General features: G+C 39.2%; 2 protein-coding genes across 10 annotated transcripts in view; both read right to left on the bottom strand.

The window, feature by feature from the left end:
- Positions 1 to 1,199, bottom strand: part of LOC133542609 (uncharacterized) — a gene marked incomplete at its 5' end in the record, with an annotated part of 67,110 nt that extends 65,911 nt beyond the window's left edge. Inside the window, one exon of the mRNA XM_061886890.1 lies at positions 1,052 to 1,199. Coding sequence (XP_061742874.1) covers positions 1,052 to 1,199 — 148 coding nt within the window. The remainder of the gene's footprint in view (positions 1 to 1,051) is intronic.
- A 13,502-nt stretch (positions 1,200 to 14,701) lies between these two features.
- On the bottom strand, positions 14,702 to 52,421 carry LOC133542027 (solute carrier family 2, facilitated glucose transporter member 1). 9 transcript variants are annotated; one of them, XM_061885819.1, is made up of 15 exons: positions 52,048 to 52,404; positions 51,847 to 51,978; positions 45,086 to 45,143; positions 41,504 to 41,685; positions 41,247 to 41,391; positions 36,778 to 36,857; positions 34,183 to 34,281; positions 28,854 to 29,014; positions 28,546 to 28,786; positions 28,316 to 28,478; positions 28,070 to 28,254; positions 23,555 to 23,656; positions 23,371 to 23,472; positions 21,366 to 21,569; positions 14,702 to 16,600 (listed from the first exon to the last, which is right to left on the bottom strand). In XM_061885819.1, exons 6-15 carry the CDS (start codon positions 36,790 to 36,792, stop codon positions 16,421 to 16,423), a joined length of 1,452 nt encoding a protein of 483 aa, XP_061741803.1. In that variant the 5' UTR covers positions 36,793 to 36,857; positions 41,247 to 41,391; positions 41,504 to 41,685; positions 45,086 to 45,143; positions 51,847 to 51,978; positions 52,048 to 52,404; the 3' UTR covers positions 14,702 to 16,420. The 9 variants fall into 9 exon arrangements, with proteins under 9 accessions (XP_061741803.1, XP_061741801.1, XP_061741798.1 ...); XM_061885817.1 differs by having other exon boundaries at positions 41,247 to 41,685; positions 51,843 to 51,978; XM_061885814.1 differs by having other exon boundaries at positions 41,247 to 41,685.
- Positions 52,422 to 72,089: the final 19,668 nt, after the last annotated feature.

Genomic DNA, 72,089 nt, shown 5'->3' with positions numbered 1-72,089 from the left:
CACATTACTACACCCAGTTCTAGTGCTCACACTACTACACCCAGTTCTAGTGCTCACATTACTACACCCAGTTCTAGTGCTCACATTACTACACCCAGTTCTAGTGCTCACATTACTACACCCAGTTCTAGTGCTCACATTACTACACCCAGTTCTAGTGCTCACATTACTACACCCAGTTCTAGTGCTCACACTACTACACCCAGTTCTAGTGCTCACATTACTACACCCAGTTCTAGTGCTCACATTACTACACCCAGTTCTAGTGCTCACATTACTACACCCAGTTCTAGTGCTCACATTACTACACCCAGTTCTAGTGCTCAAATTACTACACCCACTTGTAGTGCTCACATTACTACACCCAGTTCTAGTGCTCACATTACTACACCCAGTCCTAGTGCTCACATTACTACACCCAGTTCTAGTGCTCACATTACTACACCCAGTTCTAGTGCTCACACTACTACACCCAGTTCTAGTGCTCACACTACTACACCCAGTTCTAGTGCTCACACTACTACACCCAGTTCTAGTGCTCACACTACTACACCCAGTTCTAGTGCTCACACTACTACACCCAGTTCTAGTGCTCACACTACTACACCCAGTTCTAGTGCTCACATTACTACACCCAGTTCTAGTGCTCACATTACTACACCCAGTTCTAGTGCTCACACTACTACACCCAGTTCTAGTGCTCACATTACTACACCCAGTTCTAGTGCTCACATTACTACACCCAGTTCTAGTGCTCACACTACTACACCCAGTTCTAGTGCTCACACTACTACACCCAGTTCTAGTGCTCACATTACTACACCCAGTTCTAGTGCTCACACTACTACACCCAGTTCTAGTGCTCACATTACTACACCCAGTTCTAGTGCTCACATTACTACACCCAGTTCTAGTGCTCACACTACTACACCCAGTTCTCAAACTCCTTGTACTAACAAAGACATGTGAAAGCACCACCTTCATTAGTCCTAAGTGGTCTATGACTACAATTGTCACAATGACATCACATTATAGAAAGAGGACTACTTACCGAGCACAATTAACTTTGTTCCTGCGTCAAAGTGAACCTCCGAAGAAGAAGTGGCTCTGGACCCACAATGAGAACACCTGGTTCTAAAACCACCTTTCACACCTCTGCAACCACAGGAGCCATGCTCACTGCAGCATGTCAGCTGGTACACACACACACACACACACACACACACACACACACACACACACACACACACACACACACACACACACACACACACGTACACTCACTCACACACACACATACATACATACATACATACATACATACATACATACATACATACATACATACATACATACATACATATATACATGCATACACATATACATATATACATACATACATACATACATACATACATACACACAAATAGTACATACATACATACATACGTACGTATATATATATATACATACATACGTACGTATATATATATACATACATACATATAGTACATACATACATACACACACAGACACACACACACACATACATACATACATACAAATAGTACATACATACATACGTATATATACATACATGCATACATACATACAAATAGTACATACATACATACATACATACATACGTACGTACGTACGCACATACATACATACATACACATACATACACACACACACACACACACATATATACATACATACACACACATACGTACACATACATACATATATACAAATAGTACATACATACATACATACATACATGTACATACATACATACATACGTAGGTACGTACGTACATACATACATACATACACACACATACATACGTACACATACATACATATATACATACACACACATACATACATACAAACACATACGTACACATACATACATATATACAAATAGTACATACATACATACATACAAATAGTACATACATACGTACGTACGTACATACATACATACACACACACATACATACACATACATACATACATACATACATACATATACATACATGCATACAAATAGTACATTCATACATACATACATACATACATACAAATAGTACATACATACATACAAATAGTACATACATACATACATACATACATACATACGTACGTATATATATACATACATACGTATATATACACATACATATGTATATTTACATACATACATACATACATACATACAAATAGTACATACATACATACACACACACACATACATACATACATAGGGTACATACATACGTATATATACATATATACATTCAAACATACAAATTGTACATACATACATACATAAATACATACATACATACGTATATATACATACATGCATATGTATATATACATACATGCATACATACATACATACATACATACATACATACATACATACATATATACATGCATACATGCATACACATATACATATATACATACATACATACATACATACATACATACAAATAGTACATACATACATACATACGTACGTATATATATATATATATATACATACATACGTACGTATATATATATACATACATACATATAGTACATACATACATACACACACAGACACACACACACACATACATACATACATACAAATAGTACATACATACATACGTATATATACATACATGCATACATACATACAAATAGTACATACATACATACATACATACATACATACAACATACATACAACATAAATACATACATACATACATACATACATACATACATACGTACGTACGTACGCACATACATACATACATACACATACATACACACACACACACACACACACACATATATACATACATACACACACATACGTACACATACATACATATATACAAATAGTACATACATACATACATACATACATATACATACATACAAATAGTACATACATACATACGTAGGTACGTACGTACATACATACATACATACACACACATACATACGTACACATACATACATACATACATACACACACATACATACATACAAACACATACGTACACATACATACATATATACAAATAGTACATACATACATACATACATACAAATAGTACATACATACGTACGTACGTACATACATACATACACACACACATACATACACATACATACATACATACATACATACATACATATACATACATGCATACAAATAGTACATTCATACATACATACATACATACATACAAATAGTACATACATACATACAAATAGTACATACATACATACATACGTATGTATATATATACATACATATGTATATATACACATACATACGTATATTTACATACATACATACATACATACATACAAATAGTACATACATACATACACACACACACACACATACATACATACATAGGGTACATACATACGTATATATACATATATACATTCAAACATACAAATTGTACATACATACATACATAAATACATACATACATACGTATATATACATACATGCATATGTATATATACATACATGCATACATACATACATACGTACGTACGTATGTACATACGTACATACATACACACACAAACACACACACACACAATCACATACATACATACATACAAACATACATACAAATAGTACTTACATTCATACATACGTACGTATATATACATACATACGTACATATATATGTACATACAAACGTATATTTACATACATACAAATAGTACATACATACATACATACATACACACACACACACACACACATACATACATACATACATACATAGGGTACATACATATGTATATATACATATATATATTCAAACATACAAATACTACATACATACATACATACATACATACGTATGTATACATACATGCATATGTATATATACATACATGCATACATACATACATACATACATACATACGTACGTACGTACGTACGTACACACACACACACACACACACACATACATACAAATAGTACTTACATTCATACATACGTACGTATATATACATACATACATACGTACATATACATACATACAAGCGTATAATTACATACATACAAATAGTACACACATACATACATACACACATACGCTCACACACACATACATGCATACATACATACATACAAATAGTACATACATACATACATACACACACACATACATACATACATACATATACATACATACATACATACATATGTATACATACATACATACATATGTATACATACATACATATATACATACATACATGCATATATACATATATACATTCAAACATACAAATAGTACATACATACATACATACATACATAGATACATAAATACACACACATACATACATAGGGTACATACACACATACGTATATATACATATATACATTCAAACATACATACATACATACAAATAGTACATACATACATACGTACGTATACATACATACATACATACATACATACAAATAGTACATACATACACACATACATACATATATACATACATAAATACATACATACATATGTGTGTTTTTACTTCCTGCAACAAATGTGTGTTTTTACTTCCTGCAACAAATGTGTGTTTTTACTTCCTGCAACCACTCTGTGTTCTTACTTCCTGCAACCAATGTGTGTTCTTACTTCCTGCAACAAATGTGTGTTCTTACTTCCTGCAACCAATGTGTGTTCTTACTTCCTGCAACAAATGTGTGTTCTTACTTCCTGCAACAAATGTGTGTTCTTACTTCCTGCAACAAATGTGTGTTCTTACTTCCTGCAACCAATGTGTTCTTACTTCCTGCAGCCAATGTGTGTTCTTACTTCCTGCAACAAATGTGTGTTCTTACTTCCTGCAACAAATGTGTGTTCTTACTTCCTGCAACAAATGTGTGTTCTTACTTCCTGCAACAAATGTGTGTTCTTACTTCCTGCAACAAATGTGTGTTCTTACTTCCTGCAACAAATGTTTGTTCTTACTTCCTGCAACAAATGTGTGTTCTTACTTCCTGCAACAAATGTGTGTTCTTACTTCCTGCAAGAAATGTGTGTTCTTACTTCCTGCAACAAATGTGTGTTCTTACTTCCTGCAACAAATGTGTGTTCTTACTTCCTGCAACAAATGTGTGTTCTTACTTCCTGCAACAAATGTGTGTTCTTACTTCCTGCAACAAATGTGTGTTCTTGCTTCCTGCAACAAATGTTTGTTCTTACTTCCTGCAACAAATGTGTGTTCTTATCTCCTGCAACAAATGTGTGTTCTTACTTCCTGCAACCACTGTGTGTTCTTACTTCTGGCAACAAATGTGTGTTCTTACTTCCTGCAACAAATGTGTGTTCTTACTTCCTGCAACAAATGTTTGTTCTTACTTCCTGCAACAAATGTGTGTTCTTACTTCCTGCAACAAATGTGTGTTCTTACTTCCTGCAGCCAATGTGTGTTCTTACTTCCTGCAACAAATGTGTGTTCTTACTTCCTGCAAAAAATGTGTGTTCTTACTTCCTGCAACAATTGTGTGTTTTTACTTCCTGCAACAAATGTGTGTTCTTACTTCCTGAAACAAATGTGTGTTCTTACTTCCTGCAACAAATGTGTGTTCTTACTTCCTGCAACAAATGTTTGTTCTTACTTCTGGCAACAAATGTGTGTTCTTACTTCCTGCAACAAATGTGTGTTCTTACTTCCTGCAAAAAATGTGTGTTCTTACTTCCTGCAAAAAATGTGTGTCCTTACTTCCTGCAACAAATGTGTGTTCTTACTTCCTGCAACAAATGTGTGTTCTTACTTCCTGCAACAAATGTGTGTTCTTACTTCTTGCAACAAATGTGTGTTCTTACTTCCTGCAACAAATGTGTGTTCTTACTTCCTGCAACAAATGTTTGTTCTTACTTCCTGCAACCAATGTGTGTTCTTACTTCCTGCAGCCAATGTGTGTTCTTACTTCCTGCAACAAATGTGTGTTCTTACTTCCTGCAACAAATGTGTGTTCTTACTTCCTGCAACAAATGTGTGTTCTTACTTCCTGCGACAAATGTGTGTTCTTACTTCCTGCAGCAAATGTGTGTTCTTACTTCCTGCAACCAATGTGTGTTTTTACTTCCTGCAACAAATGTGTGTTTTTACTGCCTGCAACCAATGTGTGTTCTTACTTCCTGCAACCAATGTGTGTTCTTACTTCCTGCAACAAATGTTTGTTCTTACTTCCTGCAACAAATGTGTGTTCTTACTTCCTGAAAGAAATGTGTGTTCTTACTTCCTGCAACAAATGTGTGTTCTTACTTCCTGCAACAAATGTGTGTTCTTACTTCCTGCAACAAATGTTTGTTCTTACTTCCTGCAACAAATGTGTGTTCTTACTTCCTGCAACAAATGTGTGTTCTTACTTCCTGCAACAAATGTTTGTTCTTACATCTGGCAACAAATGTGTGTTCTTACTTCCTGCAACAAATGTGTGTTCTTACTTCCTGCAACAAATGTGTGTTCTTACTTCCTGCAACAAATGTTTGTTCTTACTTCCTGCAACAAATGTGTGTTCTTACTTCTGGCAACAAATGTGTGTTCTTAATTCCTGCAACAAATGTTTGTTCTTACTTCTGGCAACAAATGTGTGTTCTTACTTCCTGCAACAAATGTGTGTTCTTACCTCCTGCAACAAATGTGTGTTCTTACTTCCTGCAACAAATGTTTGTTCTTACTTCTGGCAACTAGTAAGGACGCTTCTCGTTGCTGTGCCGCTTCGTGCTAACTGATTTCTCCCCACGCCTTTTGTGTGTCTCCTTACTTATTTTACCACACTCCTTTTTCTTGTTATTATTTCTTCTCTGCGTTGACGTGGTGCTTGCTAGCACAACTACATACGCTGTCCAGCTGGCTATGTACGAGGAAAACATGAACTCACACTTTACAGGAAACCCTTGCATTAAGCTCTCCAGTCCATTCCCTCGGCACCAGTAGATTCCTGATGTTTCACCCTTCCAGTGGTGTACACCTCCTCTGCTTTGGCTCCACTCACTCTCTGTGTTTTCTCTTCCTCCACTCATTTTGTGTGCGTCCTCACCTATTTTTCCACACTACTTTTTGAGCGCTGTATTTCTTCTCTGCGTCTCATCAAACGGCGTGCAAGGCTAGTCAAGTTGTGAGCGAGGGAGGCCAGCAAAGTCAAGTTGTGAGCGAGGGAGGCCAGCAAAGTCAAGTTGTGAGCGAGGGAGGCCAGCAAAGTGTGTCAGCGTGTGCTAGTTCCACAGAAGTACACACCTGCGTCCGCCACAGCGACTGTGAGAATGCTGAGCACTCCTCTCCGCGTGGCCTCTCTGCTGATGTTGAAGCGCGGGCCGTGCTGAGGCGTGTTGCCCACATAGCTGGAGCCAACCACGGTGATGGGGCGCCCGCCTCCGGCCTGGTGGTACCACAGCATCACGTCCAGCCTGGCATCGTCGTGACTGCAGCGGAAATCCACCCGAGACTCTTGGGCGACCACCTTGGGGGCGGGAGGCTGAAATCTGCCGGTCCCCACTAGACCTGCGGTGGAAACGGACACGTCAGAACTGGTCTAAAGTCAGCAGAAGATGTGGGCTTTCATTACGTGTCAGCAGGACCAGCAGCAGTCCAGCACGCATCCTCCGCTCCTTTCCTGACTCAAATAATGCTGCAGAAGTCACAGCCCTTTGGAAGAAGAATGGCCACTTGCTTCTAGGCTCAAAAATCTCAAGACAGATCCGGAATGAGGGACAAAGAAATAGCTGCTGGACCACGGGAGCGATAGAACCTCATGTGACGCCCAACGTGCTTAATATGATACATTACATCCCACAAGAACTCACCAAGCTTCACTTCACGCTTTCTTGTCTTACAAATGCACGCCATTCATTTTTGTCCTCAAAATTCTACGCAAATTACCCCGAAAATATACTTTTTCACATCTGCAAATTAATTAAAGTTTAAAAAAATCAAATGTGCGTAAGTATTCACAGCGCTTCACTTTCTCCACATTTTGTTGTGTTACTTCATTTTTGTCCTCAAAGTTCTACACAAATTACTGAGAAAATGTACTTTTTTACATTTGTAAATTGATTGAAGATAAAAAATTTAATGTACATAAGTTTTCAGAGTTCTCCACATTTTGTTGTTACAAATGAACTGATTTCATTTTTGTCCTCAAAATTCTACACAAATAACCCCATAATGACTATCTGAAAATGTTTTTATTTTCAAATTTATTAAAGATTAAAAAAAATAAAATCCATCACAAACGCTTAAGTTCATACAGCGCTTCACTTTGTCCACATTTTGTTGTTACAAATGGACTAAATTCATTTTTGTCTTTAAAATTCAACAAAAATTACCCCGAAAATTTTTTATTTTACATTTTTAAATTAATTAAAGATAAAAAATAAATAATCACATGTACATAAGTATCAACAGCGCTTTCCTTTTTCTACATTTTGCTGTGTTACAAAATGAACTAAATCGATTTTTGTCCTCAAAATTCTACACAAATTACCCCATGATGACAATGTTTTTTATTTATATTTTCATCATACTGAGCTTTGAACACATGTACACATTATTTCTTAGTTACTTTATTTTTAATATATTTACGTATATATATATATATATATATATATATATATATATATATATATTTACTTTACACATTGTCATTATGGGGTATTGTGTGTAGAATTTTGAGGACCAAAAATAATGCATTCCATTTTTGAACTAGGCTGTGATGTAAACAAAATGTGGCGCGCTGTGAATACTTTCCTGATGCACTTCCAAAATAAATATTCTTTTGCATCATTTCCACTAAACCTGATTTGACATCTGAGCTTCACACTTCAACTTTTTCATTTGTTCTAAGAACTTTCCCCCCCCCCCTTTTTTTTTTAATTACTGGTGTTATTGTTTGCAGCTGTCCTGAGGAAAAGTGTGAGAATCTTGATGACCTTTATTTTGAAGGCGTCACATTTGACGTAAGCGGACCAGACCGGGAGGTTGAGAAAGAAGAAGAAGAAAAACAACACAAAGGATTTTATATCGGCGTATAATTATAATAATAGTCATTGTAACTTGATCGCAGTAACAGTAGCAGAAATAATACAGGATTGGTCCATAAATATTACATGATAATAATAATTATAACAATATTAATAAACATTATCATCAGGACTATCACCACTGTTATACAATAACCATAATAAAATATATATGTAATAGTGTGATGTTGTTGCGCTATATTATGAACGAGACAGGGTGTTATGTTTTTTATTTTGAAGTATTGGTTTTATTTTGAAGAACTGGAAGTCCAGTGCAGGAAGTGACTGCTGTTTTTTCGGAGCTTTACCTCTTCCTCTTTTGGACTTTTGATGAGAAAGTAATAGTTCTACACTGCTAACGTTCATAATACTTCAAAAGTTAAAACGTTAATGTCGTAGGTATAAGTGATGTGTTGTTTGAACTATTTTTTCATGCACAATTTTGTTAATCAAGGTTTAGAGCGTCGACTGTTTGAAATGTTTGGTGGTATTTACGCAGGTATCAGTCCGCCAGAAAGTAGACACCTGTGTCGGTGTTTGCTGTTTCCAACACAGCTATGTGGATTTGTGCATTATTATTATTTATTTGTGATAACACGCTTTTGTGAATGTAATTTAAATTATTTTTATATGAATGAATGTTTATTTCCTCTTCTTTCGGACTTTTGATGAGGAGGTATCAGTCCGCCAGAAAGTAGTTTCCAACACAGGAAGTGGCCATTAAAAGATGTAACGATGTATTGTCTTTTATTAAAAAATATATATAAATACACAACGCAGAATAAGACTCATTATATATATACATGATGTAAATGTAACAATTCAGTGGTAGTGCTTATGTCCGTAAAATTAATGTGATATTTACTAAGTGTTAATATGAGTCTTTTGAATGCTTACACCAATGGTGTGGCTCCCTCTAGTGGTCATTGAATGTTTACACCAATGGTGTGGCTCCCTCTAGTGGTCATGGCGCACCGAGCACTTGGCTGTTATGTAATGGGCCCAAGTAGGCCTGGGCCTTAAGGCAACCCAAAACTAAAAAAAAAATCCTCACGATACTTTTTTTTAATGTAATTCAGTCACAATTATTAATTATTTTTTTTTTTTTAAAGATATAGTTTTTAACCTGCTGGTTTGAAAGCATCTGTAGTAAAAACTGCAACTTTATATCCAAATATTAAGGCCGTCCAAATGATATCTTATTTGTAACAATTATAAATCCATTTCAACAAATCAATTAAAAACAACATTTTTATATGTATATATTTATCTATGCATCTTCTTCCACTTCTCCGAGGTGAGGTCGCGGGGGCAGCAGCCCAAGCAGTATATAACTATATTTAGGGGGTATTCCCACATTTCTCACGTTCCAGCACCACACCCTACCTCCTCTCTTCCTCACCTTTCAGAACAACGTGTTGCAATAAAGTCCCGGATTATCAGTAATTACCATTAAATGAGTGAATGGGCAATGTACAAACTTCCAAAGTCAAAGTGGTATTTGCTCTTGTTGGTCAGCTGCTACCATGCTAATGTTGGCATGCTAACTTTTTAACATCCTTTTGCCCATATGTGAGCATGCTACATTTTAGCATGTTAAAATGAGCATGCTAACATTAGCAAAATGAAGGATTAGGTCCACAACGCAAGACTTCAAAGTTAAGGTGAAGCAAAAGAGAAAACAGCAATCTACTGCTAAAAGTTTCAATAAGAGACATGGTGATCTAGCATCCTCATTTCCACAAACAAGAACAAAGTAGACAATAATGTTCCCAGAAAAATGATCCTCCTCCTTTTTCTTCCCAGAAGTGAGTGAGAAGCACACTTCAGCAACTTTTCTCGGTGAAGACCATTTGTTAACGGGCCTGCAATTCCACACTTTTCTCTTTCGGCAAATACGAGACAAACCGGCCAATGAACCCCCACATATGTTATACCCTGGGAAAGGTCTCCTTCACGCCGATGGGGGTACTTTAAGTTAGGAACATTTCGTGTTACCATAGCGTTCAAATCCAGGCTCGGGATCTTTCTGTGTGGAGTTTGCATGTTCTCCCCTTGAACGCGTGGGTTCCCTCCGGGTACTCCGGCTTCCTCCCACCTCCAAAGACATGCACCTGGGGATAGGCCCCTCCCACCTCCAAAGACATGCACCTGGGGATAGGCCCCTCCCACCTCCAAAGACGTGCACCTGGGGATAGGCCCCTCCCACCTCCAAAGACATGCACCTGGGGATAGGCCCCTCCCACCTCCAAAGACATGCACCTGGGGATAGGCCCCTCCCACCTCCAAAGACATGCACCTGGGGATAGGCCCCTCCCACCTCCAAAGACATGCACCTGGGGATAGGCCCCTCCCACGTCCAAAGACATGCACCTGGGGATAGGCCCCTCCCACCTCCAAAGACATGCACCTGGGGATAGGTTGATTGGCAACACTAAATGGTCCCTAGTTTGTGAATGTTGTCTGTCTATCTGTGTTGGCCCTGCGATGAGGTAGCGACTTGTCCAGGGTGTACCCCGCCTTCCGCCCGATTGTAGCTGAGATAGGCGCCAGCGCCCCCGAAAGGGAATAAGCGGTAGGAAATGGATGGATGGATAGTGATGCTATTCACAAACAAAAGAAACATGGGCCAATTGAATGGGTACACACCTTTCGTCAAATACGAGACAAAGCGGCCAACAACCCCCCACATATGTTATACCCTCAGAAAGGTCTCCTTCGCGGCGATGGGGGTACTTTAAGTTAGGAACATTTTGTGTTACTATGGCGACGCTATTCCGAAAACTAACCACTATGGGCTGATTGAAAGGGTATGCACCTTTATAATGGCGAATATGTTATATGTTATATATATGAATAGGTTCTTCCCAGGTTGTCATAGTGGTTTGTGCAGCCCTTTGAGACACTTGTGATTTAGGGCTATATAAATAAACACTGATTGATTGATGTCTCTAATTACACAGCCATGCACCTTACAGTCATATAACTTGGAATGTGACACATGCTAACTGTTAGCATGCTAACAGTAAAGCGCAAACTTTTGAAGCTAATTTTGCCACTGTTTACCCTACAGTCATTTAACCTGGTATGTGACACTTGATAACTGTTAGCATGCTAACAGTAAAGTGCAAACTTTTGAAGCTAATTTTGCCACTGTTTACCCTACAGTCATTTAACCTGGTATGTGACACTTGATAACTGTTAGCATGCTAACAGTAAAGTGCAAACTTTTTAAGCTAATTTTGCCACGGTTTACCCTACAGTCATTTAACCTGGTATGTGACACTTGATAACTGTTAGCATGCTAACAGTAAAGTGCAAACTTTTTAAGCTAATTTTGCCACTGTTTACCCTACAGTCATTTAACCTGGTATGTGACACTTGATTACTGTTAGCATGCTAACAGTAAAGTGCAAACTTTTTAAGCTAATTTTGCCACTGTTTACCCTACAGTCATTTAACCTGGTATGTGACACTTGATAACTGTTAGCATGCTAACAGTAAAGTGCAAACTTTTGAAGCTAATTTTGCCACTGTTTACCCTACAGTCATTTAACCTGGTATGTGACACTTGATAACTGTTAGCATGCTAACAGTAAAGTGCAAACTTTTTAAGCTAATTTTGCCACTGTTTACCCTACAGTCATTTAACCTGGTATGTGACACTTGATAACTGTTAGCATGCTAACAGTAAAGTGCAAACTTTTTAAGCTAATTTTGCCACTGTTTACCCTACAGTCATTTAACCTGGTATGTGACACTTGATAACTGTTAATATGCTAACAGTAAAGTGCAAACTTTTTAAGCTAATTTTGCCACTGTTTACCCTACACTCATTTAACCTGGTATGTGACACTTGATAACTGTTAGCATGCTAACAGTAAAGTGCAAACTTTTGAAGCTAATTTTGCCACTGTTTACCCTACAGTCATTTAACCTGGTATGTGACACTTGATAACTGTTAGCATGCTAACAGTAAAGTGCAAACTTTTTAAGCTAATTTTGCCACTGTTTACCCTACAGTCATTTAACCTGGTATGTGACACTTGATAACTGTTAGCATGCTAACAGTAAAGTGCAAACTTTTTAAGCTAATTTTGCCACTGTTTACCCTACAGTCATTTAACCTGGTATGTGACACATGCTAACTGTTAGCATGCTAACAGTAAAGTGCAAACTTTTGAAGCTAATGTTGCCACTGTTTACCCTACAGTCATTTAACCTGGTATGTGACACTTGATAACTGTTAGCATGCTAACAGTAAAGTGCAAACTTTTGAAGCTAATTTTGCCACTGTTTACCCTACAGTCATTTAACCTGGTATGTGACACTTGATAACTGTTAGCATGCTAACATTAAAGTGCAAACTTTTTAAGCTAATTTTGCCACTGTTTACCCTACAGTCATTTAACCTGGTATGTGACACTTGATAACTGTTAGCATGCTAACATTAAAGTGCAAATTTTTTTCGTGTGTGCTAATTTTACACTATTTTCTCTAATTCCCCAGCCATACACCAGAGTCATATGACTTGGTTTGTGACACAAGCGAACTGTTAGCAGGCCAGCAAACTAACCCAATTATGGCAACGTTTCCAGCTAACATTACATTTTTTTTCCTCTACTTCCGCAGCCATACACTTTACGATAATATCCCTTGTTATATGAAACATGCTAACTTTAGCACACATGCTAAATGTTAGCATTTTAATGTGAGCATGCTAATGTTTTAGACTAACTCTGTAGCTCAATTCGTGCAGTTACACCTAAAACTGACGGCTTTTCCCAGCACGGCGACCCCCGGCCTTAGACGCAGGGCACAGATAGTAAGCCCATCAACATTTCCGCGGGAATATTCTAGTTTTAATAAATAAATAAATAAAACAAAGAAAAACAATCTGAAGTTATATTTTGAAGTTATCACTCTGGGAAAAGATTTTGGAGAGTTTGACACCACCGGTCTTGAGCAACAACAACAACAATAATAACAATTAAAGCTGCGAGCAGTGATGGACAGGACCGACTTTTGCTGGTGTTTCCTGACTTTACCCAGTCAACATATCTTTACCTGCACATTACCTACCTTCCCTGCATCCTGGGGTCACACTGGTGCTTCTTTCTTTCACCCATACATGCTGGTGCTTCCTGCCATCACCCAGTCAACATATCTTTACCCGCACATTACCTACCTTCTCTGTATCCTGTTGTCAAACTGGTGCCTCCTTCTTTCACCCAGTCAACATATCTTTACCCACACATTACCTACCTTCTCTGTATCCTGTTGTCAAACTGGTGCCTCCTTCTTTCACCCAGTCAACATATCTTTACCTGCACATTACCTACCTTCTCTGTATCCTGTTGTCAACCTGGTGCCTCCTTCTTTCACCCAGTCAACATATCTTTACCCACACATTACCTACCTTCTCTGTATCCTGTTGTCAAACTGGTGCCTCATTCTTTCACCCAGACAACATATCTTTACCCGCACATTACCTACCTTCTCTGCATTGTGTGGTCACGCTGGTGCTTCCTGCTTTTAAGCGGCCATCTTGAGACGGTAGCAGCATCAGCGCAGCAGTTCTTTGAAGGCGCGTAAAATCAAAACCGGAGCAGTTAGAAAAACTCTTTCATCAAATTTTAATCAGAAGGGTTCAATCTGTTTCCTGTGCGAGTTTGAAGCCGACACAACAAACGCGCTCAGAGGAGATAATGTTTGAAAAAAGGTGACGGGTTTTTACAAAACTATTGTTTTGAAGGGGTAATTGCTAACCTCCTGTTGACTTTTGCTGAAGAAGTTTAATTACTAAAACGTAGGTCTAAGTGAGACCTACATAGAAGTTTTTGTTTCATGTCTCTACGACATTCCTAACAAAAGTTACAAGCAGTTTTGTTTGTTTTCTTCCTAGGAGCAGTTTTGTCCGTGTTTTATTCCTAGGGGGCGCTAGAGCCCAATTTTGAGTTTTGGTGTTTGGTTTCTTGGTCCTGATGTGTGTGTCCAGTTTGGTGAGTTTTGAAGCATTTTAAAAAGGGCTCATATAACAGCTGAAAGAGGCAAACATGACATTTTTTAGGAAACTTTTGTTTTGAAGGGGTGTTTCCCAACTTCCTGTTGATTTTTGCTGAAGGAGGTCAGTGTATGAAATCTAGGTGTAAGTCAGACCTACATAGAGGTTTTGGTTTCATGTCACTATGACATTCCTAAAAGAATTTACAAGCAGTTGTGTCTGTGTTTTTTCCTAGGGGGTGCTAGAGTGCAATTTTGAGTTTTGGAGTTTTTTTTTTTATTAGTTGGCAATTTTTACCAGTCCTGATGTGTGTGTCCAGTTTGGTGAGTTTTGAAGCATGTTAAGGGGGTCAAATTACAGCTCAAAGAGGTGGCGGTATAATAATAAAGAATAATAAAACCTTAGAAATACAATCGGGTCCTCTGTCCCAAAGGGTCATCGGCCCCTAATAATAATAAAACCTTAGAAATACAATAGGATCCTATGTCCCAAAGGGTCATTCGGTCCCTAATAATAATAAAACCTTAGAAATACAATCGGGTCCTCTGTCCCAAAGGGTCATCGGCCCCTAATAATAATAAAACCTTAGAAATACAATAGGATCCTATGTCCCTTTGGCACATTCGGTCCCTAATAATAATAAAACCTTAGAAATACAATAGGATCCTATGTCCCTTTGGGACATTCGGTCCCTAATAATAATAAAACCTTAGAAATACAATCGGGTCCTCTGTCCCAAAGGGTCATCGGCCCCTAATAATAATAAAACCTTAGAAATACAATAGGATCCTATGTCCCTTTGGGACATTCGGTCCCTAATAATAATAAAACCTTAGAAATACATTCGGATCCTATGTCCCTTTGGGACATTCGGTCCCTAATAATAATAAAACCTTAGAAATACATTCGGATCCTATGTCCCAAAGGGACATTCGGTCCCTAATAATAATAAAACCTTAGAAATACATTCGGATCCTATGTCCCAAAGGGACATTCGGTCCCTAATAATAATAAAACCTTAGAAATACAATCGGGTCCCCTGTCCCTAATAATAAATTGTGTGTCTTTAATGAGTTCATCAGAATGTAATTTAGCAAAATGCTGCGATTGACATTTTACAGAACAGTACTTCTGCGCTAAAGTGAGCCTCGCATGTCCAAGGTCAAAAGCTAAGTTTTTTTTCTGTCTCAGTCAAATTGACTGCGTCCGTGACTATTTTATACGTATGTAGAGAATACTCAGACCAGTGGCCGACATCGTGGACTTGTTGACCGAGAGACGGAGTGAAGAGACTAGACGGACACATTTCTGGAAGGCAACAAAAGGGTTGGTTTTTAGTGGAAGGTGTTGAAACCGTTCTTAGTCTGCAAAGGAAGGCTCTCCGCCTCCCTGAACTTCTCCATGATCTCGTCGAAGGTGCGGCCCTTGGTCTCGGGGAGTCGGAACCAGGTGAGGGTGAAGCCGACCAGAGCCACCACCATGAAGATGAGGTAGGTGTATCCCCCGATCATTTGCTGTGTGGGGGAGACAACCTCACATTTCAATCGTGACAAAAGGGACCAATCCTCGGTTCTACAAACTACAAAAGCAGTGAAGTAGTCAGCTTGTGTGTATGCTACATAAAAAGAGAATACAACAGATCCTTTTCAACTTATATTCTATTGAATAGACTGCAAAGACAAGATATTTCATCTTCACGCTGACAAACTTTCTTCTTTTTTGCAAATATGATCTCATTTGGAATTTGATGTTTCAAAAAAGCTGGCACGAGTGGCAAAAAAGAGTGAGAAAGTTGAGGAATGCTCATCAAACGCTTATGTGGAACATCCCACAGGTGAACAGGCTAATTGGGAACAGGTGGGTGTCATGATTGGCCAAAAAAGCAGCTTCCATGAAATGCTCACTCGTTCACAAACAAGGACTGTGCGAGAGTCACCACTTTGTCAACAAATTGCTTAAGAACAACATTTCTCAACAAGGAATTGAGGGATTTCACCATCTACGCTCTGTAATATCATCAAAAGGTTGAGAGAATGTAGAGAAATCACTGCATGTAACCCACAATATTACGCACCTTCCATCCCTCAGACATCAAAAAGCCACATCTGTGTGTAACGGATATCACCACATGGGCTCAGGAAGACTTAAAGGGGAACATTATCAGCAGACCTATGTAAGTGTCAATATATAACTTGATGGTGCAGAAAAAAAGACTATGTATTTTTTTAACCGATTTCCGAACTCTAAATGGGTGAATTTTGGCGAATTAAACGCCTTTCTGTTTATCGGTCTGGAGGCGATGACGTCAGAATGTGACGTCGCCGAGGTAATACAGCCGCCATTTTCATTTTCAACACATTGTAAACATTGTGTCTTAGCTCTGTTATTTTCTGTTTTTTCGACTATTTTTTAGAACCTTGGAGACATCATGCCTGGTGGGTGTGTTGTCGGAGGGTGTAACAACACTAACAGGGAGGGATTCAAGTTGCACCACTGGCAAGAAATCTGCCGCCAGACCCCCATTGAATGTACCAAAGTGTCTCCACATTTGACCGGCGATGCTAAGACAGACATGGCACAGAGATGTATGGATAACCTGCAGATGCATTTGCAACCATTAAGTCAACCAAATCACAAAGGTGAGTTTTGTGGATGTTGTTGACTTGTGCTAATCAGACATATTTGGTCACGGCATGACTGCCAGCTAATCGATGCTAACATGCTACGCTAATCGATGCTAACATGCTACGCTAATCGATGCTAACATGCTATTTACGCTAGCTGTATGTACATTTGAAACTAGATAGCCACATTTAATGCGAAACAAACACTTACCAATCGACTGATTTAAGTTGCTCCAGTGTCACAAGATGCGAAAGTCCTGATGGTTTGGTCCGCACATTTTACCGGCGATGCTAATAAGGCAACCATGCTATGGGCCACTTCATTAGGTACACACATGCTATGGCCGAATAGCGTCAAGAGCTATTTACTCAATATCTTCAATTTCTTCTTCAATTTTGTTTTCGCTATCTGCCTCTATACTCCGACCATCTGTTTCAATACATGCGTAATCTTTTGAATCGCTTAAACCGCTGGAATCAGAGTCTGAATCCGAGCTAATGTCGCTATATCTTGCTGTGGTAACTGCCATGTTGTTTGTATTGGCAGCACTGTATGACGTCACAGGGAAATGGACAGTCACATCACAAATAGGGAAAATCAAGAACTTTAAAGCTTTTTTTAGGGATATTCCGGGAGGTGTAAAATTTTGAAAAAAACTTCAAAAATTAAAACAAGCCACTGGGAACTGATTTTTATTGTTTTTAACCCTTTTGAAATTGTGATAATGTTCCCCTTTAAAAAAAAAAACACTGTCAGTAACTACAGTTGGCCGCTACGTCTGTAAATGCAAGTTAAAACTCTACTATGCAAAGCCACAGCCATTTATCAACAACACCCAGGGCCCGAGATCATCTAAGATGGACCGGTGCACAGTGGAAAAGTGTTCTGTGGTCTGACAAGTCCACATTTCAAATTGTTTTTGGAAACTGTGGACCAATGAGGAAAAGAACCATCTAGGGTGAAAGTGTTCTAGTCAACATGTGTGATGGTATGGGGGTGTATTAGTGGCCAAAGCATGGCTAACTTACACATCTGTGAAGGCACCATTCATTCTGAATGGTCCATACACCTTTTGGAGCAATCAAAGCAACAGTATCATGGACGCCCCTGCTTATTTCAGCAAGACAATGCCAAGCCAGGAGTGTAGGTACTAGACTGGCCTGCCTGTAGTCCAGACATTGAAAATGTGTGCAGGCTAAAATATGAGGCAGAACAACTTAAGCTGTACATCAAGCAAGAATGGGAAAGAATTCCACTTCAAAAATGTGTCTCCTCAGTTCCCAAACCTGCACTGAGTGTTGTTGAAAGCAAAGGCCATGTAACACACTGGTAAAAATGCCTTTGTTAACATGTGTTGCTGCCATTACATTCTAACTTCATGATTATTTGCAAAAAAATAAGAAAGTTTGTCAGTGTGAAGATGAAATATCTTGTCTTTGCAGTCAATTCAATAGAATATAAGTTGAAAAGGATTTGTTGTATTCTCTTTTTATGTAGCATTTACACAAGCTGACTACTTCACTGCTTTGTAGTTTGTAGAACCAACGATTGAGTTTGTAAACTCTACTTCATGTCTAATGTACACTGGAATATTTGTAGGGCTTCATTTGTGGAGGGCCAAATGGGACAAGATGTAATAAATAAACAAAGTAACACATGGACTTCCAACGACACCGCTGTCATGGGCTGAGAGGTCTGATTGGCGCTTAGTGACTTGGAGGAGGGTGGCAGGAACCCCAGTTCCTGAGTGAAGCTTTAAATAATTACTTAAATGTGTCATTCATTTATTATAAAAATACATACGTGCATTAATTTATTCATTATAAAATGACAATCAATTAATATCTGATTTCATGATTAGATTATTTAGTTCACAATTTCATGATTGATTCAATGATTTAATTAGTCAAGTACATTTAAGTAAGTATTTAAGATGTATTTATTTATTTGCTTCATTTTGTCCCATCTGGCCATGAATTTGGTCATAAATGTCCATGGATTCACTTTGTTAAAGTCACATGTCAAAGTCAGTGGGCGGGGCTAACACAAATATAGCAACCAATCAGGTGTTAGGACCCGCCCACAGACTTTGATGGGTGCGTATGACAGACTATATCACTGCCAATGGGACAAAACAAATACATTTTTAAACCATTATTTAAATGTAGTTTTTCTTCCTAAATCATGAAATCAGTAATTAATTACATCATCAAATCAGGAAATTAAAAATTTCGCTTTTCTACCGTTTGTCCGAAATCAATTCAATTATTAGGTAAATGAGCCAACATTTAAATATAGTTTTACATGAAATAAATTCACCATGCCAGCAACTTGAGGGTTCGAGTCCAGCTTCCACTGTCTTAGTCCTTGGGCAAGACATTTCATCCACTTTGCTCCTGATGGATTTCACCATCAGTATGTGAATGTGTGTGTGAATGGGTGAACGTGGCACGAAGCGTTTCATTCCAGGTATAGTAAAGCGCTATACAAATACAGACAGGTGGTTCACATCCACAGGAACCACATGGGTTAGCCTACTCTATCCAGTATTTACAACCTCACTAGTGTTCACTTCACAGTCACAGATGGTTCATCTACTTATTGACATTATTTACACATGACTTTGTCTGTTTCAGTCACTATGTTATTTAGTCACTACAGTAATGTGTTCACATCCACAGGAACCACATGGGTTAGCCTACTCTATACAGTATTTACAACCTCACTAGTGTTCACTTCACAGTCACAGATGGTTCATCTACTTATTGACATTATTTACACATGACTTTGTCTGTTTCAGTCACTATGTTATTTAGTCACTACAGTAATGTGTTCACATCCACAGGAACCACATGGGTTAGCCTACTCTATACAGTATTTACAACCTCACTAGTGTTCACTTCACAGTCACAGATTGTTCATCTACTTATTGACATTATTTACACATGACTTTGTCTGTTTCAGTCACTATGTTATTTAGTCACTACAGTAATGTGTTCACATCCACAGGAACCACATGGGTTAGCCTACTCTATCCAGTATTTACAACCTCACTAGTGTTCACTTCACAGTCACAGATGGTTCATCTACTTATTGACATTATTTACACATGACTTTGTCTGTTTCAGTCACTATGTTATTTAGTCACTACAGTAATGTGTTCACATCCACAGGAACCACATGGGTTAGCCTACTCTATACAGTATTTACAACCTTACTAGTGTTCACTTCACAGCCACAGATGGTTCATCTACTTATTGACATTATTTACACATGACTTTGTCTGTTTCAGTCACTATGTTATTTAGTCACTACAATAATGTGTTCACATCCACAGGAACCACATGGGTTAGCCTACTTTATACAGTATTTACAACCTTACTAGTGTTCACTTCACAGCCACAGATGGTTCATCTACTTATTGACATTATTTACACATGACTTTGTCTGTTTCAGTCACTATGTTATTATTATACAACTTGTGTTCACATCCACAGGAACCACAAGGGCTAGCCTACTCTATACATGTATATATATTTAAATTCCAATGAATCAATGACATGTCATTCTTATTTCATTTTGTCCCATTTGAGCCTCCATACTGCTACACAGCCATAGCGATACGTGCCACAACAAAGAGGAGTAGAAACTCACCAAGACGGGAGGAAAGAGGAGCGCCAGGACAAACTTCCCTCCCCAGTTCAGCATGCTGGCGAAGGACATGGCGAGGGGTCTGCCGGGCTGATCGAACAGCTCGGCAGCGATGAACCAGGAGATCGGACCGGGACCCAGCTCATAGGCCGAGATCAGGCAGAACACCAGCAGGACCTGCAGGGTCCCCATCTCCGGGACCAGGTGCTGGACAGTTGATAGAACAAGTTTTTTTTAGGGGTGTAACAATTTGTTTTAACAACAAGTTTGTGGCTTCTGATACGATTCAGGGTGGATATTACAAACCCCGTTTCCATATGAGTTGGGCAATTGTGTTAGATGTAAATATAAACAGAATACAATGATTTGCAAATCCTTTTCAAGCCATATTCAGTTGAATATGCTACAAAGACAACATATTTCATGTTCAAACTCATAAACTTTATTTTTTGTGCAAATAATCATTAACTTTAGAATTTGTTTGATGCCAGCAATACGTGACAAAGAAGTTGGGAAAGGTGGCTATAAATACTGATAAAGTTGAGGAATGCTCATCAAACACTTATTTGGAACATCCCACAGGTGTGCAGGCTAATTGGGAACAGGTGGGTGCCATGATTGGCTATAAAAACAGCTTCCCAAATCTTTCACAAGAAAGGATGGGGCGAGGTACACCCCTTTGTCCACAACTGCGTGAGCAAATAGTCAAACAGTTTAAGAACAACCTTTCTCAAAGTGACATTGCAAGAATTTGAGGGATTTCAACATCTACGCTCCATAATATCATCAAAAGGTTCAGAGAATCTGGAGAAATCACTCCACGTAAGCGGCATTACCGGAAACCAACATTGAATTACTGTGACTTTCAGGCGGCACTGTATCAAAAACCGACATCAATCTTTAAAAGGATATCACCACATGGGCTCAGGAACACTTCAGAAAACCACTGTTACTAAACACAGTTGGTCGCTACATCTGTAAGTGCAAGTTAAAGCTCTACTATGCAAAGCGAAAGCCATTTATCAACAACATCCAGAAACGCTGCAGGCTTTTCTGGGCCCGAGATCATCTAAAATGGACTGATGCAAAGTGGAAAAGTGTTCTGTGGTCTGACGAGTCCACATTTCAAATTGTTTTTGGAAATATTCGACATCGTGTCCATGACATCGAACCATCCACACTGTTATCGACGCAAAGTTGAAAAGCCAGCACGTGTGATGGTATGGGGGTGCATTAGTGCCCAAGGCATGGGTAACTTACACATCTGTGAAGGCACCATTAATGCTGAAAGGTACATACAGCTTTTGGAACAACATATGCTGCCATCGAAGCGCCGTCTTTTTCATGGACGCCCCTGCTTATTTCAGCAAGACAATGCCAAGCCACATTCAGCACATGTTACAACAGCGTGGTTTGGTAAAAAAAGAGTGCAGGTACTTTCCTGGCCCGCCTGCAGTCCAGACCTGTCTTCCATGGAAAATGTGTGGCACATTATGAAGTGTAAAATAGGACAGCGGAGACCCCGGACTGTTGAAGGACTGAAGCTCTACATAAAACAAGAATGGGAAAGAATTCCACTTTCAAAGCTTCAACAATTAGTTTCCTCAGTTCCCAAACGTTTATTGAGTGTTTTGTTAAAAGAAAAGGTGATGTAACACAGTGGTGAACATGCCCTTTCCCAACTACTTTGGCACGTGTTGCAGCCATGAAATTCTAAGTTAATTATTATATGCAAAAAAAATAATAATTTGAGCGTCAAATATGTTGTCTTTGTAGCATATTCAACTGAATATGGCTTGAAAAGGATTCTGTATTCTGTTTATATTTACATGTAACACCATTGCCCAACTCATATGGAAACGGGGTTTGTAATAAAAAGACTAAAACGATGCCCCTCCTGTCTGTGCCGTCTCCTTCCCTCTGTACACACAACACTGTCCTTTCAAACCATTTTCCTCAGATGTTTGGGATATTGCTTGAAGAAGAAGTGAAAGTGAAAGGGTCTTACCACCACAGAATCCACCACAGTCAGGAGCACGTTGCACAAGGCGATGCACATGTAACCAGTCAGGAGCAAATTCCTTCTCCCGGCCTTTTCCATCAGGAAAAACTGAAGGTTTGGAGAAAAGGAGACACACCGGTGACTCCTCGACGGTTCATTGCAGAGTCGCAAGGAATAGACGTCAACTCACCGCCACCAAAGTGAAAAAGACGTTGACGGCCCCCACACCTAGAGTCAGGTACTTGGCCTCGTGGAACTGGGCTTGGAACATTGTGGTGGAATAATTGACGATCTGTAACGAAAGGCAAGAACATTCACTCGTCAAATATCGGAGCGATCTAAAATTGTACGATGCCAAACGTCTACATTCTTTGTTTGTTTGGATTCTTCATTGTATGAGCCTTTTTATATTCTTCTTTGTCAAAACCAATACAGTGTTTGGATTTTTTTTCAAGAAAAAACAAAAAACAGACACTGTATTATTAATGTCAACTAGTGACGTGCAAATCGATACTGACATTGATACTGCCGATACCACATCTTTCTGCTCCAACATCAAAATATCGAGACTGTTGATACTTTGGTTCGGGGTGGGGGGGGGGGGAGGGGGTGGGGGGGGTCGAGGCATTTTCCACCAAGGGCCGCATACTGCAAGGTCAAAGTATGCGGCATCCATTTGAATATTTTTTTCATTTAAAAAAAATTCTAAAAATAGATATTGTGTCAGCTTTGTATTGTAGGTGATTAAGTACATTATTATTCATTATTAGTTAGATCATTTCAGCTTTTTCTCATGACGTACCGATTTTTCTCGCTTGTTTCTTACAATTTGTCATGTCTTTGTGATCATGTTCTGTTTATTTATGTTCTGTTTTGTTTTTGACTCCATTAGTTCCTGTTTTTGCGCACCCTGCTTTGTTTTTGTCACCATGCCTACCAATCAGTTCACCTGTTATGTGTTCACGACTCACGCGCCTGATTCATTTGAACTCACGCACCTGTTTTCAAGCACCACAACACTATTTAAGCCTGTAGTTGCCAGACAGTCAGCCTGGCGACATCACCTTCTACTCACCCATGTTCTTTCTCGGTCACGGTAAGTGTTTTCGTTTTGGTTGTTCATAGGTCTGCCATTGTGCAAGTTTTTGTTTTATGTCCATAGTTTTGCCTTAGTGCAAGTTTTTATTTTCATAGCCAAGTTTTGTACCTGCATTGTGAGCGCCTTTCGTTTGTACCTTTTTTGAGTTATTAATTAAAAGATGCCCTTACCTTCACGGCGTGTCCATTCCAATCGCTTTGCAAAAACGGGAAAACAAACCCTACCATAGTCCACGCCTTGACACAATTTGTATGTTGTTTTCTTTCCCGCATGTAAGAATAGAGTAAAAATGTGTAACTGCATAAGCTAGTGTGTCAAAAATGTTAATGTTCAGTTACATATTCAACAGTGTTTATGATTGTTGCAATTTTCTAGATTAGTTCATAAGTTAGTATTATTATTATTTTTTTTAAGTAACTAATAACACTTTCTTTATATTTCAAGTATATTCTATTTTTATTTTGTGTCGAAACTTTTTGCGCCAAGGGCTGAAATATCAATTATGTGGGGGCCATCTTGGTTTTTTTAATTTTTATTTAACCCCCCCCCAGATATTATATACAAAGACAAAAGGTGACTAAGTGTATTGTTTTATTATTATTATTTATTTTTTAGGTGACTAAGTGAATTATTATTAATTATTTGTATACTTGCTCTTTTTCTTATAATTTTGCTGTTGTTTTTTTTTAGAAAGATATTTGAAAATACACACCTATAAAATTTTAGCAGACATGATAGGTTAATGTACACCAAGTATCAATATTGGTTGGTATCAGATCGGAAAGAAAATAAGTGGTATCACACCTTGCTAATGTTAACATTTCAACCTCTTCTCACTGCACTACACTTGCTTGCTATTACTTTTTACTTATGTTTTTTTAGCAATAGTATTTTTCTATTACCCCCGTAATTTGGCAAAAGTTCAAATACTCTATGCGCAATAATTCGGTTCAGGAAACTTTGCACAAAATCCTTGAAATTGCTACAATGCGAGTAGTTGAAGCCATATTTACTACTGTAAACACTGCAGTGCGTGCAACGTCACCAACGCATGCGGGTCAGCTTGCATTCACATCAGTAGTCGCTTTATTTTTGGTAATGTAAACGGCCACTAATTGGGGGTGTGAACGTAGCCTTCGTGTCACTTTTCCTTCACCAATGTACTCACCGAATTTTTCGTACTACAAGGCGCACTTAAAATCCTTTCATTTTCTCAAAGCTCAACAGTGTGCGGCATTATTCTGGTTTTGCTTACCGACCTCGAAGCTATTTTATTTGGTATGTGGTGTAATGATAAGTGTGACCAGTAGATGGCAGTCGCACATAAGAGATACATGTAGACTGCAACATGACTCAAGTAAACAACACCAACACTTTATATGTTCCATTGAGAATATAGAACATTACGCACGGCACTCAAGAATCTCTCAAAATGTTTTGAGTAAGACTTCGGTAAGCGACGAAGCCGCACTGCTTGATGGATTGTCGGCATTATTGTGGTGTGTGTATGAGGACCGCAAAATTGCGCCCAATAGCAGACATATTATCTGGTGTTTTGTTTCGCAATATTATGCAAAAGCAACTTTTTTTTACCTTCCGGTATCTGCTGATGTGCATTTGGGATCTGCATAAGTCCTGAAAATGTGTGCACATCCGCCTTTGTAGTCAGTGGAACGCCGTAGTAATAAGCTTCTTCCTTTTCTCTATCTCAGTGGTTCTTAACCTGGGTTCGATCAAACCCTAGGGGTTCGGTGAGTCGGCCTCAGGGGTTCGGCGGAGGTCGAGACACAACCAACTTTACGTGTAAATAAAAACTTCTCCCTATTGGCGTAATATGGATACCCCCAAAACGACGTTTTCCTCTAATTTTTGCCATCTGATTTGCAGGTTTTTAATTTGTTGTGGTTTATGCACAATTCATGCACAATAACCTCAAATCACTCCTTTCAATGCTCAAAAAGCAATGCAATAAATTAAGAAAGACAAACAACCTGACTAAATCCTTAAAAAAAAATTATATCAACGACAAAATATAGGAAAACACAAATAAGCCACGTGAGCGCTGGAAAATTCTCAACAAGCAGCTTCCTGGATGCAGCAAGAAACTTAAAAGCAGACTCACCAACATCAACATCAAGGAGGGTGACGCCCTCATTACAGACAAAATAGAGGTAGTAAGCAGACTTAACACCTTTTTCACCAGCATAGCCACAACTCTCGTTAACAAGATGTCCCATCTAGAGGCTAATCTTTACGGTGATAAAATGGCAACCAAGGTAATCAAAAAGGTCAACCAAAGAACGAGAGTCCTCTACAGAATCTCCTCTATAGTCAACAAAAGCACCTTGAGGATTCTAGCGGGAACTCTCATTCAACCCTTTTTCGATTACACTTGCACCTCCTGGTACCCCAGCACCTCCAAAACCCTCAAATCTAGATCACACCTCACTCCAACCCACTTCTCCAAAGTGGGCTGGCTCAGGGTGGAGGACAGAGTCAAACAACTTGCACTGAGCCTAGTCTATAAAATCCGCTACACCTCCCTGATACCCAAGTACATGTCAAACTACTTCCTTAACGTAAATGACCGCCATAACCACAACACCAGGGGGAGCTCCACAAACCACGTTAAACCCAGATTCCCATCTAACAAAGGTCTTAACTCATTCTCTTTCTATGCCACATCAATGTGGAATACACTCCCAACAGGTGTAAAAGTAAGTGCATCTCTATATTCCTTCAAAACAACACCTCCAGTCAACTTCAACACTTTACTAATACCCTCCTCCATTCACATCCCATCTCCCCGGATTATAAATAACCTAGTGTAAATAATCAAATGTACTTCTAATGTATTTACTTGCTCTTATGCTATGTGAACTGACTATGTTCTCTGCTGGCTGTACATATCCTACTAAATAAGACCTACACTGTTTCAATGTCCATTTCTCTGTTGATGCAATTGTTGATGACTGAAGTACTGATATCAACCAAAGCTCCTCATCCCACCTCCAGAATTGTAAATAATTCAATGTATATACTATGATGATTAACCTGTGTGATGACTGTATTATGTTGATAGTACCGTATATATTTGTACCATGAATTGATTAACGTGGACCCCGACTTAAACAAGTTGAAAAACTTATTGGGGTGTTACCATTTAGTGGTCAATTGTACGGAATATGTACTGAACTGTGCAATCTACTAATAAAAGTATCAATCAATCAATCAATATATTGTGTCTAACCTGGGCTGCTGAGATTACCCCCTTCCTTTAGCGGCAGCCCCAGCGATGTAAACAGAGACCTCCCAAACATATAGAGGAGCATGTGGGCAGGATTTTAGAGGGCAGCTTGTTTCTGGAACTAAAGCACAGCCCAAACGTCTCTGCTCATTGAACAAAATTTAACTCTGTCTCTGCATGATTCCTTGCTTCTTGTCTGTTTAATAGATGCCGACAGTGTTTGAACCTGACACTGGTACAGTTTCCCATTAATGTGCTGTGGTACAAAACATGCATCAAATTAAATAGACAACATTTTTGATGTTTTCAATGTTAGGATGAGTTAATTCTAGATAAATATGATAAAAGTGAGCACGCACCGCGTTGAACCCGGACAGCTGGCTGCTCAAGGTGACGATGAGGACAATGATGATGGGCAGCCTGTAACTTCTCTTCTTGATGAAGTCGTAGACGGAGACACGGTGCTGGATGTGCGCAGCTTCTGCTTTCATCTCCTCCAGCTCGGCCAGCACCCGCTCAGGGTTCCCCCTCAGCTTCAGTAGCGCTGTTGGGGATTAAGAGGGAGTTCAGACGCAAACTTTGTTAAAAAGGTGCAAGTGTCCCACCAGCCTCCGCCTTGCTGTCCTCTCCCTGGTTGAGGAGCAGAAACCGAGGACTCTCGGGGCAAAAAGGCAGGATGAGGAACTGTGCCAGTGCTGGGATCAAAGACAGGGACAACATCATGTCCCAGAGGTCCTTCGTCCCCATCATTGTCTCCAGACCGGCCACCTGCAGGAACCAAACACACCTTTGTAGGACTACATTCCAGTCTTGGAAGGGTTCTGTCTGGCCTCACCATGCCCAGCAGGATCCCTGAAGCGTAGGCCACCTGGTTGAGTGTTGCAAAAGCCCCTCTCAGGGCAGTGGGGGACACTTCCTGGATATAGAGTGGATTGAGACTCATCACCAGGCCGCAGAACAGACCAAACAACAGTCTTCCCAGGATGAGAGCCTCAAATGATTCGATGACTTTGGAGATGACCATCAGGCACGCTCCCACCACGGACAGACTGTTGACTATCAGGATGGAGTTACGCCTGGACGGGAAGACGGCGGACATTTTACAGACCAAGAACCGGTCTCCTTCCCGAAGTCTGTTTTCACCTTCCAAATGAGTCTGCCAGATATTTGACTCCCAGCGAGCCCAACAGGGCTCCGAAGTCCTTGATGCTGACCGACAGCGACCACAGGAGGGTCAGGCTGTGCTCTGAAATGGTTTGGTTGTGTCGGTCTGTCCAGGTTTCATTGAAGAAGGCCTCAATGATCTGAAACACACAAACAAACAGTTGGAAGTGGAAGTGTGCATCCCATCAGGTGAGAATCTTCCGCTTTGTCAAGATGTCCATTAATCCTTCATTCAATACTACATAAAGCAGGGGTCTCAAACTCAATTTACCTGGACAAAGAGTCTGGGCCACAAGAAAAGATTTCTTAAAAAGATGTTGCATACTCCTCAGCATGTCTAGTTGTATAATGACGTTTCAAATTGTATCTTTTGTGCACTGCATTGTTCTCTGTGCAAAAAAGACAAGTCTGGCGGGGTGTCCCTGTGCTCAACAAAGAAATATTGCATCTCCCACTTTTTCCTGGAATTGTCCTTGCTCATCACAAGCCTCTCTCTTCACCTGCAGGCTCTAAAAAAGACATGTTTGGGGTTGTGGGATATATTTGTATTAAGCAGACGCATGGAGAATAATATTTCCGCAATGCGTGTCGTTGCTTTTCCTCCCTACAACGACGCGGCGGTCGGTGGATAATAGCCGGGAAAGTACCGGGATAGCGAGTGCAAAAAAGTGTTTTCCGGCGTCATAGAAGCGTATGTAGTAATCATCGTGTGAGGCAATGCAACGTAACCAATAAAAAAAAACTAATAACGGTTTGAATTGGTCCAGGTTATCGGAGAGCGGCATTACTGACGGACATGTGTCAGGGTGTGACTGCAGCCAAGAAAACCCTCGTCTCCACGCCTCCGTCGCTTTCACTCATTTGCCGCTTTTCCACTAACGCAGGGGTAGGCAACCCAGAACGTTGAAAGAGCCATTTTGAAGCCAAATAACAACGCTGTCAAGCGCCATTTATATAAAACTTGCGGGCCGCACTAACATGAACTTTCATATTAAAGTAGGGGCCGCAAAATAACGTCCGGCGGGCCGCAATTGGCCCACGTGTCAGAGACCCCTGACGTAAAGTGACGGAAAACAGACACGCTAAAAAAAGTGTTAAGTAAATCATATACAATGTTGGCGTTAACGCTACTTTTGTGTCTTTTCGCTAGGGTTGTAAAATTCAGGGAATGGTCAAAGTTTCACCCCGGTAAACTTTAAATTGAACTGATATGTTCAATTTAAAGTGGGAGGGAAAAAATGCATTTTTTTTGGTCGAAGATGACCAAAGAGTTAAGGGAACATATCACATTGTTTGCCTGCTGTAGGCCTTGTCTCAGCATTTATGGAGATGCCTGGAACATGTCAGGATCGGAGTGAGCACACAGGGCGTCTGTTTGTTCACTTTTGCCTTAATGCTGTGAGATATTTGTTTGCCATTTGTTTGTCCTCCACATGACTGATCCAGTTTTCCTCAGGCTGAACTAATTAGCGGATATACTGTAAAACTATAAAAACTGTCACTCTTTGATGCTTCTCCACACCTAAAAATTACTCAAATCTATCATTTGCCTTGCCTGTTTTCTCCTCCTTCCTCTAATCGAGTGTTTTAACCTACCGCTTCCTACACATCGAAACATCAAACCTGGACTTCTTCCAGGTATCCCCCAATCAGCTAATAAATAAATAAATTGAATTCTATTTTATTTTGTGAGGGACTATGCTGAACTAGATCAGTGTTGCGGTTAATATATGCTCATTTTATTTCTTTCTTGATGTATTTATTAGACAGGAACAGTACAATGGAACATTGCTGCTCACAGGTAAGACATGTCAAAGTACAGAAGACTTCGAGCCACTGGCTCATTTGCAACGCTAGTCCCTGGTTAGGCTTTTAAAGAAAAGTTGAGGGAAGTGTAAAACAAAACAAAAGGATTACGACAAGTACAAAATAAAAAAACATTTAAATATGGGACCCCATTTGTGCATACTACACCCAGTTCTAGTGCTCACACTACTACACCCAGTTCTAGTGCTCAGGTTACTACACCCAGTTCTAGTGCTCAGGTTACTACACCCAGTTCTAGTGCTCAGGTTACTACACCCAGTTCTAGTGCTCAGGTTACTACACCCAGTTCTAGTGCTCACACTACTACTACACCAAGTTCTAGTGCTCACACTACTACTACACCAAGTTCTAGTGCTCACACTACTACACCCAGTTCTAGTGCTCACACTACTACTACACCCAGTTCTAGTGCTCACACTACTACTACACCAAGTTCTAGTGCTCACACTACTACACCCAGTTCTAGTGCTCACACTACTACACCCAGTTCTAGTGCTCACACTACTACACCCAGTTCTAGTGCTCACATTACTACACCCAGTTCTAGTGCTCACATTACTACACCCAGTTCTAGTGCTCACATTACTACACCCAGTTCTAGTGCTCACACTACTACTACACCCAGTTCTAGTGCTCACACTACTACTACACCCAGTTCTAGTGCTGACATTACTACACCCAGTTCTAGTGCTGACATTACTACACCCAGTTCTAGCGCTCACACTACTACACCCAGTTCTAGTGCTCACATTACTACACCCAGTTCTAGTGCTCACATTACTACACCCAGTTCTAGTGCTCACATTACTACACCCAGTTCTAGTGCTCACATTACTACACCCAGTTCTAGTGCTCACATTACTACACCCAGTTCTAGTGCTCACATAACTACACCCAGTTCTAGTGCTCACACTACTACACCCAGTTCGAGTGCTCACATTACTACACCCAGTTCGAGTGCTCACATTACTACACCCAGTTCGAGTGCTCACATTACTACACCCAGTTCTAGTGCTCACATTACTACACCCAGTTCTAGTGCTCACATTACTACACCCAGTTCTAGTGCTGACATCACTAGACCCAGTTCTAGTGCTCACACTACTACACCCAGTTCTAGTGCTCACACTACTACACCCAGTTCTAGTGCTCACATTACTACACCCAGTTCTAGTGCTCACATTACTACACCCAGTTCTAGTGCTCACATTACTACACCCAGTTCTAGTGCTCACACTACTACACCCAGTTCTAGTGCTCACACTACTACACCCAGTTCTAGTGCTCACACTACTACACCCAGTTCTAGTGCTCACACTACTACACCCAGTTCTAGTGCTCACATTACTACACCCAGTTCTAGTGCTCACATTACTACACCCAGTTCTAGTGCTCACAGTACTACACCCAGTTCTAGTGCTCACAGTACTACACCCAGTTCTAGTGCTCACACTACTACACCCAGTTCTAGTGCTGACATCACTAGACCCAGTTCTAGTGCTCACATTACTACACCCAGTTCTAGTGCTCACACTACTACACCCAGTTCTAGTGCTCACACTACTACACCCAGTTCTAGTGCTCACACTACTACACCCAGTTCTAGTGCTCACACTACTACACCCAGTTCTAGTGCTCACATTACTACACCCAGTTCTAGTGCTCACATTACTACACCCAGTTCTAGTGCTCACAGTACTACACCCAGTTCTAGTGCTCACAGTACTACACCCAGTTCTAGTGCTCACAGTACTACACCCAGTTCTAGTGCTGACATCACTAGACCCAGTTCTAGTGCTCACACTACTACACCCAGTTCTAGTGCTCACATTACTACACCCAGTTCTAGTGCTCACATTACTACACCCAGTTCTAGTGCTCACATAACTACACCCAGTTCTAGTGCTCACACTACTACACCCAGTTCTAGTGCTCACACTACTACACCCAGTTCGAGTGCTCACATTACTACACCCAGTTCGAGTGCTCACATTACTACACCCAGTTCTAGTGCTCACATTACTACACCCAGTTCTAGTGCTGACATCACTAGACCCAGTTCTAGTGCTCACACTACTACACCCAGTTCTAGTGCTCACACTACTACACCCAGTTCTAGTGCTCACATTACTACACCCAGTTCTAGTGCTCACATTACTACACCCAGTTCTAGTGCTCACATTACTACACCCAGTTCTAGTGCTCACATTACTACACCCAGTCTAGTGCTCACAGTACTACACCCAGTTCTAGTGCTCACACTACTACACCCAGTTCTAGTGCTCACACTACTACACCCAGTTCTAGTGCTCACACTACTACACCCAGTTCTAGTGCTCACATTACTACACCCAGTTCTAGTGCTCACATTACTACACCCAGTTCTAGTGCTCACAGTACTACACCCAGTTCTAGTGCTCACACTACTACACCCAGTTCTAGTGCTGACATCACTAGACCCAGTTCTAGTGCTCACATTACTACACCCAGTTCTAGTGCTCACATTACTACACCCAGTTCTAGTGCTCACACTACTACACCCAGTTCTAGTGCTCACACTACTACACCCAGTTCTAGTGCTCACACTACTACACCCAGTTCTAGTGCTCACACTACTACACCCAGTTCTAGTGCTCACATTACTACACCCAGTTCTAGTGCTCACATTACTACACCCAGTTCTAGTGCTCACAGTACTACACCCAGTTCTAGTGCTCACACTACTACACCCAGTTCTAGTGCTGACATCACTAGACCCAGTTCTAGTGCTCACACTACTACACCCAGTTCTAGTGCTCACATTACTACACCCAGTTCTAGTGCTCACATTACTACACCCAGTTCTAGTGCTCACATTACTACACCCAGTTCTAGTGCTCACACTACTACACCCAGTTCTAGTGCTCACATTACTACACCCAGTTCTAGTGCTCACATTACTACACCCAGTTCTAGTGCTCACATTACTACACCCAGTTCTAGTGCTCACATTACTACACCCAGTTCTAGTGCTCACACTACTACACCCAGTTCTAGTGCTCACATTACTACACCCAGTTCTAGTGCTCACACTACTACACCCAGTTCTAGTGCTCACATTACTACACCCAGTTCTAGTGCTCACACTACCTGCCACCCACTGCACACCTTCACTACTGTACCTTTATACTCCTTTACACACTTAAAGATAGTTTTTAAAAATGTATAAAATAATCAAAAGTCATCTTACTAGTGTTGCTAATGTTTGTGTTCACTCCTTAATGCTACGTAGTTTTCTGGGTGATAAATGGCATCTATTAGGTAGGACGAATGTTGTCAAAAAGCTACAGGGACAAAATAGGGCTAAAAAAAGATTTAAACTCCAGTTTCAAGGCTGGATTTTGTAAAACACACTTCTGTTGTGGGACCTCTGAGACTTACATGAAAGTGATTAAAAATGGCAAACATTTTAAATGTTTTAAGAGAATGAATTGTTCGTCACCTTGGCCGGGGCGTTGACGTTCCCTGTGTGGTAGCCCACCTGCAGCGAGCCCAGGACCGCCGCCAAGATGGAGATCAGGAGTATGGCTGTCAAATGGCTCTGGAACAAGTCAGCGGGTTAGAAGAGCGATACAGACACCTGTCAATCAATGCTGCTGCCTTTCTCTCAGCTCTTTGGCCTTTTCTGCTACGCTCTGTTTTTGCCAGGAGAACGTGGTTAGACATGACATTTGCTGTTAAGTCTTATGTTTACACACAAACCCCGTTTCCATACGAGTTGGGAAATGGTGTTAGATGTAAATATAAACAGAATACAATGATTTGCAAATCCTTTTCAAGCCATATTCAGTTGAATATGCTACAAAGACAACATATTTCATGTTCAAACTCAAACATTTTTTTTTTTTTGCAAATAATCATTAACTTTAGAATTTGATGCCAGCAACACGTGACAAAGAAGTTGGGAAAGGTGGCAAAAAATACTGATAAAGTTGAGGAATGCTCATCAAACACTTATTTGGAACATCCCACAGGTGTGCAGGCTAATTGGGAACAGGTGGGTGCCATGATTGGATATGAAAAGCAGCTTCCCAAAAAATGCTCAGTCTTTCACAAGAAAGGATGGGGCGAGGTACACCCCTTTGTCCACAACTGCGTGAGCAAATAGTCAAACAGTTTAAGAACAACCTTTCTCAAAGTGACATTGCAAGAAATTGAGGGATTTCAACATCTACGCTCCATAATATCATCAAAAGGTTCAGAGAATCTGGAGAAATCACTCCACGTAAGCGGCATGGCCGGAAACCAACATTGAATGACCGTGAACTTCCATCCCTCAGACGGCACTGTATCAGAAACCCACATCAATCTCTAAAGGATATCACCACATGGACTCAGGAACACTTCAGAAAACCACTGTCACTAAATACAGTTAGGGTTGGGTATCAAGTATCGATTGGAACCGGGACTAACTTTCCGATTCTCCCGGAATAGTTCAAAAGTTTAAATTTCGATTTCTAGTTTTGATACCCAGTCCGCCGACCCGGAAGAAGAAGACGCTGAACACCAACGAAGAAGCGGCCACCGCCGGAAGTGTTAGCATAGCCGAGCGAGTCAGTCAAGCATGGATAGCGGGCGTCGACGGTCGAAAGTGTGGCTTTATTTTACTAAAGAAAATTAAATATCGGCGAAATGTAACGCGTGCGACAGGACTGTTTGGTGCTTAGGAATCGCTCTCGCTGCCGGTGGCCATGATTGTAAACAATGTTCAGATGTGAGGAGCTCCACAACCCGTGATGTCACACACCGTCTGCTACTTCCGGTACAGGCAAGGCTTTTTTATTAGCACCAAAAGTTGCAAACTTCATCGTCGATGTTCTCTACTAAATCCATCCATCCATTTTCTACCGCTTATTCCCTTTTGGGGTCGCGGGGGGGCGCTGGCGCCTATCTCAGCTACAATCAGGCGGAAGGCGGGGTACACCCTGGACAAGTCGCCACCTCATCGCAGGGCCAACACAGATAGACAGACAACATTCACACACTAGGGCCAATTTAGTGTTGCCAATCAACCTATCCCCAGGTGCGTGTCTTTGGAGGTGGGAGGGGCCTATCCCCAGGTGCATGTCTTTGGAGGTGGGAGGAAGCCGGAGTACCCGTAGGGAACCCACGCATTCACGGGGAGGACATGCAAACTCCACACAGAAATATCCCGAGCCTGGGATTGAACCCAGGACTGCAGGAAATTCGTATTGTGAGGCAGACGCACTAACCCCTCTGCCACCGTGAAGCCCTCTACTAAATCCTTTCAGCAAAAATATGGCAATATGGCGAAATGAAGAAGTATGACACATAGAATGGACCTGCTGTCCCCGTTTAAATAAGAACATCTCATTTCGGTAGGCCTTTAAAGATCTAAAAAAAATATTTGGGAATATCCGGCGGGCCAGATTGAATTGCTAAACGGGCCGCATGTGGCCCCCGGGCCTTATTTTGCCCAGGTCTGAGCTACACGCACACCCTGCAAAGACCTAAGTCTGCTCGTTCCATCTCAAGAAAAATTTAAGTAGAATCTTGTGAATGGCTACCAAAAGCGCCTTCTTGCAGGTAAACTTGCCAAGGGACATGTAAGCAAATATTAACATTGCTGTGTGTATACTTTTGACCCTCACATTTTCATAATGAATTCGTAAAAAAACAAACTTCATGAATGTCTTTTGTGAGTAACAAGTATGTGCTCCAATCACTCCATTGTAGAAATGATTGGAAACTCAAGACAGCCATGACGTTATGTTCTTTACAAGTGTACCTACACTTTTGACCAGGACTGTGTGTGTAGTTCAAGTCCCCGCTGGACAGCATGAAGGCCACAGCCTTGAGTGTCAACATGTAAACGCACACGCTGGCACTTTTACGGGTCAGAGGTGCTATGAGGAGTATTTTCACACCCTGGCAACATGTCCAGATGCATATTTAGGCTACCTCAAGGAAGTGTTAGTGTTCCAGCGCTCACATGGCCGCTCACAAACTACAACATGTCCAGATGCATAGTTAGTCTACCTCAAGGAAGTGTTAGTGTTCCAGCTGGCAAACTCACCTCCTGGCACGCCATGTCAGCTTGAGATGGGGTATGCCTCCCGGGAAGTGCACGCGCATTTATTCCATCCTCATTCCCCCCTGCAGGGAAGGAAAAACAAGTCTCAGATTTGGTGTCATGTACAGTCCTGCCCAGTCCAGTACGGCCCGCAGACCACATGAAGATGTTCCATCCGGCCCGTCGGACCTTCTACATCATTTTTGGACGGCGTGGCGAAGTTGCTAGAGTGACTGTGCCAGTAATATGAGGGTTACTGGTTCAATCCCCACCTTCTACCATCCTAGTCATGGCCGTTGTGTCCTTGGGCAAGACTCTTCACCCTTGCTCCTGATGGGTCCTGGTGAGCGCCTCGAGTGGCAGCTCCCGCCGTCAGTGTGTGAATGTGGAAATACTGTCGAAGCGCTTTGGGCTCCTTAAAAAGGGGTAAAAAAGTGGCTATACAAGTACCACCCATTTACCATTTGTGCAGACCTTTACCATGAAAATAGAAATGTGCCATGATGATGTGACCGTAAGTCTTCAACTATAGAAAGTTGAAATCTGCACTTTTGGGTGTTTAGGAGTTATTAGGGTCATCTAAGTCACTGCAGCTCAGACCAAAAACAAAGCAGAGTGGGCGGGGCTTGTTTTCATCCCCAAACTCGTGTGTAAGGAACAGATACAATTTTACAACTAATGTCTGCCTAAGGGTGATAATACCGTATTTCCTTGAATTGCCGCCGGGGCGCTAATTAATTTTAAACCTCTTCTCACTCCGGCGCTTACCAAAGGCCTGCGGTAAAGGCAAGCAAGCGCTTATAAATTTGAGTGTGATGTAAGCATACCATCATGAAAAGCACATTTAATAACAAAAACGTTATTATGGTCTTACCTTTACTTATAAATGAAGTCCATGCCAGCTCCTTCTGATCAAAAGCATCGAAAACTTGTTTATAGAAGTCTTCCTTATCTTTCTTCAGTTTTAAAAGTCTCTCTGTATCGATGGAGATCTTCCTTTATTACCTCCTGCTCCGATTGAAAGTCCAGTTTAGAAAAGTGTTTTATTTTAGATATGTAATCCTCCATGTTAAAAGTGCAAGCGAGAGGAAACAATAAAAGATCGCTGCTCACTCTTGCTGCTTGTTGTCACTTCTTCTGCAGCCGAGTAGTCGCAAGAAGGATCACTAGCGCCCTCTACCACCAGGAGGCGGGAGTCATTTAATGACGCATATTTGAGACACGCAGCTACGGTATATTAATAAAACACAGCTGCTTTTGTTCTTTTTAGCGTAATCAATAGCTTGGACCTTAAATCCTACTGACTAGCTCTTAATCTTCTTCCCTTTATGAGATTTCAAATGATTGAAATCAGCCTCCTCCATTTTGAAAATAATGACAGGTGAAGTGTCACTCGTGACGTGACGAGTTTGACCCGGCGGAAATTCCAGACATGCGCTCATAAAAATTAGCCGGGCCAAACGTTAATGCTGAGCCGGCGGTGATGCTAAGCATGCGCTAATTATTTTGCCAAATGAGTTTGACCCGGCAGTAATTCTAGGCAGGCACATACTATATACCCGGGGGCAATTCAAGGAAATACAATATGTCATATTGTAGCTATTTTTTACCATTGTTTGTTACATTGCTGTTGTGTTTTGTGTGAATGTAAAACATGTCTATGGAGGAGCTGGTCTGAGAAGTAAACATGTTAATATTCAGTGTTTTATTGTTCATACTTAATATTGTAAATCACACTTTCTCTATTTTCATGTACATTTTGGGTGTCCCATTCAGTAAAAAAGTGTAAAATTCCATTGGGTTTATTGTGGTGGTCTGTATATGTGCCTAGCTCTGTTGTAGGTGGTGCTAACTGTGAATACTGTCATTGTACAAATAGGATTAGTGGAGAGAAGCAGCTATTTCCTCAATGTGAAAAGTCATTATATACAATGTGTGTTTACATGTATAGTGTACAAAGTGCATGAGCAATATCTCTTTTTGACCACATGCTCTTTTCATTTTAATTGAACATTTCACACAGATAGAGAGAATGATAACTGATGTTTAGTTCAGTTATTTTTATAATTAGTCTCCTGAATTCAAACAGTGTTACTGTTCAAACTGTGTAGCCAAATATAACAAATATACTTTCTGAATAAAAACTTTGCCATACCCAATGTAAATTAACATACAGCTAACTTGACAAGTGGAGCCTTTCTTTTGAGTGATTTCTGTCAGGGACACTTGCTTTGTTGGCATGGAAAATGACAGCATGAGTATGCCTGTTTACCCACCAGGTGTTTGAGCCCATTTTACGTGACGTGACAGAATTTAGTCGGGATTTGACTTCCCGACCAACAACATTCATGCTGACTCAAATGCAGCATCTGCCATCAATAAAGTCCAAACTACCGGCAAATCAGGAAGGTTTCCTACAGCCACATCTGTTCGTGCTAGTGTTTTCCTAATTATAGAAAGTTATTTGACAACACCCAGGGCAGCCACGCCGTATGGAAAGGATTCCTGGGTGTATCTGCATCCAATGCAGTCTGCTGAAAATGACGGAAAGCGCCACTCGACATAGCAACTTACACTGTGGTCAAACTTGGGATTGCCACAAAATTTTAGGATAGTCTACACTCTAAAGTCAAGGCCCCCTGCCACATCATTTTATCCGGCCCGCAAACACCTGGAAATGATATATGTCAATAAAGTACTTCATATTTTCTCACTAAATGTCATTGATTTTTTTCATTTTGACAGAAAAAATAGATGTACTGCTTGAAATTGCATACCTTTTAAACTTTAATAGTATCCAATATGTCAAGAAAAATTACAGTATTGTCATACTTTCGGAACATGTTTTTGTCTGAATGAAAATACTTAACTTTACATCAAACTACCCTTCAATTAATACAAATGACAATAAATGTTACGATGCTCTTTACAACATTTTACTTTAAATGGAAAAAAACTGCTACTGTTTTTTGTGTAAAAATTCTGTTGACTGAGCTGGCAGTTTTTGACTGTAAAATCTTGTTTTAAACGGTGTATTACTGTAAATCGGGGGTGTCCAAACTTTCTCCGCATAAGGGCCACACACGGAAACATGTAAGCATGCGGGGGCCATTTCGATATTTTTCATTTTCAAACCATAACAAAATATATGGATTTTTTTTTAATCCTTAAGGCTTCTGGGGAGCATAGAGGGTCTCAGTCACTAAAATGTTAAAATTAAGTCACATTATTATTTATTTAATGCTTACCGTAAATATCTAAATCAACTTGAGGTTGATATAAAGTAAAACAAATAAGGTTTTATGATTTTTCTGTCAAAGACAACTTTGTTTTTTATAGTAAAACTGAAATATGCAGTATTTAGATAAATAGTACTTTATTGATTACTTCAGGAGAGTTCCTTTATTTAGCAATTAAAGCCCTCAAAGATCAATATTTTTGAATAATCACAGTGAAAAGTTCAATAAAATCCTACTCAATATATTTGAGATCCCCACTCATAAAGTGATACATTTTTATTAGGTTTTTTTTTACTTTTAAAACCTAAATTTCAAGATCAACTTCCGATATATTTGTGGATTTTAAGTTTGAACTATTATTTTGTCGGTTTTATGCTCTTTTGTCAAAACTTTGATATTTTTATATGGCAACCACACAACATATGCAATATTTTTTCTACATAAAACATTTTTAAGTGATGATTTTTAAGTAATAATTCATTATAACATTGATTTTTGTGTCCTTTTTTTTTTTGGGAGCAATGGAAAAAAAGAAAATAAAGACAAAAGGAACCAAAAAACTGCCTGCATGGCAGCTTTGTGTCAACATTGCCACTTTTTTAGTTTTTGCAATACTATCAATTTTGCTGTAAATGGAAATATGGTACATTTGCTACAAAGACTTAGAGCTAATAAGAAAATAACGTGTACAGTTTTTCCATGAACAATATCATATTGTAAAAACCAATGTCAAGTTAACAGTCAAATTCTGGCAACTAAGCTGCCAGCTTTTTCCGTAAAACCTCCACAAAAACAGTACAGTTTCTCTAATTACTATAAAATGTTGTGAAAAAAACAACCAAAAAACCCCGCTATATTTTACAGTATGTAAAAATTTAAAGTTTTTACCGTAAAACTGACAGTCTACTTAAAAAAAATTCTATAATTAACAATGAAATCTAGTTCCCCCCAATTTGTCATGTTTCATGTGTCAGGGGACATGAGAGACCAACTAAAAAGAGGCATTAAATGGAGACTATACTACAACGTGGACAGAAGCAGTCAGACTGGAGGTCATTGCCAAATAAAACGGGCCTTTAGCACAAAGTTCAGTCCACCCCCGACGGGAATCAGCACCAGAACCACGGCAAACCTCTTTTTTTCCCGCCCCTTGTCCGAGATCCGGGATGCAAATGTAAACATAATCCTCACCTGTGCTGTTGACTCTATTTCAAATGTAAACATAATCCTCACCTGTGCTGTTGACTCAATTTCCCTCCAGACAGTGAAAAGTGTGGGAAATAATTGCAGGCTGAGTTTCCTCCGCTATCTCCCGGTCTGGAAGGTGGCTGCCATCCTCGTCCTGAGCGTGTCCACCTTCTTGTCCGTGCGCTGCACCCTGGGAAACACACACACACACACACACACACACACTTGACGTACCAGTTAGTCCAGTGATGAAGTCACATGCAGCTGCTGAATTTGTGGCTTGCGTGATAAAATGACACCACCTTCTCCTCTTCCCGTGGACCGGCTGATTTGCAGCCTGGAGCCTTGAGCGGAGCAGGTCTACTCCATCCCGGCGAGGGGACACACACGTGTTTCGCGGCCCAGGTGTGACGCTGAACCTTTCCGCAGCTATTCCCTGCCACTCCACTACGAGTTTTTTTTGTTTTTCTTTTACAAGCGATTTCTGCAAATAGAAAAAAAAAGAAAGCTCAGTTGCAAGAATTTGATTGTAAAATGTACTTTTTTTTAACTGAGAAAACTGCTTTTTACATTAAAATTCTGGCCACTGAGGTGCCAGTTTTTTTTTTACGATAAAATCAAAAACTGTAGATTTTATGGTGTATTACTGTAAATGGCAAAAGAATACCAGAAGCATTTTACTGTGAAATTAAAAATAGTTTAGTGAATATAGAAAACTTTTTTTTTTTATTGTAAAAATCTGGCAACCGAGTTGTAAAATTGTACAGATGTTTTTTTTTACAGTAAAAAAACTGGAGGCTCGTTTTTTTTACAGCATATAAGTGTAAAAAAACCCAAACAGTACAGCTGTTAGTACGGTAAAAAATTGGCAGCTCATTTGCAAGATTTTAACTGTAAAAAGCACATTTTTTACCGAAAAAACTGCTTTTTCACGGTAAAATTCTGGCCACCAGCTGCCACTTTTTTTTTCTTTTTACGGTAAAACAACAACCGCAGATTGTACGTCATATTACTGTAAATAAAACAGTTGCAAGAATTTGATTGTAAAATGTACTTTTTTTTAACTGAGAAAACTGCTTTTTACATTAGAATTCTGGCCACTGAGGTGCCAGGTTTTTTTTTTTACGGTAAAATCAAAAACTGTAGATTTTATGGTGTATTACTGTAAATGGCAAAAGAATACCAGGGTAATTTTACTGTGAAATTAAAAATAGTTTAGTGAAAATAGAAAACCTTTTTTTTTTATTGTAAAAATGTGGCAACTGAGTTGTAAAATAGTACGGATGTTTTTTTTACAGTAAAAAAACTGGCAGCTCGTTTTTTTTACAGCAAATAAGTGTAAAAAAAAAACAAAACAGTACAGCTGTTATTACGGTAAAAAATTGGCAGCTCATTTGCAAGATTTTTACTGTAAAAAGCTAATTTTTTACTGACAAATTTGCTTTTTCACAGTAAAATTCTGGCAACCAGCTGACAATTTATTTTTCTTTTTACGGTAAAACAACAACCGCAGATTGTACGTCATATTACTGTAAATAAAACAGTTGCAAGAATTTGACTGTAAAATGTACTTTTTTTGTTTTTACTGAGAAAACTGCTTTTTACATTAAAATTCAGGGTACTATGCTGCCAGTTTTTTGTTGTTGTTTTTTTTACAGTAAAAACAACTGTAGATTTTATGGTGTATTACTGTAAATGGCAAAAGAATACCAGAGTTTTTTACAGTCAAAAACTGGCATCTGAGTCAATTATTTTACCGTACAATTTAAAGTGTTGGTTTTTTTTTTTACAACCTATTTATTACTATAAATGAAAATTATAATTATTCTTTTTTTTTTTTACAGTAAAAAACTTACAGCTGTTTCAGGGATTTTACTGTCAAATTAAAAATAGTTTTTAGTGAAAATAGAAAACTTATTTTTTTATTGTAAAATTCTGGCAACAGAGTTGTAAAATAGTACATATTTTGTTTTTACAGTAAAAAACTGGCAGCTTGTTTTGTTTTTTTGAAGCATATAGCTGTAAAAAAAAATAACAATACGGGTGTTGTTACGGTAAAAAATTGGCAGCTCGGTCGCACGATTTTTACTGTAAAAAGCACATTTTTTTACTGAGAAAACTGCTTTTTCACAGTAAAATTCTGGCAACCAGCTGCCAGTTTTTTTCTTTTTACGGTAAAACAACAACTGTAGATTGTACGTCATATTACTGTAAATAACAAAACAGTTGCAAGAATTTGATTGTAAAATGTACTTTTTATAACTGAGAAAACTGCTTTCTACATAAAGATTCTAGCCTCTAAGCTACCAGTTGTTTTTGTTTACAGTAAAAACAACAACTGTAGATTTTATGGTGTATTACTGTAAATGGCAAAAGAATACCAGTTTTTTACAGTCTGCAGGAATTTTACTGTCAAATTAAAAATGTTTTTTTTAGTGAAAATAGAAAACTTTTTTTTTTTACCGTAAAATTCTGGCAACTGAGTTGAAAAATTCTACAGATGTTTTTTTTTTACAGTAAAAAACTTGCAGCTCCGTTGCAAATATTTCACCATAAAAAGTACAGTTTTTTAACAGCATATGACTGTAAGAAACACTGTACAGCTGTTAGTTAGTACGGTAGAAAAATTGGCAGCTCAGTTGCAAGATTTTTACTGTAAAAAGTCATTTTTTTACTGACAAAACTGCTTTTTCACGGTTAAATTCTGGCAACCAGCTGCCACTTTTTAATTATTTTTACGGTAAAACAACAACTGTAGATTGTACGTCATATTACTGTAAATGGCAAAACGGTACCACAGTTTTTTACGGTAAAAAGTTGCTGTAAAACAGTCATTTTCACAATTTATCTACAAGCCACAAACAAAGCCCGTAGGGCCGTGTTCTTAACTGGAAAACCAGTATGTAGTGTTGTGTAGTGTTGTGTAGTGTAGTGTAGTGTAGTGTTGTGTAGTGTTGTGTTGTGTAGTGTTGTGTAGTGTTGTGTAGTGTTGTGTAGTGCTGTGTAGTGCTGTGTAGTGTTGTGTAGTGTTGTGTAGTGTTGTGTAGTGTTGTGTAGTGTTGTGTAGTGTTGTGTAGTGTTGTGTAGTGTAGTGTAGTGTAGTGTTGTGTAGTGCCACGCCCCTTCTGCAAGTTGCACCAATGTGATCATTTGGAGCCTCGAGGACTTTCAAATGAAGTTTGTTTATTTTAGCAGCGATGACGACTAGAACCTGGAGGCATGTCACTCGGAACTCGGACCAAAGACACCAGGGATGTGACCAGGTTTAGACCAGGGATCTACTCCCAAGTGGGCCGGACTGGTAAAATCACGGCACAATAACTTAACAATAAAGATAACTTCAGATAGTTTTGGTTTTGTTTCAAAATAGAAGAAGCACATACTGAAAATGTACAAATCATAATGTTTAGTTGACACTGACATGTTGCGGTCATATTGGGTCTGTGAACCTTGCGTTTTTTTTAAATTTCCAATCCTGAAAGGCAAATCAGAAAACAAAGTTTGGGCCGTTTTTTCGATCAATTGCCACTTTTCCAGGAAGTTCCCATTGAAAAGAATGGGACATTTTTTAAAGTTCCACAACTCCCACATATTTGATCCGATTCAAACTGTTCCAACTTCAAAATACTCAGCCTGCTCCGGAACTAAGTGCTTTCTTCCAACAAATATTTAAAAATTCCCGGATTTCCTAGAATTCCCATTTTTTAGGGACATTTTCCCCATTCAAAATGAATGATCCATTTTTCAAACGTCCACATTTTTCAACCAATTCAAACCATTCCACCTTCAACACATTCAATTATTCCTGGAAATTCAAACTACCATTTTTCCACTTTCAACAAATTTCCGGGAATTTCATGTATTTTTCTAACTTTATTGCCTACCTTTTTTAGTGCGATGACTCCTTTCACGTTTTTCAAGAGTTCCGCCGTCAAAACATTCCTTAGTCATGACAAAAAACAAAGTTGGTTTAAGAAATTGAAAAATTCCAGGACCCCATAATACCATTTCTACAATTAAAAATGTTACTACTTCAACATTTCTAAACCAATTTGGAAAATGCCAAAACAGCAACCATTTCAACTCGATCAGAAAATTCCATTTTGTGTGACCATTTTCTAAAAAAAAATCCCTCTTTTCCTGGAATTTCCAAATGTTCATGAAATTCCCATTGAAAAGAATGGGACATTTTTCAAAGTTCCACAACTCCCACATATTTGATCCGATTCAAACCGTTTCAATTTCAAAATATTCAGCCTGTTCAGGAACTAAGTGCTTCCTTTCAACTAATATTTAAAAATTCCTGGATTTTCTAGAATTTGCAGTTTTTAGGGACATTTTTCCCATTCAAAAATGAATGGGCCATTTTTCAAACTTGCACCATTTCCACATCTTTCACCTGAATCAAACCATTCCAACTTCAAAATATTCCACTCATCCCGGGAATATAAACATCCATTTTTCCAAGTTAAAAAATTATTCCAGGAATTCCCATTTTTTCAAACCCTATTTTTCAAACCATTTCAAGCGTTCCACCATCCAAACATTCCTCTTAATCTGGACAAAAAACGAATTATTTTTTTTAACTGGAAAAATTATTGGCTTTCCCGAAATACCATTTCTACAATTAACTATGTCACTACTTCAACATTTCTAAACCGATTTGAAAAATTCCAACACCAACCATTTCAACTCCATCAGAAAGTACAATTTTGTTTTACCATTAAAAAAAAACAACATTTCCTCTTTTCCCGGGATTCCAAATGTTCATGAAATTCCCATTGAAAAGAAAAGGATATTTTTCCACAACTCCCACATATTTGATCCGATTCAAACTGTTCCAACTTCAAAATACTCAGCCTGTTCAGGAACTAAGTGCTTCCTTTCAACAAATATTTAAAAATTCCCGGATTTCCTAGAATTCCCAGTTTTTAGGGACATTTTCCCCATTCAACCGATTCAAAGCATTCCACCTTCAACACATTCAATTCATCCTGGAAATTCAAACTACCATTTTTCCACCTTCAACAAATTTCCAGGAATTCCTGTTTTTTTCTAACCTTATTTCCAACCTTTTTCAGTGCGATGACTCCTTTCACATTTTTCATCCCACTTCAAGCGTTCTACCGTCAAAACATTCCTTTTAGTCCGGACAAAAAACAAGTTGGTGAAAGAACAAAGAACTTAAAAAAATTCCCGGTTTTCCCAAAATTCGGTAATACCATTTTTCAATTAAAAAACTACTACTACTTCAACATTTTTTGACCGATTTAAACAATTCCAACACCAACCAATTCAGCTCATTCATGCTTTTCTTTTTTAATTCCCACTTTTCACCCAAATTTTAGGAAGTTTCCATTGAAAAGGAGATTTTTCAAAGTTCCACAACTCCCACATATTTTATCCCATTCAAACTGTCCCAACTTCAAAATATTCCGCCTGTTCAGGAACAAAGTGCTCACTTTCAACAATTATAAAAACATTCACAGATTTCCTACAATTCCAGTTTGTAGGGACATTTTCCCCATTCAAAATGAATTATCCATTTTTCCATCTTCCACAATTGCCACATTTTTCTACCCATTCCACCTTCAACACATTCAATTCACCCTGGAAATTCAAACAACAATGTGTCCACTTTCAACAATTTCCAAGTATTCCTAGGGATTTTTCTAACCTTATTTCCAACCTTTTCCAGTGCGATGACTCCTTTCACATTTTTCAACCCACTTTCAGTGTTACACCGTCAAAACATTCCTCGTGGTCAGGACAAAAAACAAGTTGGTTCAAGAACTTGCAAAAATTCCCGGTTTTCCCAAAATTCCGTGATACCATTTTTCAGTTAAAAAACTACTACTACTTCAACATTTTTTGACCGATTTAAACAATTCCAACACCAACCAATTCAGCTCATTCATGCTTTTCTTTTTTAATTCCCACTTTTCACTCAAATTTTAGGAAGTTTCCATTGAAAAGGAGATTTTTCAAAGTTCCACAACTCCCACATATTTTATCCCATTCAAACTGTCCCAACTTCAAAATATTCCGCCTGTTCAGGAACAAAGTGCTCACTTTCAACAATTATAAAAACATTCACAGATTTCCTACAATTCCAGTTTGTAGGGACATTTTCCCCATTCAAAATGAATGATCCATTTTTCCATCTTCCACAATTGCCACATTTTTCTACCCATTCCACCTTCAACACATTCAATTCACCCTGGAAATTCAAACAACAATGTGTCCACTTTCAACAATTTCCAAGTATTCCTAGGGATTTTTCTAACCTTATTTCCAACCTTTTCCAGTGCGATAACTCCTTTCACATGTTTCCACCCATTCAAAGCATTCCACCTTCAACACATTCAATTCACCCTGGAAATTCAAACAACAATGTGTCCACTTTCAACAATTTCCAAGTATTCCTAAGGATTTTTCTAACCTTATTTCCAACCTTTTCCAGTGCGATGACTCCTTTCACATTTTTCAACCCGCTTTCAGTGTTACACCGTCAAAACATTCCTCGTGGTCAGGACAAAAAACAAGTTGGTTCAAGAACTTGAAAAAATTCCCGGTTTTCCCAAAATTCCGTGATACCATTTTTCAATTAAAAAACTACTACTACTTCAACATTTTTTGACCGATTTAAACAATTCCAACACCAACCAATTCAGCTCATTCATGCTTTTCTTTTTTAATTCCCACTTTTCACCCAAATTTTAGGAAGTTTCCATTGAAAAGGAGATTTTTCAAAGTTCCACAACTCCCACATATTTGATCCCATTCAAACTGTCCCAACTTCAAAATATTCCGCCTGTTCAGGAACAAAGTGCTCACTTTCAAAAATTATAAAAACATTCACAGATTTCCTACAATTCCAGTTTGTAGGGACATTTTCCCCATTCAAAATGAATGATCCATTTTTCCATCTTCCACAATTGCCACATTTTTCTACCCATTCCACCTTCAACACATTCAATTCACCCTGGAAATTCAAACAACAATGTGTCCACTTTCAACAATTTCCAAGTATTCCTAGGGATTTTTCTAACCTTATTTCCAACCTTTTCCAGTGCGATAACTCCTTTCACATGTTTCCACCCATTCAAAGCATTCCACCTTCAACACATTCAATTCACCCTGGAAATTCAAACAACAATGTGTCCACTTTCAACAATTTCCAAGTATTCCTAAGGATTTTTCTAACCTTATTTCCAACCTTTTCCAGTGCGATGACTCCTTTCACATTTTTCAACCCGCTTTCAGTGTTACACCGTCAAAACATTCCTCGTGGTCAGGACAAAAAACAAGTTGGTTCAAGAACTTGAAAAAATTCCCGGTTTTCCCAAAATTCCGTGATACCATTTTTCAATTAAAAAACTACTACTACTTCAACATTTTTTGAGCTATTTAAACAATTCCAACACCAACCAATTCAGCTCATTCATGCTTTTCTTTTTTAATTCCCACTTTTCACCCAAATTTTAGGAAGTTTCCATTGAAAAGGAGATTTTTCAAAGTTCCACAACTCCCACATATTTTATCCCATTCAAACTGTCCCAACTTCAAAATATTCCGCCTGTTCAGGAACAAAGTGCTCACTTTCAACAATTATAAAAACATTCACAGATTTCCTACAATTCCAGTTTGTAGGGACATTTTCCCCATTCAAAATGAATGATCCATTTTTCCATCTTCCACAATTGCCACATTGTTCTACCCATTCCACCTTCAACACATTCAATTCACCCTGGAAATTCAAACAACAATGTGTCCATTTTCAACAATTTCCAAGTATTCCAAGGGATTTTTCTAACCTTATTTCCAACCTTTTCCAGTGCGATGACTCCTTTCACATTTTTCAACCCACTTTCAGTGTTACACCGTCAAAACATTCCTCGTGGTCAGGACAAAAAACAAGTTGGTTTAAGAACTTCAAAAAATTCCCGGTTTTCCCAAAATTCCGTGATACCATTTTTCAGTTCAAAAACTGCTACTACTTCTACATTTCCTGAGCGATTTAAGCAATTCCAACACCAAGCAATTCAGCTCATTCAGGACATCCACGCTCTTAATATTACTCCCCAAATTTCCAGGAAATTCGAATTAAAATGAATGGGACATTTTCTCAAGTTGCACAATTCCCACATATTTCAAGCTCTTCAAAGCATTCCAACAACACATTCCACTCATCCTGGACATTCAAACTAACACTTCCCCAAGTTCCAAACCAAATTCCGGGTTTCCTGGAAATTCAACATTCAAACTATTCCCACATTCATACAACATCCCGTCAGCATTTCACTTCAACTTAAGCATTGCAGCGTTCACACATCATCTAGTTTACAGTTGATGCTTTTAAAGCAAGGGTGTCCAAACTTTTTCCACTGAGGGCCGCACACGTAAAAATCAAAGCAAGCGGGGAACATTTTGATTTTTTATTGATTTTAAAAATATATACATTTAGGCCTCCACTCAGTCCCCATAGGATTTTGCTTGAAAAAATATAACAAATGTGTCATTATTCAGTATTATTATTTGTATTATTTTTCAAGTTTTAAATCTCTGGATCAACATTAGGTCATTCTGTCAAAACATTTTTAAAGATTTAAGTTGTATGCTCTTTTTGTCAAAGAAAACCCTGTTTTTAAAAAAAAACAAAAAAACAAAATATGCAATATTTTCACCCCAACATTTTTTTAAGTGGAAAATTTCAGATTATATAAGAATTGGAGCCTTACAAAGGTCAATTACTCATAACAACATTGATTTTAATTTTTTTTTTTTATCTTTGAGCAATGACACTTAAAAACAAATCACAGTAAAATTATTGAGATCAAAAAGGGTCCTCCTCATTGAAGTGTTTGAAAACATAAATTATATATAATTTTACTTTTAACACAATAATCTCGAGATCACATTCAGATCTATCCGTCAATTATAAGTTGTGTTTATATATGGGAAACAAAACATGCAAAATTTCCCCCCCAAAATATATCAAAGTGGAATATTTAATGTGACTTTTTTGGAGCCTAGAATAGGTCAATATTTCATAATGACAGATTTTGATTAATTATTATTTTTTTAAAGAAAGAAACAGCCTGCATGGCAGCTTTGTGTTATTCAAGTAAACATTGCAAAATTGTATTGTTACATTCCACCTGTTTGCGCTTTCATTACACTTTTTGTTTACATTTTGTTTTTAAATCTTATTTTTAAACCGGGCCGATAAAAAGTGACCTGCGGGCCGCACTTTGGACACCCCTGACTTAAAGTGACAAAGTCAACATCCAGTGTAAAGTAATAATGTACACTTTAGTGCAGGGGTCAGCAACCTTTTTGAAAGCAAGAGCTACTTCTTGGGTACTGATTAATGTGAAGGGCTACCAGTTTGATACACACCTCAATAAATTGCCAGAAACAGCCAATTTGCTCAATTTACCTTCAATAAATAAATCTATATACATAAAAAAATGGGTATTTCTGTCTGTCATTCCGTCGTACATTTTTTTTTCCTTTTACGGAAGGTTTTTTGTAGAGAATAAATGATGAAAAAAACACTTAATTGAACGGTTTAAAAGAGGACAAAACAAGAAAAAAATGAAAATTAAATTTTGAAACATAGTTTATCTTCAATTTCGACTCTTTAAAATTCAAAATTCAACCGAAAAAAAAGAAGAGAAAAAATAGCTCATTCGAATCTTTTTGAAATATTTAAAAAAATAATTTATGGAACATCATTAGTCATTTCTCCTGATTAAGATTAATTTTAGAATTTTGATGACATGTTTTAAATAGGTTTAAATCCAATCTGCACTTTGTTAATATATATAATAAATTGGACCAAGCTATATTTCTAACAAAGACAAATCATTATTTCTTCTAGATTTTCCAGAACAAAAATTTTAAAAGAAATTCAACAGACGTTGAAATAAGATTTTAATTTGATTCTACATATTTTCTAGATTTTTCCGAATAATTTTTTGGAATTTTAATCATAAGTTTGAAGAAATATCTCACAAATATTCATCGTAAAAACAGATGCTAAAATCAAGAATTAAATTAAAATGTATTTATTATTCTTTACAATAAAACAAATAAATGTACTTGAACATTGGTTTAAATTGTCAGGAAAGAAGAGAAAGGAATTTAAAAGGAAAAAATGTTTAAAAATCCTAAAATCATTTTTAAGGTTGTTTTTTTTTCTCTGAAACTATCTTTCTGAAAGTTATAAGAAGCAAAGTACAAAAATAAATGAATTTATTTAAACAAGTGAAGACCAAGTCTTTCAAATATTTTCTTGGATTTTCAAATTCTATCTCTTAGAATTAAAAATGCAGAGCAAAGCGAGACCAGCTTGCTAGTAAATAAATAACATTTAAAAAATCGAGGCAGCTCACTGGTAAGTGCTGCTATTTGAGCTATTTTTAGAACAGGCCAGCGGGCGACTCATCTGGTCCTTACGGGCGACCTGGTGTTGGTGAGCCCTGCTTTAAAGTGACTAAGTCAACCTCCTGTGTAAAAAGTGTAAAATAATAATGTTCACTTTAGTGTCTTTCAGTTTTCAACATTGGTCAGGAAAATGTTGTTTGTCAGACAGGCAAAGTGACAATATAACTGTTAAAAAGGTAAGTAGCTCACACACTGATGTTTGCTTTCTCTGGCTCCAAATAACTTTTCTGTGTGACGGATTCTGAGGAGGTGACTTGTCCAGTCCCGCCTCCCGCCTCCCAGGCAGGGACTGGAATAGCAGGTGGAATATAGGCTGCAGCTCCACCTGCGACATCGAAACATAAGCAGTTGAAAAAATAAAAAATATTATTTATCAAGTATCTTTTTAGTTTACTTCGATTTCCTGCGTTGGATGTTTTTCCCGCCGTCGCCTTGGAACTTTCTGGAAACCAAAGTGGCCACAACGCAGACATTCTTACCTCAGCCAAAGAGGTCATGTTTTGTCCTGGGCTTCTTTGTCTGTTTCTCAGCAACATAACAGACATATTTAATGTCAGATAAAAAGAAGAAAAAAGCATGTTATCTCCGACGAGTACGAACACATTCACTTCCTGCTTCCGGCGTTTAAAGCCCCCTTTTAGCCGTTCCCGCGCGCTGTGCAGAGCATTGTGGGAGATGTAGTGTCATGACACACCCGGCCAAAGCTAAAACGCCCTTAATAAAACTACACTCGCCAAGATAAGAAAACACTTTCTTGCATTACCATAATTCTAACGTGGGGAGTAAGTATAATATTTTACATTTTGAGAGCAATCAGAAGCTTCTGGACGTTTCACTTATTTTTGAAGTTCTAAAACAGGGGTGTCCAAACTTTTTCCACTGTGGGCCGCACACTGAAAAATTAAACATGCGGGGGCCATTTTTATACTTTTCATTTTCAAACCATAACAAAATATATGGATCTTTTATTTTATTTTACCTTTAGGGTTCCCTGGGACCATAAAGGGTCACAATCATTAAAATGTTAAAAATAAGTCAAATTATTGTTATTTTTATTATTATTATTTAACGCTTACAGTAAGTCTCTATATGAACTTCAAGTTGAAATAAAGTTTAAAAAAAATAATTAAAAAAAGGTTTCATGGCTTTTCTTTCAAAAACAACTTTGTTTTTTAATAGTAAAAAAAATAAGTATTTGTAAGAAAGAAATCTTGGCGTACATGAAACATGTGTTTATTATTGTCATTTAGTCCTTCAATAAAATACTAGACAACTTGTCTTTTAGTAGTAAGTCAACAAACAAAAACTCCTAATTAGTCTGCAGTAACATATTGTGTCATTTATACACCTATTATTGTATACACATTATGAGGGACAAACTGTAAAAATGGATTATTCATCTACTTGTTAATATCTGCTTATTTTCTGTTTTAACATGTTCTATCTACACTTCTGTTCAAATGTAATAATCACTTATTCTTCCCCTTCTTCGATACGTTATATTAGTTTTGGATGATAAAATTGTCTTTCTGAAAGTTATAAAAAGCAAAGTAAAAAAATAAATGAATTTATTTAAACAAGTGAAGACAAAGTTGTTGAGAGGCGGAGCCGACGGTCCAACAGAGCGGTAGGGCACGCTGGAGCCCGGCCCAAGATGGCGGAGAGAAGGCGGAGAATTCGTGCCGGGAGCGACGCCGCAGACGAGATCAGGTGCGTGGGTCGCGCACCTGGACACAATCATTTCTCCTCACGATGTATAAAAGGGGAGAAGGAGGAGAGATCGAGGCAGGAAGAGTCAGAGAGCCTGCAGCAACGGATGAAAAGTGGAAGCGAGAGAGAGCAAGACAAGGCCGACTAAAGAGCGAGACGGAGGAGCGAGCAGTGGGAGCGACTACGGCGCAAAAGACTTCCTGTTATTGAAAAATAAACAAGAGTCAAACATGCTCGATTATGTCCTTCCTGAGTGGTCCATGGAACCCGCACGACGACGGCTTAAGTCGTTCACACAAGTCTTTAGAATATTTTCTTGGATTTACAAATTCTATTGGATTTTTGTCTCTCTGAGAATTGAAAATATCGAGCAAAGCGAGACTAGCTTGCTAGTAAATAAATAATATTTAAAAAAATAGAGGCAGCTCACTGGTAAGTGCTGCTATTTGAGCTATTTTTAGAAGAGGCCAGCGGGCGACCTGGCGTTGGTGACCCCTGCTTTAGAGCAAGAAAACCCCCAGATTTGGTGTGCAGTGTAAACTGGGCCAAAAAGTTTCCAAAGTGTCCCGCAGGGGTCAGTAGTGGCTCCCCTACTTTTCAACATGCACATTTGTGCACATTGAAGCTTGTGGGCTTTGTTAACGACACCAATTTGGATTGCTAGCAGTTCTCGGAAATAGAAATGAGCACATTGAAATGTTGGGATGGACCAAAACTAACTTCTCTCCACACTCGAAAAAAACAAAAGAAATGTTTGGCATTGTTCCGTGGACTCGGACTTGAGCCTTAAAGCAGGCAGCGGGCTGGAAGGGAGTCTGCACCGTGAACCCGTCTTGAGAGAGTCCAGAAGGTTCTCGCAGCAGCCAAACAAATAAAAGTGCTGGAAAGGAGGCCGAGGAAAGTTAATGACGGCGTGGAACCTTCCCCCGGCCTCACTGCTTTATTTACGCATGGACGTCGTAAAAGTGAACATTTATTTGAGCGTGTTTTCCTTGAATGCACCCTCACCGCCCCCGGAGGTGATGGAATCTTTTTCTATAACTCAGTCCTCAATCAAAACTAACTCTTCTGCCTACAGTCAAAGGCACGACGTCTACACTTCACTTGTACAAACCACAAAAGCAGTGAAGTAGTCAGCTTGTGTAAATGCTAAATAAAAAGAGAATACAACAAATCCTTTTCAACTTATATTCAATTGAATTGACTGCAAAGACAAGATATTTCATCTTGTTCTTCTTTGCAAATATTAGCTCATTTGGGATTTTATGCCTGCGACATGTTTTAAAAAAGCTGGCACAAGTGGCAAAAAAGAGTGAGAAAGTTGAGGAATGCTCATCAAAGACTTATTGGGAACATCCCACAGGTGAACGGGCTAATTGGGAACAGGTGGGTGCCATGATGTTAGGGTTAGTTGGTGTTGAACCCCCAGATGCAGAGAAGGAGGCAGGCATAGAATAAGAAAAGATGATTTAATTAAAACTAAACAAGAACAAACAAAAAGCACGCACGTGGGCGGAATAACAAACTAAGGGAGCTAGCACTGGAAGCTAGAAAACAAAAAGCTAGTGGATAGCAAACAGAAAAACTGGAAATAACTAATGCTAACAGAAACAGCTTACCGCTACGACGACCAGGACAGGTAGTAGCTGTAACAAAATGACACGACAGGTAGCACGACAAGAGTGATATGTGCCAACGACAATACAATGATCCAGCAACTGACACAAGACCAAGCAGGTACAAATAGGAGCAGGCTGATTGGTAGCAGGTGTGGCCAGGTGCCAATCAGCCGCAGCTGAGGAGGAACACAGCACTCAGGGAACGAGACAGGAAACTGACAAAATAAGAGCACTATACAGGAACTAAAGACTGGAGATACTAAACACAGAGGAAACAGACAAATGCAGAGGAAAAAACTAAAACATAGACAAACTGTCAGGGGAAAGCCTGACACATGATTGGCTATAAAAGCAGCTTCCGTGAAATGCTCACTCGTTCACAAACAAGGACGGGGCGAGGGTCACCACTTTGTCAAAAAAATGCCTGAGCAAATTGTTTAAGAACAACATTTCTCAACAAGGAATTTAGAGATTTCACCATCAAAAGGTTGAGAGATTGTGGAGAAATCACTGCACGTAAGCCATGATATTACGCACCTTCCATCCCTCAGGCATCAAAAAGCCACATCGGCGTGTAAAGGATATCACCACATTGGCTCAGGAACACTTCAGAAAAAACACTTTCAGTAACTACAGTTGGTCGCTACATCTGTAAGTGCAAGTTAAAACTACTATGCAAAGTTACCGCCATTTATCAACAACACCCAGAAATATCTTGTCCTTGCAGTCTATTCAATTAAATAAAAATTCAAAAGGATTTGTTGTATTCTCTTTTTATTTAGCATTTACACAAGGTGACAACTTCACATGTTTGGTGTACATCACACATGAGTTCAGGCACTGAAGTAGTTGATGGACCAACAAGGTCTGCAGGAAGTGATTTAGGAGCTCCAAAGCCGGGAGAATGGTTCAAGATGAAAAAGCAGCGTCCACCTGCAGGCTCAATCAGCGTGTCGGGAGTGTCACCTTTGACCTGGCCCAGACAAGTCCCTGGGGTTTCCGGACGTCCCACATTTGGTTTATGTTGGACTCAACCAAAAGGTGGCCCCGGTTTTCGTACATTGCATGTAACAAAACCAGGTCTGTTCATTTTGCAGCAAAAGTCTTCCGTAAAGGCAAAAGTGTCTAAGAACGTTCTCCTTCATTCAGGTCTTTGTCATCTCAGGGACTGTTTGCTTGGCTTTCTGAGACCAACCAGACAGTCCGTTTGGAACCCATTGAAAGGTCGGAGATGAAGTTCAAACCGGAATTAAAGTTGCAAGCAGCGATGGACGGGACCGAGTATATATGGAAGTGGCTGAGGAGAGGGAAGTCCGGGCTTTCAAATATAACTTACAACAACACACTACTTTGTATTATGTTGTAGTTTTTACCTTCCATAACGTGTCTACTGACAGATATAAGTTAGGTTAGACCCATACACTACTTTTTATTACAAATGTTGTAGTTTTTACCTTCCATAACGTGTCTACTGACCGATATAAGTTAGAAAAACCCGATGCTAACCGCCCATTGAAAAGACATGGGTACGGCTAGTAGCTACTATTAGCAAACAGATAGACTTATAATATTTTAACATGGACACACTCTCTCGTCGCAACTCAGCCCTAAAGGTCGGCACCTAGAAGTTTACAATTAGTTGTAAAATGTTGGACGCTTGTTTGTACAATATACTTTAAAACATAACGGCTTAGCTACGGCACCTGGCAGCCATCTTGGTATAGACGATCACAGGCCCTCCCTCATGAATGTTGGTGCGTGCGCACCAGCAGCAGACGGTACAGAAAACCCCCCCCCCCCAAAAAAACGTCTCCCTCACTGTGTCTGCGCACGGCGGCCATCTTTGAAATGGTTTTCAGCGCAGCGGTTCTCTGAAGGCTGATGAAATCAAAACCGTAGCAGTAATTAAAACTCTTTCATCAACTTGTAATCAGAAGGGTTCAATCTCTCTCCTGTGGTAGTTTGAAGCCGACACGACAAACGCGCTCAGAGGAGATAATGTTTGGAAAAAAATTACTGGTTTTCACAAAACTTTTGTTTTGAAGGGGGAATTGCAAACTTCCTGTTGATTTTTGTCTGGAGTTGTCAATATATGAAATGTAGGTCTGAGTGAGACCTACATCGACGTTTTTATTTCATGTCTCTACGACATTCCTACTGGAAGTTACAGGCAGTTGTGTCTGTGTTTTCTTCCTAGGAGCAGTTTTGTCTGTGTTTTCTTCCTAGGGGGTGCTAGAGCACAATTTTTAGTTTTGGGGTAAGGTTTTTTGATTGGATCGCAATTTTTGCCCGTCCTGATGTGTGTTATAGTTTGGTGAGTTTTGAAGCATGTTAAGGGGGTCAAATTACAGCTCAAAGAGGCAAATGTGAGTGTTTTTACAAAACTTTTGTTTTGAAGGGGGAATTGCAAACTTCCTGTTGATTTTTGCTGAAGGATGTCAGTGTATGGAATCTAGGTCTAAGTGAGACCTACATAGAGGTGTTTTTTTCATGTCACTACAACATTCCTACTGGAAGTTACAGGCAGTTTTGTCCATGTTTTTTTCTTCCTAGGGGGCGCTAGAGCGCAATTTTTTGTTTTGGGGTTAGGTTTTTTTAATTGAATCGCAATGTTTGCCAGTCCTGATGTTTGTGTCAAACTTGGTGAGTTTTGAAGCATGTTAAGGGGGTCAAATTACAGCTCAAAACTGCAGAATAATAATAAAGAAAGAATAAAACGCTAGAAATTCAGTAGGGTCCTCCGTCCCAAAGGGACATTCGGTCCTTAATTATGCTTTGTCATTCATCATTTATGTATTTTGCAATGTTTTCTGCTTGCAAAACTACAATCAAATGGGTTTTGTGGTCACTATGTTTCATTTGGTGCTCCAAACTTGAGACATTCCTCAAGGTACCCGTTGAAGTCCTGCCTTCGTCGGCACTTACTTGTACACTTGTGTTGCGTAATGAGACTTGTGTAACCAACATGGTGCCGTACCTTGTTCTTCATTCCTTCAACTTCTTCAGCTGTACTAGCGGTGGTGTTCCTCAAGGTTCTGTTTTAGGTCCTCTCTTTTTTTTGTTTGTTTTCCCATTCAACTGTTGAGTTAATAATGTGTATTTCTGGTCCAGTCATCCTCGGGGGACACGGTACTGCGGCTGGATCGAAAAGTTGCTTCATTACAAGCGAGCGTTGTTAGGCAGGACTGCAGTTCCTGGAGGAGGTCAGGTTCAAAAATGAAGGACTTGTAACTTGCAGAAGCCAAACCATCAGTTTTATATTCCTACCTCCGGTCTTCGGGGGTGTGTGCTGAATGTTAGAATGATAATCTGTAAGTTATCACAAAAGTCTTAGGCTTAAAGGCCGTTGCTATAGTTATTATCAATTGTGCTGAAGTTGTACTTTTCTATCTGTGCAAAGGGACAACTTACAATCTTGGAATGCCAGTTGTCTCGTATCAGAGTTTGTGTCCAGAACATCGAGCACCGTGACGCAGACAAAGCAGAGACAGGGTGATATCACGAGTGTCATTTCAGGAATAATCATATATTGCGTCTAACGGGGGCTGCAAAAATGACCCCCCCCCCCTCCTTCAGAAGCAGCCTCACTGACGTAACCAGGATGTCAAGTTGTGTTGTTAACGAACCCCAAGATGCGGAGATGGTGGCAGGCATTGAGTAGGAAAACATGATTTAATCTTCAAAAATACATGTACAAACACAAACCAAGAACTAGGAACAAACAAACTGGAAGCAGGGAACCGGGACCAGCAAACAGGAACTAGGAACAGAAAAACTGGGAATGACTAACGGCTAACGGGAATATACAAAACAAGGAGCTAGGAGACAGCAAACTGTAAATAGTTATAGGAACTAACAGGAACAGCTTAACACACTAACAACAACACGACAAGAGGTAACGACAATCAAGCGATAGGAGCGACAAGTAGACATGACAATAATCCAGCTCAGAGTGGAGGAACAAGCAGGTCTAAAAAGCAGCTGGCTGATTGACACCAGGTGTGGCCCTGTGTCACACCTGGTTTGCATACCAAGGTCCAATTTTGATTAGATTTTTTTCTATTTACTTCAACCCGGTGGTTTGCTTTCTCCAAGATGAACATAAACATATGCAAACTATAATAGGAGTTCATTCATTCACTTCTTTAAAACATACATTTGTGAGAGACTCACATTTTTGCAGCAGACTCTTAAAACCACTATCATAGAGATGATCTTTGACTAGCTCAGGGGTAAGGAACCTATGGCTCTAGAGCCAGATGTGGCTCTTTTGATGACTGCATCTGGCTCTCGGATAAATCTGAGCTGACATTGCTTAACACGATAAGTAATGACTAATTCCACTTGTAATCACAGTGTTAAAAACAACGTTCAAAATATAAAACATTCTCATGCTTTTTTATGTTGAAGAAGTTGCGTTAATGGTAAGAAGTCATTTATCTATTATTGGTTAGTGTGGGGCTTGTCCTCCTGGGGGTTCTTCAGACCACCAAGAGACAGTTTTAGGGTTACAATATTGTTTTATTTTACTTTTCTCTCAGTTGCTTTACAGCAATTGTCTTTTTCTCTTTCGTCCTCACTCACGCTCTGGCTCCAGCCCCAGCCCCAATCCTGTCTCTCCTCCTGGGGGCTGCTTATAAAAGAGCGACAGGTGATTAGATAAAAAAGGCCCAGGTGGGCCGTCTACCCACTTGTTGCTGATTTCGAGGCCGGTCCTGGCAACATCCCGCTTTGCTGCAGGCCCGCAGGCCACGCCCCCTCCACAGTTAGCTTCAGAATAACAATGTTATTACAAAGAATAAGAGACTTATTATACTCTGGAAATGTTGGTCTTACTTAAAGATGCACGCGTTTAGTTGTGTTCAGTGTTAAAAAACATATTATATGGCTCTTGGGGAAATACTGTTTAAAATATTTGACTTCTCAGCCAAAAAGGTTCCCGACCCCTGGACTAGCTCCTTAAAAACAGCAGAGGGCTCCGGTAACTGGGAAAAACCCGATATGCCAAAATCCAAAAATGGCAGGAGTCCAGCCCTCAACCCCCGCTCTTTAGCTTTCTGGAAAAGTGGCCGTTAAAGCAATTTAGTGGAATATCCCTGCTCTACTGCCTCTGATTAGTCCTTCTTGTCTTTTCATGCTTCCCACAATACACACTTTTACGGAGGGTCCACTTATCGTCAACATCACCCGGCATGTCCAGTCCACACACGCACACACACACACACACACACACACACACACACACACACACAAACAGCTGCGACACGGTAGAGGCCTTTTGAAGTCCAGCGAAGGAGCAGATGTGTGGGCAGATGTGGTCCAGCTGCCCCGTGGCTCCAGTTTCATCCCCGACACAAGAACCAGAGCTGGTGCTGGCACACGCGCTGACAAGACCCGCACCTTTGAAGTCGGCCGCGTCCATCCCGGCGTCACGTCCAGACGTCTCCAATCAGCCGACAGAGCAGGCCTTTGTGGTCGAGTGCGGGGCCTCCCGACATGGAAGCCATTACCGCTGATTAGCGGCACTCGGCCTTTTCGTTGGCAGCTGGCGCACATGGCGCGCTCATCACAATGCATGGACGGTCTGCAGGGTCAGTGGGCGTCCACCCAGGTGCTGACCTCCAGGTGTCACCGCTGGGTCCAAACTGCTGCCAGATTACACCTCCACACTTCCTGGGAGTCTTTGAAAACACACCAGGAATAAAAAGGTGGGAATCCTAAATAAAGGTCAGAGTTGAAACAGAAATACTAGGTCCATCACAGCTGGACTCATCTTGGGACTCGGGGGCCACGTTCACAGAATACATGTGTCTGGGGGGCCAATGTGATACGTACAACATTTAGCTGTGTTTGCTCCCTTTTTTTCAGGAACACTAACACCAAAAGTCTGACTTTAACTCAAAATGACAACAATGTTCTTACAATCCTGAGATAATGCAAACAAAGCAATGAAATGTGTTCAAACATAACTCCTAAACCAAACATGCAAAAGGATTAATAATGCCTGGAATAATGTATCTTGGTGAGTTTTACTAGAAAAAATATATTTTGTAGGGTTCGCAAAGACAAAAATAATTTTTTTACTTAATATGATAACGTTCTTACTAAATATGAAAGTTAAAAAAACATAACTCCTAAACCAAACATGCAAAATTATTAATAATGCCTGAAATAATGTATCTTGGTGAGGTTTACTAGAAAAAATATATTTTGTAGGGTTCGCAAAGACAAAAATAATTTTTTTACTTAATATGATAACGTTCTTACTAAATATGAAAGTTAAAAAAACATAACTCCTAAACCAAACATGCAAAAGGATTAATAATGCCTGGAATAATGTATCTTGGTGAGTTTTACTAGAAAAAATATATTTTGTAGGGTGCGCAAAGACAAAAGATATTTTTTTACTTAAAATGATAACGTTCGTACTAAATATGAAAGTTAAAAAAACATAACTCCTAAACCAAACATGCAAAAGGATTAATAATGCCTGAAATAATGTATCTTGGTGAGGTTTACTAGAAAAACTATATTTTTTAGGGTTTGCAAAGACAAAAAGTATTTTTTTACTCAATATGACAACGTTCGTACTACATAGGAAAGTTAAAAAAAACATAACTCCTAAACCAAACATGCAAAATGACTAATAATGCCTGGAATAATGTATCTTGGTGAGTTTTACTAGAAAAAATATATTTTGTAGGGTTTGCAAAGACAAAAAATATTTTTTTACTCAATATGACAACGTTCGTACTACATAGGAAAGTTAAAAAAACATAACTCCTAAACCAAACATGCAAAATGACTAATAATGCCCGGAATAATGTATCTTGGTGAGTTTTACTAGAAAAATTTGATTTTTGTAAGGTTTGCAAAGACAAAAAAATAGTTTTTTACTCAATATGACAGTTTAACTGACATTCTAAATATGAAAGTTATACAAACATAACTCCTAAACCAAACATGCAAAAGGATTAATAATGCCTGAAATAATGTATCTTGGTGAGTTTTACTAGAAAAAATATATTTTGTAGGGTTTGCAAAGACAAAAAAATCGTTTACTCAATATGACAGTTTAATTGTCATACTAAATATGAAAGTTATACAAACATAACTCCTAAACCAAACATGCAAAATGTTTAATAATGCCTGAAATAATGTATCTTGGTGAGTTTTACTAGAAAAAATATATTTTGTAGGGTTTGCAAAGACAAAAATTATTTTTTTACTCAATATGACAACGTTCGTACTACATAGGAAAGTTAAAAAAACATAACTCCTAAACCAAACATGCAAAATGACTAATAATGCCTGGAATAATGTATCTTGGTGAGTTTTACTAGAAAAATAGATTTTGTAGGGTTTGCAAAGACAACAATTATTTTTTTACTGAATATGATAACGTTCGTACTAAATATGAAAGTTAAAAAAACATAACTCCTAAACCAAACATGCAAAAGGATTAATAATGCCTGAAATAATGTATCTTGGTGAGTTTTACTAGAAAAAATATATTTTGTAGGGTTTGCAAAGTCAAAAAAATCGTTTACTCAATATGACAGTTTAATTGTCATACTAAATATGAAAGTTATACAAACATAACTCCTAAACCAAACATGCAAAATGTTTAATAATGCCTGAAATAATGTATCTTGGTGAGTTTTACTAGAAAAAATATATTTTGTAGGGTTTGCAAAGACAAAAAGTATTTTTTTACTGAATATGGTAACGTTCGTACTAAATATGAAAGTTAAAAAAACATAACTCCTAAACCAAACATGCAAAATGACTAATAATGCCTGGAATAATGTATCTTGGTGAGTTTTACTAGAAAAAATATATTTTGTAGGGTTTGCAAAGACAAAAAGTATTTTTTTACTGAATATGATAACGTTCGTACTAAATATGAAAGTTAAAAAAACATAACTCCTAAACCAAACATGCAAAATGACTAATAATGCCTGGAATAATGTATCTTGGTGAGTTTTACTAGAAAAAATATATTTTGTAGGGTTTGCAAAGACAAAAAAATTGTTTACTCAATATGACAGTTTAATTGTCGTACTAAATATGAAAGTTATACAAACAGAACTCCTAAACCAAACATGCAAAATGTTTAATAATGCCTGAAATAATGTATCTTGGTGAGGTTTACTAGAAAAAATATATTTTGTAGGGTTTGCAAAGACAAAAAAATCGTTTACTCAATATGACAGTTTAATTGTCATACTAAATATGAAAGTTATACAAACATAACTCCTAAACCAAACATGCAAAATGTTTAATAATGCCTGAAATAATGTATCTTGGTGAGTTTTACTAGAAAAAATATATTTTGTAGGGTCTGCAAAGACAAAAATTATTTTTTTACTCAATATGACAACGTTCGTACTACATAGGAAAGTTAAAAAAACATAACTCCTAAACCAAACATGCAAAATGACTAATAATGCCTGGAATAATGTATCTTGGTGAGTTTTACTAGAAAAATTTGATTTTTGTAAGGTTTGCAAAGACAAAAAAATAGTTTTTTACTCAATATGACAGTTTAACTGTCATTCTAAATATGAAAGTTACACAAACATAACTCCTAAACCAAACATGCAAAAGGATTAATAATGCCTGAAATAATGTATCTTGGTGAGTTTTACTAGAAAAAATATATTTTGTAGGGTTTGCAAAGACAAAAAAATCGTTTACTCAATATGACAGTTTAATTGTCATACTAAATATGAAAGTTATACAAACATAACTCCTAAACCAAACATGCAAAATGATTAATAATGCCTGAAATAATGTATCTTGGTGAGTTTTACTAGAAAAAATATATTTTGTAGGGTTTGCAAAGATAAAAATTATTTTTTTACTCAATATGACAACGTTCGTACTAAATATGAAAGTTAAAAAAACATAACTCCTAAACCAAACATGCAAAATGACTAATAATGCCTGGAATAATGTATCTTGGTGAGTTTTACTAGAAAAATTAGATTTTTGTAAGGTTTGCAAAGACAAAAAAATAGTTTTTTACTCAATATGACAGTTTAACTGTCATTCTAAATATGAAAGTTACACAAACATAACTCCTAAACCAAACATGCAAAAGGATTAATAATGCCTGAAATAATGTATCTTGGTGAGTTTTACTAGAAAAAATATATTTTGTAGGGTTTGCAAAGATAAAAATTATTTTTTTACTCAATATGACAACATTCGTACTAAATATGAAAGTTAAAAAAACATAACTCCTAAACCAAACATGCAAAATGACTAATAATGCCTGGAATAATGTATCTTGGTGAGTTTTACTAGAAAAATTTGATTTTTGTAAGGTTTGCAAAGACAAAAAAATAGTTTTTTACTCAATATGACAGTTTAACTGTCGTGCTAAATATGAAAGTTACACAAACACAACTCCAAAACCAAACATGCAAGATGTCTAAACATGCCTGTAATAATGTAACTATGTGAGTTGTACTAGAATCAGGTGCTTTTGGAAGGTTTGCAAATGCAAAAAATATTTTTTTTCAACCCAATAAAACAGTATAACTATCACACTCAATATGACACTTATTTAAACACTAATTAATAAAACCAATCATGCAAAAAGTTGAATAATGCCTGAAAGATATCAGGAAGTGGTGGTGACGAACCCCAAGATGCGGAGATGACAGGCTTGGAAAATGAAAACATGGTTTTCATGTTGAAAAAATAAAGCAAGGAAAACACAAACCAGATATCAGGAAACAGCAAAAATAATCCAGGGAATATCTCTCATCTTCCAAAAAAAAGTAGTCCACAACAATACTGCAGCCCTCACTGGAGGGCAAGGCAGGTTTAAATAATGCCTGTGATTAGTGCTCAGGCAGCAGGTGAGCGGGTGAACACTAATTAGAAGCAGGAGGAAATAACAAGTAACCATGGAAACCAAAACAAACAAGGGCGCACAAAAAACAGGAGTCTTAGATTGAAAATAAAAAAACATAATCCAGACCACAGATCATAACAAAATATTGTATCTTTGTGAGTTTTACTAACCCACCATGTTGCCTCCAATCCTGCACCATCTTTCAAACACTATGTTGCCTCCAATCCTGCACCATCTTTCAAACACTATGTTGCCTCCAATCCTGCACCATCTTTCAAACACTATGTTGCCTCCAATCCTGCACCATCTTTCAAACACTATGTTGCCTCCAATCCTGCACCATCTTTCAAACACTATGTTGCCTCCAATCCTGCACCATCTTTCAAACACTATGTTGCCTCCAATCCTGCACCATCTTTCAAACACAATGTTGCCTCCAATCCTGCACCATCTTTCAAACACAATGTTGCCTCCAATCCTGCACCATCTTTCAAACACAATGTTGCCTCCAATCCTGCACCATCTTTCAAACACAATGTTGCCTCCAATCCTGCACCATCTTTCAAACACTATGTTGCCTCCAATCCTGCACCATCTTTCAAACACTATGTTGCCTCCAATCCTGCACCATCTTTCAAACACTATGTTGCCTCCAATCCTGCACCATCTTTCAAACACAATGTTGCCTCCAATCCTGCACCATCTTTCAAACACTATGTTGCCTCCAATCCTGCACCATCTTTCAAACACAATGTTGCCTCCAATCCTGCACCATCTTTCAAACACAATGTTGCCTCCAATCCTGCACCATCTTTCAAACACTATGTTGCCTCCAATCCTGCACCATCTTTCAAACACTATGTTGCCTCCAATCCTGCACCATCTTTCAAACACTATGTTGCCTCCGATCCTGCACCATCTTTCAAACACTATGTTGCCTCCAATCCTGCACCATCTTTCAAACACAATGTTGCCTCCAATCCTGCACCATCTTTCAAACACTATGTTGCCTCCAATCCTGCACCATCTTTCAAACACTATGTTGCCTCCAATCCTGCACCATCTTTCAAACACAATGTTGCCTCCAATCCTGCACCATCTTTCAAACACTATGTTGCCTCCAATCCTGCACCATCTTTCAAACACAATGTTGCCTCCAATCCTGCACCATCTTTCAAACACAATGTTGCCTCCAATCCTGCACCATCTTTCAAACACAATGTTGCCTCCAATCCTGCACCATCTTTCAAACACAATGTTGCCTCCAATCCTGCACCATCTTTCAAACACTATGTTGCCTCCAATCCTGCACCATCTTTCAAACACAATGTTGCCTCCAATCCTGCACCATCTTTCAAACACTATGTTGCCTCCAATCCTGCACCATCTTTCAAACACTATGTTGCCTCCAATCCTGCACCATCTTTCAAACACAATGTTGCCTCCAATCCTGCACCATCTTTCAAACACTATGTTGCCTCCAATCCTGCACCATCTTTCAAACACAATGTTGCCTCCAATCCTGCACCATCTTTCAAACACAATGTTGCCTCCAATCCTGCACCATCTTTCAAACACAATGTTGCCTCCAATCCTGCACCATCTTTCAAACACAATGTTGCCTCCAATCCTGCACCATCTTTCAAACACTATGTTGCCTCCAATCCTGCACCATCTTTCAAACACAATGTTGCCTCCAATCCTGCACCATCTTTCAAACACTATGTTGCCTCCAATCCTGCACCATCTTTCAAACACAATGTTGCCTCCAATCCTGCACCATCTTTCAAACACTATGTTGCCTCCAATCCTGCACCATCTTTCAAACACTATGTTGCCTCCAATCCTGCACCATCTTTCAAACACTATGTTACCTCCTATCCTGCACCATCTTTCAAACACTATGTTGCCTCCAATCCTGCACCATCTTTCAAACACAATGTTGCCTCCTATCCTGCACCATCTTTCAAACACTATGTTGCCTCCAATCCTGCACCATCTTTCAAACACTATGTTGCCTCCAATCCTGCACCATCTTTCAAACACAATGTTGCCTCCAATCCTGCACCATCTTTCAAACACTATGTTGCCTCCAATCCTGCACCATCTTTCAAACACTATGTTGCCTCCAATCCTGCACCATCTTTCAAACACTATGTTGCCTCCAATCCTGCACCATCTTTCAAACACAATGTTGCCTCCAATCCTGCACCATCTTTCAAACACTATGTTGCCTCCAATCCTGCACCATCTTTCAAACACAATGTTGCCTCCAATCCTGCACCATCTTTCAAACACTATGTTGCCTCCAATCCTGCACCATCTTTCAAACACAATGTTGCCTCCAATCCTGCACCATCTTTCAAACACAATGTTGCCTCCAATCCTGCACCATCTTTCAAACACAATGTTGCCTCCAATCCTGCACCATCTTTCAAACACTATGTTGCCTCCAATCCTGCACCATCTTTCAAACACTATGTTGCCTCCAATCCTGCACCATCTTTCAAACACAATGTTGCCTCCTATCCTGCACCATCTTTCAAACACTATGTTGCCTCCAATCCTGCACCATCTTTCAAACACTATGTTGCCTCCAATCCTGCACCATCTTTCAAACACTATGTTGCCTCCAATCCTGCACCATCTTTCAAACACTATGTTGCCTCCAATCCTGCACCATCTTTCAAACACAATGTTGCCTCCTTTCCTGCACCATCTTTCAAACACAATGTTGCCTCCAATCCTGCACCATCTTTCAAACACTATGTTGCCTCCAATCCTGCACCATCTTTCAAACACAATGTTGCCTCCAATCCTGCACCATCTTTCAAACACTATGTTGCCTCCAATCCTGCACCATCTTTCAAACACAATGTTGCCTCCAATCCTGCACCATCTTTCAAACACTATGTTGCCTCCAATCCTGCACCATCTTTCAAACACTATGTTGCCTCCAATCCTGCACCATCTTTCAAACACTATGTTGCCTCCAATCCTGCACCATCTTTCAAACACTATGTTGCCTCCAATCCTGCACCATCTTTCAAACACAATGTTGCCTCCAATCCTGCACCATCTTTCAAACACTATGTTGCCTCCAATCCTGCACCATCTTTCAAACACTATGTTGCCTCCAATCCTGCACCATCTTTCAAACACAATGTTGCCTCCAATCCTGCACCATCTTTCAAACACAATGTTGCCTCCAATCCTGCACCATCTTTCAAACACTATGTTGCCTCCAATCCTGCACCATCTTTCAAACACTATGTTGCCTCCAATCCTGCACCATCTTTCAAACACAATGTTGCCTCCAATCCTGCACCATCTTTCAAACACTATGTTGCCTCCAATCCTGCACCATCTTTCAAACACTATGTTGCCTCCAATCCTGCACCATCTTTCAAACACAATGTTGCCTCCAATCCTGCACCATCTTTCAAACACTATGTTGCCTCCAATCCTGCACCATCTTTCAAACACTATGTTGCCTCCAATCCTGCACCATCTTTCAAACACTATGTTGCCTCCAATCCTGCACCATCTTTCAAACACTATGTTGCCTCCAATCCTGCACCATCTTTCAAACACTATGTTGCCTCCAATCCTGCACCATCTTTCAAACACTATGTTGCCTCCAATCCTGCACCATCTTTCAAACACTATGTTGCCTCCAATCCTGCACCATCTTTCAAACACTATGTTGCCTCCAATCCTGCACCATCTTTCAAACACTATGTTGCCTCCAATCCTGCACCATCTTTCAAACACAATGTTGCCTCCAATCCTGCACCATCTTTCAAACACTATGTTGCCTCCAATCCTGCACCATCTTTCAAACACAATGTTGCCTCCAATCCTGCACCATCTTTCAAACACTATGTTGCCTCCAATCCTGCACCATCTTTCAAACACAATGTTGCCTCCAATCCTGCACCATCTTTCAAACACTATGTTGCCTCCAATCCTGCACCATCTTTCAAACACAATGTTGCCTCCAATCCTGCACAATCTTTCAAACACTATGTTGCCTCCAATCCTGCACCATCTTTCAAACACAATGTTGCCTCCAATCCTGCACCATCTTTCAAACACTATGTTGCCTCCAATCCTGCACCATCTTTCAAACACTATGTTGCCTCCAATCCTGCACCATCTTTCAAACACAATGTTGCCTCCTTTCCTGCACCATCTTTCAAACACAATGTTGCCTCCAATCCTGCACCATCTTTCACACACTATGTTGCCTCCAATCCTGCACCATCTTTCAAACACAATGTTGCCTCCAATCCTGCACCATCTTTCAAACACTATGTTGCCTCCAATCCTGCACCATCTTTCAAACACTATGTTGCCTCCAATCCTGCACCATCTTTCAAACACAATGTTGCCTCCAATCCTGCACCATCTTTCAAACACTATGTTGCCTCCAATCCTGCACCATCTTTCAAACACAATGTTGCCTCCAATCCTGCACCATCTTTCAAACACTATGTTGCCTCCAATCCTGCACCATCTTTCAAACACTATGTTGCCTCCAATCCTGCACCATCTTTCAAACACTATGTTGCCTCCAATCCTGCACCATCTTTCAAACACTATGTTGCCTCCAATCCTGCACCATCTTTCAAACACAATGTTGCCTCCAATCCTGCACCATCTTTCAAACACAATGTTGCCTCCAATCCTGCACCATCTTTCAAACACTATGTTGCCTCCAATCCTGCACCATCTTTCAAACACAATGTTGCCTCCAATCCTGCACCATCTTTCAAACACTATGTTGCCTCCAATCCTGCACCATCTTTCAAACACTATGTTGCCTCCAATCCTGCACCATCTTTCAAACACAATGTTGCCTCCAATCCTGCACCATCTTTCAAACACAATGTTGCCTCCAATCCTGCACCATCTTTCAAACACTATGTTGCCTCCAATCCTGCACCATCTTTCAAACACTATGTTGCCTCCAATCCTGCACCATCTTTCAAACACAATGTTGCCTCCAATCCTGCACCATCTTTCAAACACTATGTTGCCTCCAATCCTGCACCATCTTTCAAACACTATGTTGCCTCCAATCCTGCACCATCTTTCAAACACAATGTTGCCTCCAATCCTGCACCATCTTTCAAACACTATGTTGCCTCCAATCCTGCACCATCTTTCAAACACTATGTTGCCTCCAATCCTGCACCATCTTTCAAACACTATGTTGCCTCCAATCCTGCACCATCTTTCAAACACTATGTTGCCTCCAATCCTGCACCATCTTTCAAACACTATGTTGCCTCCAATCCTGCACCATCTTTCAAACACTATGTTGCCTCCAATCCTGCACCATCTTTCAAACACTATGTTGCCTCCAATCCTGCACCATCTTTCAAACACTATGTTGCCTCCAATCCTGCACCATCTTTCAAACACTATGTTGCCTCCAATCCTGCACCATCTTTCAAACACAATGTTGCCTCCAATCCTGCACCATCTTTCAAACACTATGTTGCCTCCAATCCTGCACCATCTTTCAAACACAATGTTGCCTCCAATCCTGCACCATCTTTCAAACACAATGTTGCCTCCAATCCTGCACCATCTTTCAAACACTATGTTGCCTCCAATCCTGCACCATCTTTCAAACACTATGTTGCCTCCTATCCTGCACCATCTTTCAAACACTATGTTTCCTTCACTGCTCCTCCAATCCTGCACCATCTTTTCTGCTGTTTCCATTCCATCACCGCTAAATCAGGAGAGCCTGACCTAAACCCCTACTCACTAACTCTACACAATCTTGCCTGCTTTTTTTATTTTATTTCATTTTTTAGCAATATTATTACACAAAAACACATTTCAAACATATGTCATGTGGGGGGAAAACAATATCTAGTAACAGGGAGAAAAAAATGTGACATATTGACTCAAATATAAGACAAACAAAACACAAAATGAATGTTTTTTGTTCACGTTTCCACTGTCAGGGGATAAAAACTGCTGGATTGCATTGAAAAATGTCTCAGCTCAGTGGGGGTATGTGGGAGTGACAGGAAGAAAAGCTCTGACTCAATTATTGGTTTACATGCATGAATCTCTAACCCTGACTATAGGACGCTCCAGGAGGTTTGACCCTATTTTCCAGACTATAGAGCACACTGGTATATAAGCCACACCCACAAAATTAGAGGGAAATCTCCCCCCCCCCCCCCCCCCCCATGTATTAGCCTCACCCGACGCATATATAGACGTTGCGAAATGACTTATTTACACAGACATTTTTTTTTACATACCTTACTTAGAGACGGGGCCTGGAGCAGGGCAGTAAAACGGCTGATCAAACAAAACAGAAGTCATGGTCATGGACCCTGCATGCAACAGATTTGATGTTTTGGGGAATTTTTGGGGAGTGACAGGAAGAAAAGCTCTGACTCACTTGTTGGTTTACATGTATGAATCTCTAACCCTGACTATAGGACGCTCCAGAAGGTTTGACTGTATTTTCCAGACTATAGAGCACACTGGAATATAAGCCACACCCACAAAATTAGAGGGAAATCAGCCCCCCCTCACCTCCACCCATGTATTAGCCTCACCCGACTATAAGATGCAGAAATATATATATATATATATATATATATATATATATATATATTGCAAAATTACTTATTTACACAGAAATATTTTGTAAACCTTTTTTTCACATACCTTAATTGGAAACAGTGCCTGTAACAGGGCAGTAAAATGGCAGATCAAACAAAACAGAAGTCATGGTCATGGAGCCACTAGCTGCGCAAGCTAGCTCTCCAATCGGCTAAACGGATTTGATGTTTTGGGGAATTCACTGAGAAATTTCTGACAATTAAAGTAGATAAAAATGCCGTTTTAAGGTAATTACACTAACACAGACACTTGTAAATGTGTTAGCATATTAGCTTACAACACGAGCATGATGCATGAACACTCCTACAGACGTCACACACGGGACCGTTTAGTATGTATTAACGGTTTTAGTTATATTGTAAAACTTACAAACTATGATCGGAGTGATGAATGAAGACTCCATTGGAGTAGAAACGCTATGGACAGCTCGGAGACCAAGCAGCCCGTCTCTTTCCGCTTGAAAGTGCTGACTAGAAGGGAAGTGAAGCACCTGCAGTGAGCGGACTCGTCCCAAAGGTGGCGAGTTTTCTGTTTGGAAAACTTTTTTTATTATGGCCGTCAGCAAAGAAAAATCCCTAA

Source organism: Nerophis ophidion, linkage group LG24, assembly GCF_033978795.1.
Source record: "Nerophis ophidion isolate RoL-2023_Sa linkage group LG24, RoL_Noph_v1.0, whole genome shotgun sequence".
NCBI lineage: Eukaryota > Metazoa > Chordata > Actinopteri > Syngnathiformes > Syngnathidae > Nerophis > Nerophis ophidion.
The sequence above is the reverse complement of the archived record's forward strand: the minus strand, read 5'-3'. Positions and strand labels throughout refer to the sequence as shown.

Excerpts from the sequence above, each read along its gene's own strand:
- LOC133542027 (XM_061885811.1), bottom strand. The coding sequence starts at position 52,231 with ATGCTTTTTTCTTCTTTTTATCTGACATTAAATATGTCTGTTATGTTG. Across the intron at positions 36,858-41,247 it reads GAAATTGAGTCAACAGCACA|GGGGGAATGAGGATGGAATA; the intron begins GGTGAGGATTAT and ends CCTTCCCTGCAG. Across the intron at positions 16,601-21,365 it reads TCCTCTTTCCTCCCGTCTTG|CAAATGATCGGGGGATACAC; the intron begins GTGAGTTTCTAC and ends TCCCCCACACAG.